The 72,089-nt window shown below is 42.5% G+C and overlaps 1 protein-coding gene and 1 long non-coding RNA gene across 26 annotated transcripts in view; both read right to left on the reverse strand.

Moving 5' to 3' along the window:
• The window catches only part of LOC118397402 (elastin-like), a 98,551-nt gene extending 96,270 nt beyond the window's left edge, over window positions 1-2,281 (reverse strand). For 16 of the 25 annotated variants that reach the window (XM_052467599.1, XM_052467578.1, XM_052467597.1 and 13 more), the window contains exon 1: window positions 1,979-2,280. In XM_052467599.1, the coding sequence (XP_052323559.1) occupies window positions 1,979-2,054 (76 nt within the window). In that variant the 5' untranslated portion in view covers window positions 2,055-2,280. Of the gene's footprint in view, window positions 1-1,978 lie in introns of all 25 variants that reach the window. The other 9 variants (XM_052467594.1, XM_052467593.1, XM_052467598.1 and 6 more) reach the window with 2 other exon arrangements.
• Window positions 2,282-36,031: 33,750 nt separating this feature from the next.
• Window positions 36,032-54,294, reverse strand: LOC127908679 (uncharacterized). Its single transcript, XR_008067993.1, has 2 exons — window positions 54,111-54,294; window positions 36,032-41,696 (listed from the first exon to the last, which is right to left on the reverse strand). It is a non-coding gene; the product is annotated as an uncharacterized LOC127908679 (long non-coding RNA).
• Window positions 54,295-72,089: the final 17,795 nt, after the last annotated feature.

Below are 72,089 nucleotides of genomic sequence, written 5' to 3' on the forward strand. Positions count from 1 at the left end.
ATGCATTTGTCATAATGTGGTTATAACAGGTGTCTGACATGTCACATTACTGATGCATTACTGTATGTAGAGTTTATGATGCATCACCTCAATTAAGTTTGACCATATACTTCCATCACACTCATTAACATTGCACATCCAGCCACCGATTAAGATACAGTTAAATATAAGACTATATAAGGGCAAAATATTCCAGTCATGGGTTTTAATATGGACTGTATCAGCTCCACCATCTATAACTCCATCTGACACAGTTTAGAGAGAATAATAGCTTGGACTCAGACACTAACAGCTGGGGAACAGAATATGATATCATTATTTTGAGGGAAGAAAATACATCTTTAAAAGTGCTGTGGAACAGAAGAATAACACAAGCTCAGATCCACACCACCGTTCACATGGGAATTCATTATGGGTCAATTCTACATGATGTACTGTAGCTGACGGAAAAGAGGGACCCTCTCATGCACACTGACATGCTGTAGTACTGTAAGGGACTGGGCTTTACATTACACTGGCTAGCTACACAGACAACCCCCCTCCGGGGCCTGACAGAAACCGTTTACCATTTAAGAACCAAACGGAAGCAAACAGAGCAAAATGAGAGTTTCTATTGGACAAATTCAGTTAGGTCCCTGTTTCGTTCCGTTTGCTTCCGTTTTGCTACAGAATCGGCGTAATGAATATGCCCCTGATTTCACTCACACTCAAAAACACTGAAACCTGTTGGAAACAGTCCTGTCTAGAAACCAAAAATACGTCACTTTGTACTAAGCCAGGTCGCTCAGATTTCTGTATTTATACGTGTAGGATGATAACTACATCTTTTATAGTTCACTCTTCCTGTAGAGCACTTCCAACACAAGCCCGTTTTTGGCCAGTTCCTCCTGCTTTATCTGATACCGTATAAATTAAATACAATTTATGTTTGTTTTATAACCTCCACAATCCTTTCATTTCACTTTTAAATTTAAGCTATTATGTTGTTGTTTAAGTCATCAAATAAAATCAAGTTGAAAATATCGCTGGAGATCCAATTATTGGATCAATATTACCAGGTGTGACACAAATGTTTGCAATGACTAGCTTTTATATATCCTCAATATAAATCCTTTACAATTCTTAAAAGAGAAATACGTACCTTGGATAGAAACGAGCCAGACTGCATAAAGCACAGTTATAATATCTGTATTTAGACACTGAATCTGCTGACATTGACAATGCTCTCTAAAAACGCCACAACAACCACTCTAAGCCTGCAGGCATAAATACTGTATCTGGTCCAAAACCTGGACAATATTAGCCACAACTACAGGAATACAAAGCACATGTTAATATGGAGCATATTACCATTGTGTTTTTAATTATAACCGAGACAGTGAGCGGTGCATCTGCAATGCAATGGAACAGAATGTTGTTATCTTGAACTTTAAGTGCAATGGAAAGTTGTGCTTTTTAAAATCTTGTTGCTAACCTTTGACACTTGTACAGACAGTCAGATAGAATAAAGACTACTGAGTCGTCATACTGTAAGTGCAGCTTTCAAAAGTAATATTCAGTTAGAATTATGCTATATATTTTAGATGCAAACATTTTAAGGGTATTTGAGAGAGAAACATGTTTGCTTTTATATGGAGAAAAGGTTTTGCATAGGATTTGTGAGAATTATGCCCAGAAATTAGTTATCTGAATTGCTTCCTAGACAGGTCTTCTTCAGCAGGTATTGTAGACAAAATAAACAGACAAGACAGGGTCAGTATATTTCAATGCATGCATGACAAATATACCATACACTTTATGAAATAGGCAGAACTGCACACACAACATATAGGTTGGAGTGATTAAAGTGTCTGTGTAACAACTGAGAAGCGTAAAGAGAAACACAGACAGACCTGCACCTGTTCTAAAATACCTGCACCCTGAGCCTGCTATCTAGGTAGCAGAGATCATGGCTGAGGTCACCTAGGCACACACCTACCTCCTTGAAGTGAGGGCTGAATCAGAGCTAGGTAGAAGAATCCATGAAGGAGTGATAGAACCATTCTGTTAGCCATCTCGCTCCACAATGCACCACCCCTCTCCTGATCGGCTGTTTTTATTCTCCTCAAGCTAATTACCAATAACCAGAGGTCTTTACGTACAGAAGAAAGAAAAAAAAATAGGAAAAAACAAGTGAAAAAAAGAGAAAAGTTATGGGACACTACGTAATTAAGAGAGGGCAAAGACTTTCGGTTCAATGGATCACTTCGTTTTTTCCCCTCCCCTATGTCTGGTGTTCCTGTTTTTATTCTAGTGACTCCTGCCAACAGAGCAAGCTCTGCTGCCAGAGAGAGAGACAAGAGAAGAGGGAGAGAAGAAAAAGAGAGGGAAGGAGAGCGAGAGGGAGAGACAGAAGGAGAGACCCCCTCCTTCCCACCCCCCTCATGTCTGCCAGACATTTGCATTGATTCAGGGAAGACTTATCTTTTAAAGTACACATTGAGAGAGACAGAAAGAGAGAGAGACAGGGAGAAAGAGAAAAAGAGAGACTGAGGAAGAGAAAGAGAGTGAGAGTAAACCATTGAACAAATCTTGGGAAATTACCTGTTTTCCATGACTGTTTCTTTCAGTAAAAGAGTAGTGAGTTTTCAGCAACACAACATTGCTTCTTGAGTTTTTTTTCTGCAGGTTCAGTGGTGTACCGATGACCCTAAATCCTTTCAGACAGAGGGAACAACTATCAAAGAGTTTAGACCTCAATTCAATAACAAACTTGCACCAAATATCAAGGCAGAAACTTAACAGAGACAGTAGGCAGTCTGCAGAGGCTAGAAATAGCAATGCAGCCTGCCCGCCGGACCAAGTGTGAAGAGCGGTTCTAGAAGGGCAGTGACAACACTATCAGCGTCACAGATAGGAACATGGCAGTCGGAGAAATGCCTTCTAACAAACATCAGACTGTTGTTCTGAATAGCCTAACAGCTAGGCCGGCCGGGTCAACAGCATACATGTTTAAACATAAACATACAGTTATATCTCCAACTGTGACCCCCTATGGAGAAACTAAGCTTGAAGCAGCCCATTCCGATTCACAACCTTGACATAGTTTGACAATCTACTGTCCTGAGTTACCCTGCCAGGATAAGGACAGACCTCTGAGCTATTAATCAGCTTGAGAGGCATTCCGATAACGTTTTGACGACAGACCCTACCTATGGGGTCTCCATGGAAGCAGAGAGACTGCTGGGTAGATATCGCCTGTTGCTGCCCCTGGATCTCAGAAAGCATTCTGCTCATGGCCAAAATTCCTCTTTTATGAGAGTTTCCAAAGTCAGCATATTGTACAGGCATTAGGAGAGAAATAATTAACTGAGCTGCCCCCCTTTCTCTTACAGGTAATATATGGATTGCTGTAACACAATCTCAGTGTATCTCCTATCTCCATTGCAAACAGGTTTATTTTAATGGAGTGTGGGGGAGCCCTCTCCATCCCTTCAAGTACTTAATGGTAAACATTTGCATTCAAGTGCTATGGCTTTAGTGTCACCCGCAATACGAAATGCTTCTTCGGCAATGGAAAAATGTATTTAGCTCGCCAGCTCATGAAGTAAAAGCGGAACCGAACCTCCTGTTTACTTGGACCTTCCATCCAAAACTTGGGTTGAAATTTCTCACTTTTCAGTCGGCCATGACTGTCAGGTTAGAGCTCTGTGCCATCTCACTAAACCAGTGCTACTAAACCATGACTTTGGCTAGCTCAGCACTGCACCAAAGAGGCCCCTAATGTCAATGATTACCAAATAGGGTCTCATTTCTAGGGTTCACTGTGGGGTCAACATATTCTTCCTACAAGGGGGAGAATATAGATTACCACAACTCAAGTCGTCGGTTTCAGACTTGTTGTGTCGGTTGGAGTTTGTGTTGGAAGTACAGTAGATCACTGGCAGGTGACTCACAGGTCACTTCCTCTCCAAACACCTGTGAACAGCTTCACTTCAACACAGCAAGTGCAGCCTATTACTTTACAAACAACTCACCGCTGACAAGGCTGCCATTGTCCATCCTTCACTTGTGTCGTGGGACACATATTTGGATTTTGAGGTGGGAAGGGGGGGTTGAACAGGGTCTCTTTCTCTGGCAGGAGTCGGGGCCAACACTCATTATTCTTTCAGAAATAGACTTGACACAAGCTGTAGCACACATGCAAATAGGGCCTGTTGCCCAAGACAAACAGTATTCTTTAAGGTGGCGACATATTTAATTAGGGTCAAGATTCGCTGATGTTGATCCCCTCCAAGTCAGGCTTGCCTCAGGTTACCTACTGTTTTCCAGTTGCAAGGGTGCCTTTGGCCATTCACAAACAAACGTATCAACCTCAGTGGATTTAATTGTTCGTTTTTTTCAGATTTCATTTGGGTGCAGAATCATCTTGGCTTGTACTGTATAGAAGCTTCACAATAGAGAACATAAGGTCAACACAAAATCCAGGGGGTTCCTTCAGGTCAGCCAGTGGGAATAACTTGAACAAAACCTATATCAGATAAGACATTTATTTGCTTATAAACAAGTTATTATCAGCGTAATAATCTTTCTTTTGTGGGCGGAATGGTATTTCTCAAAGCCTTTGTGACTAAAATAATAACAATCTGTTTTCTTTGTTGCCTCAATGGACTCGGTCATACTGAATAAATAATGTAAAACCCTGTGTTACAGAAAAACAGTTGTACAGTTCCCTTCTCTCTCATTACAGTAAATCATCAGTTACCACCCTAAGCATTACGAGGACATCTGACCTCATGCTGTATCATGAACGGCACTATTCTTCCAATGTTTAATTTAAGACTAATAGCTCCAACTGACGAGTCTGTTTGGGAGGTAAAGAAGGTAAAAAAATAATTCCCCCAAAAATGTACATGTCTAAATCTCTATTTTAGCTCATGTGTGGTGCTCCTCCTTTGGGCTTGGTTGCTTGGCGATTTTGCCAGAAAGACTGAAGTTGTTTGTAGACAAGTCCTCCTTGGGGGGACAACTGGGGGCCACGTAGACCTGAACGCCAAATAAATGAATGAGTGACATACAGTATTAGTCATAAGATTTTCATTTTGGAAGTACAGAGAGATATGTATTTGATTTGACTATGATTTTCAAAAGGTAATGTAGAGTAGTAATGACAATCTTATTCAGGGAACAGCAGTGCATTCACATCTTCGCTAACCATTTCAGACCTCTTTGCATCATCATAGGCAGAAAAACAATACAGAGAAGTTTAACAGGTAAATACATCTATCATTTGAAAATTAGCTTAGTTAAGCTTAATCAGCTTTATAAGCAAGCATAGCTGACTTTTTTTAAATTAATAGATTTATATTTTATTCAGAGCACTTATGGCAATGAGTGCAATCACAAATAATTTGTTTATCTTAATCGGCATGTGTTCCAACATGTCGTTGGTATTTAGAATGATTATGAACGTAGTTGTTTTGGACTAGTTGGCAAACGTGTATGAAGTATACGAATCAGCCGTTAAACAACTAAGAAATAGATCGGTGAAGAATCTGAAAAACAAACAGACAAAGCTAGATGTGTTAAAATGCAGGTCAATAATATAGATATTGTGGATTCCTGAATCACCTACATCTTGAGATCAAGCTAATGCCATGCATCATTTCAAAAATTCTCTCTACCAAACACAGTCCAGAAGCAACAACTGCTCCATTTGCCCAGGCTCAAAATAATAATAATTAGCTTGGGCTGTCATCTGTTTTCTTTGGCGTTCATTGGTCGGTGCATCTAAATATGATTAAGTCATGTCTTTATATGAACATGATAGTTTTGTGAGGGCCCCAAAACCAGAAGGATTTGAAACTTTTAAATGCGTATTCAAATGGATCTGAGTTAACGTGTGGATACATGGTGATAGATTGTTCACATCAACTCCCCTTCACCCATACACATTTTCTCCACCCCCCCTCCCAACTCCAAGATACAGGTTTTGGCATCCCAGAATGATATGCAGATGAAGTAGGCCTTGATCTAGCCTGTGCTTCTGCACCATTACACTGCACAGCAGACTGGGTGTTAGGTCAGACAGAACGAGTATAGCCCCAGATTCCCATAGTTCAATGCCTCTGAAGTCTGGATAAACTCGTATTTCAATGTTACAAGCTTTTTCTTAATAGCTAGATGCTGTATCTCCAAAATTAAGGGAGCAACAGAGAACAAAGAGTGGAATTGAGGATAAATAATATGGTGTCATTGTCCTTGTGCTAACACAATGCAAGTCCAGTAGATGATCTATAATGAATAGGCCTGGAGCACTATACAATAAAGCAAAGTTATTTTGAACATTTAACACAATCAGAATGACTGCAACAGCATACTGTACTCTCACTCACTTGGATGAGAAAATGACAGCATGATTAAGTGTATTTAGTAAAATGATGCCTGTATTAGACTAGACGTGTCCAAACCAAGCATTCAGAGAAAGTTATTACTTTGCTTGAATTGCCTGAAAACTTGCAAACTCTCTGATAGAGCTTGATATACATGTACTTTTTCCACCACTGTAAATGACAAGATACGATTATCTAGCTAGATGTACACAATATACAGTAGTTCAAGACATTGAGACAATAACAACACACTATATATTAAAGAAAAACTCCAACCAAAAAGTATATTTTGTTATTTGTTTCTGTCACGTTCGTTCAAATGAATGTCGGACCAAGGCGCGTACTTTGAGTTCCACATAATTTATTAAAGAAGTGAAACTTTAGCAAAGACAAAACAATAAAGAATAAACGAACCGTGACGACAAAACAGGCAACTAAACATAACCAATATCCCATAACCCACAGGTGGAAATATACAACTTAAGTATGATCCCCAATTAGAGACAACGATTACCAGCTGCCTCTAATTGGGAATCATACACAAACCCCAACATAGAAAATAAAACCTAGAACCCCACATAGAAAATATAAACTAGACTAAAACCCCTAGTCACGCCCTGACCTACTCTACCATAGAAAATACAGGCCTTCTATGGTCAGGACGTGACAGTTTCATTAGGCCGTTGTTGATATAGTCCCAAAATGTTTCGCATGTCAGTAATAAAGTATTCACTTTCAAAATACCGAAATAAAACCGGTGTGATGCATTTTCGAGGCCCATGGAGTTACAGTGTAGGTCATGACTGCACCTTAAAATGACCCGTACCTGGCATATCTTCCTGTGTTGGCTGCTAATGTCCATGCTAGCACAATCAGGATAGCAATGGGATTAATTAGGCTAACAAATGAGTAATTGCAGTGAAATGTAGATGCACTCCAACCTGCGAACAATCAATTACAGATCTTGACCTACACAAGACATCCAACAGGGTGTGTATGTAGCTTCGAGAGGAATAACAGTGTTACTGTAGATATTACTTTAGTTATTTGATACATTTTAATATTGTACTCTAGGAATAGAGTCAAACACTTAAACAATACATTCAGTGTTAATTAATAAATGTACTGGTCATCGCAATAAAGTTACCAACACTTCTCAGTCCCAGACATAATCATAACAACGGACAGACCAGTTGAAAGCTTAGTATTATTGTACACAAAAGGTAGAGGTCATAAATGTCTATTTGATGTATGTTTAACCCATAAAATATTATGTGAAACAATTGGGCAGCCTATGGCCTCTGGGGTCGACAGAGACTGAAACAATATTAGATACATTTCTCAAGTTAAAGTCTACTTAAATATTTAAGCTATGTACAACCCTTGAATATTCTATCCCAAGCCACATATTTGACATGATCATCTCATGATTACTTTAGGGAGGAATTCCTAAGTTCTTGGTCCTACTGAACAATGGAGCTAGTGGTTTCTGTTGGATGGGTTTTCTTTGGCCCGTCCCTAACAGACTGAATAAATTTAAAGAAGTTCAGTATTCATCTGACACCTAAGCCCCCCACTCACACAGATCATACAATCGGGCAGCCAGAGTCTCAGTATCCGTTCTCCTATCAGAAACATTTAGGCTTTATCAGTAGCACGTAGAGTGAAGTGGCTCAGCTGCCTTGAAGAAGGATTAAGTTTCAAAGAGATAAAGTACTGACACAGATGGTGTTGTTTTCCTGCGTATTTCTTGAAGCATGAAGGCGAAATTTACGGCTGAATACACTGTTTGCAAAGTGGTACAATGATCCTTTGTTCCAGTTGATTGATGGAGAAGTGTTTACGTCTCTTCTGTGGGGTTCTGCAGCACTGGCTCTGTACTGAGATAGTTATCGGTCCAATAATCACAGATTGGGCTTGGCCGATCCTTTCAGGTTCTCCAGACGTTGCAAATGCACATGCCCTAGTTGCATGCAGTTTATCTTCATTTGATTCAGTGGTGATGACATTGTCCAGACAGACTTAAAACACATGTATGAGTCACAATTGACCAACAAAACTGGCAGGATCAATGGCTTCTATTCTATTTGGGATTGAAGGAGGTTGATCAAAACCTGATGCTTATAGTTTCTCACAAGGTTCATCTGAAATCTGTTAAAGACTTTCCATTTCAAGCTGAGAATCCACCTCCATGATCTCTGTCCTGTCTCCTAGACTGTCCTGTCAATAAGCAAGACTGGAGAGTAGTCAGAACACAGGTCAAGAACAGAGAACAGAGTTTCAGTACCCCACCGGGGTTCTCCCCAGGATTTTTTAACAAGGTGGTACTGCTGAGTACTGTGTTTTTGAACACCTGCAACCACCATTTCCTTCAATCTAGAACCTTACATGATAAAAACTAAAACATTTTATAGATTTTTTACATAGTGGCGTGGGAAGTCCACAAGATGGCGCAGCGCCACTCTTACATTCTTTGGGTAGAACCCTGCCTACACATGTGCAAAGAGTTCCAGAGCTCCAGCAAGTTCCAGAGCCCATGGCCATGGTGCAGATGGTTGTTCCTTCCAGTTAGAATGTCAACATAGAACCCCACTGTCACCGTTGGACGAACACAGCAGAACAGAGCCGACCAGGTCTGAACAGAACAGGCCCCACTGGCAAGCCTCCAGAACTCTCTCGAGACGCCCAAACCACACTCCAGATGTTGTTCCTCTGCAATGACATTACTGCCTCCACAATGTAGGGTCCGAAGTGTTTCATCAAGCATCCAAGCCCAAGTGGGCACTATGAAGAGGGCGATGAATACTGGTCAGAGTAGAACATGGACTACGCAAAGAATGGGTTTAAGTAAATTTCATCCATCTTATCCAATTCAAAGTGCATGTAGCAGCTCATGCTCTTGTTGGAGTTTTTTCCCTCTTCTACTTCAGCCTTTGTGGTTACATTTTAGTCATACTTTCAATGACATGAACATTCAGGTCTAAGCCTCTTAGGGATCATGTTCTCATAAACCAATGGCAGGTGTTGGCCCTCAAAAACATAACCTGAAGGCCTGTAGGCTAATTTATTCATGAAAAGGTTTTCTGAAGAATATCTGAGTATTTCTGCAGTCCAACCTTAGGTTTAGATTCATCTTTGGATAGTAACCACAGAACAAGACTTCGCTAAACATTGGGGGGTGGGTGACTACTATAGTAGTACACTGTAGTTGATGACTCTGTTTTCCGCTAAAGGAAATCCTACTCTGGGTCACATTCAGGGTATTCAAACCTCATGCGTTTCCCAGGGCTATGGGAACTAAATAACGACTTCAGATTTCAGCATGGCAGACATTTCTGCCCTATGATTTAACACACTAGTTCCCTTTGAAACAGTCTCGATGAGCCGACCAGTCTTTCTCATTGTTTTAGCTCAAGAAAGAACTTGCTAGACAAGAGAAGTAGATAAGTGCATTATATGTCATGGTATTACAGTACAACTAATCTGCTCACCTCTGACCTCATAATATACATAATTCCACTTGACCTTTGACATTTCCCGTCTACAAAATCCACAATATTTTCATGGTATTCCGCCTACTTCACACTACCCTGCCACACCCCAACTCTCTCTCTCTCCATCTAGCCTATTCCTCCATCCCATCTCTTCCCAACAAAAATAACATAATTGGCAAACTGAAGCGAAGCGATGATATCAGATTCATAATACTAATAATGATAATTTTAGAATGTTTGGGGAATGTTTGAGCTGGGACTTATCAGCAGATTTCTTAGGGCTTCTAGAAGACACGCAGGCATGCTGGTCCGGCAGGGTGCCACCAGAGAGAGGCCAGGAGAGAAAAAGGGAGCGAGAGAGAGGGAGAGGGAATCACTGCCGTATAACGTACCTCCTGACCCATTATACTGTACCACCATCCATATGCTTAAGTGGACCTCGTCTCATAGCCTTTCATTTCTGATACATACACACTTCCTGGACATTGTTACTACTTCCTTTTGTCCCCCTTTACAGTCTGCCCCCAGAGCGAGATACAGAGCAATGAATGGATGGTGATGGCTGACTTTCATTAACACCAACGTGGAACAGGAATTTGAAAAACAGACCCAATCCCCGGATAAACTGGCATATTCTCACACTAGACCCACTCCAAGAGGAGATACTTGCCAACAATCTGCCTCGCAGAAACAATCACAAAGGAACTGCCACATCCACCTTGGGGACCAATTAAGGCCACACCAACCACAATCCTTCTCTCTCTTTCTTTCCCTCTCTCCCCCATCTCTTTCTCTCTCTTTACCCTCCGGAACTGCTATAGTGACTGCTATAGTAGGCCACTGTAGATGACACTGTTTTTCCTCTACTTTGGAGGAAACTTACAGAACAATAGTCCTTCCAATAAAATAAAAAACAATGGGGGAAGTTGTTTCCTTCTCTCTCTCCACTTATAGGAAAATCATTGGAGGATGAAAAAATTGCAACAGTCCGTTTTGACCCATTTGAGATCTGCATGTCAAATGTTTTAGGATTTTATAAGTTCTGACTAAAGCTTCAGACCAGCCCCTTTATCTGAGAACTTAAGGGATACTATCAATGTTATTACAACCCATCGTTTTAAAGGGCATCAATCTTTGTGAAGTTAGTTGTCCATTGGATGACTAATGCAGCAATAGGCCATTGATTTCCCGAATTCCCTGTGCACCTTCGTTAATGGTCCAATATTGTGAGGCTTTTTATTCTGTCATGAGAAATAGATTTAACTGCAGGGGATTGAGCTCTAGGTATATTTTAACCAGCGAAAAACACCCTATTATCATTTTAAATGGGCAAATCTATTTCCTTCTGACATTGACTCTCCAGAGAAAATATCAAATGAAGATCAAAACATTGACAACACAGTCTCACACCATGCCAGTACCAGACCATACAGACCAAGTGAAAGAACCCATGGCAGTATTCCGTTATACTGTATGTGCCTCAATATTTGTTATCTGGACTAGCACATGAAAGAAAAGAGAAACCCGCACACTGCTCGTGTTACTATCACTGTTCTTTATTAAGCTTTATGTATAGGCTTCTTGGCCTTCGTCTGAGCTTTTTTCTGGACTGGCACAACAATGATTCCAAGAAATATGACAACCTAATCAAGGCATTGTTGTATTTGGCAAACTAACATAAAAACATACTTTGAAATTCAAACTATGGTGCAGAAAATAAGTTGGGAATGGCTGGCTTTAAGAGAATTCCCAGGCTCGATTGAGTGATCTCACCAGAGACTGCCATTAAACTCAAGCCAAGTTAAGTGACCAATTTTGTGGCATTGTAAACTGTATTAGTTTAATAACACTGTCCACAGTATTGAGCCACATGTTTCATGGTGACACAAACCCACCACTGTGATGTACTGAAACCACTCTTGGTTATGCTGTTGGACATGTTGATGTCTGATGGCCTTTCAAAGGCTCATAATATAATAATATATGCCATTTAGCAGACGCTTTTATCCAAAGCGACTTACAGTCATGTGTGCATACATTCTACGTATGGGTGGTCCCGGGAATCGAACCCACTACCCTGGCGTTACAAGCGCCATGCTCTACCAACTGAGCTACAGAAGGACCACTATCAATAAGACATTTGATCCCTGACTCTGAGAGGAAAAGGTAACATAAACAAAAGGGCACCTAATTAAAGATAACAGGAATCCTAATATTGCCAAATAGATTGGAGTATCAGCACAAAGCTAATGATGGTTATAAATCACAGTTTCTAAAAGAGACAGTGATGGACAAAAAGGGTAGGTAGTCTCTGTTGTGACAGAAATTACGCGCTATAATCCAGTGCTCTTATTACATTGGGACATGTTGGCCGCCGCCAATTTACAAACAATAGTCGATGTAGTGTGAAAATAATATGTTGCATATTGCAGGTATTTTTTCCTTCAGAGTAGTGTTTCCAATATTATGAAATATAGCCTGGTTTGGCAGCACTTTTACCATGATGCATCCATTTCTGTCAATCAGTTTATCCCACAGTGCTGGAAGTCTGGTGTTGGATAGTATGATGAAATGGTAATCAAACCTTGACTAATAAGATGGATGCTTAACAGATGAATTGTGGGAGGCCAGCGTCTCATCTGGATATATTTAGAGCCTTTAAATCTTTTGATTCGGACTCTGACAATAGACGAAGGCATTCTCACATGAACTCTGTTTACGTAAGTTGCAAAAACATGATTAGCCCAATGATCACACAATGCAGTTCTTTGGCCATCGGAGGCCAAGATTTCCTGACTGGTTTATCCAGCTGTGCAGACACCTTGAAAAACCTTTTCCTTCCGAGACCTTAGATTAGAGTGAAGGCTGGCTATAGGCCGTGGACCAGTTAGGCTGTTTTAGCCCCCGTGGACTACAGAGAAAGGGAGTCAAGAATTTGTGTTTCTTTTGCTTCACGAATCAAGAACTACAGGTCCTGTTCCACATAAAACATCTCTCTAACAAGCCCTGATGTTTTATCCAACAGTTGTAAAATTCAAGATTTCAGAATTTCACACCACAACCCAGTCAGAAGTGAGGTTAGACTGGAGAGTTTACAGTGTCTGGGGTGATGTTTGGCATGCAACAGCAATGGAAAGGTAAACTACAATAATGATTGTGTGGTTGGCTGTCGGTGACAGACTTATGAGACGGACATGACCATTTGACCCCATCCCAATCCTTGCAAACTGCCATAAACATGTCAGGAGTGAGCAGGTCTGGTTGGGAAGCATGTCTTCAGGCTTTATCTTGGCTTGAACAGCCCAACCCCCAAAACAGCAGGAATACTGTTGCCGACTGTGCTCCCTATTATGTTAGGCCCATTTATGTTAGGCCCATTTAAGCTGTCAGGAAGCCCCATGGTGACTAAAATAACTGCCCCAATAACCAATCATTATTTAAAAAAATAACCCAACAGAAACATCTCCCTTCGTATACTCGTGCCAAGGATTGGAAATAGTGGGTATAAAGGGGAAGGTGGAAGGGACAAACGTCATATTGACAGGTGATTGAGTCACTTTTATTTTTCGGGTCATTTAATTAAAGACATATACATTCACATGACATTTTTCATGTTTCTGCCAACTTTTATTTTTACGTAAACTCAAGGGGCCATAGACAGCATGTGTTTACATACCAATGCAGTCATCCAACTGTCAAAATTAATAGGCCACATTTCAATACCATTTGATTTCAACTTTGTTGAACTCAATGTGAGCCAAGCTTAACAACCCCTTACAGATTTGAATGAACAACAAAATATACAACATAAATATAAGATTAATCTTATTGCAATAGTGTAATCTTATTGCAATAAGATTCATTAATCATAGTGTAATCTATTCTATAAATATACAGTTGAAGTCGGAAGTTAACATACACTTAGGTTGGAGTCATTAAAACTCGTTTTTCAACCACTCCACAAATTTCTTGTTAACAAACTATAGTTTTGGCTAGTCGGTTAGGACATCTACTTTGTGCACGACACAAGTAATTTTTCCAACAATTGTTTACAGACAGATTATTTCACTTCCGGTCACAATTTGCAGACTTGTTTACGTGTTAATGTGTGTTTTGTTGCCAACCTTACTTTGCTACCTGACAACTTTACAGTTTTTACTTTTTAATTACCGTTTATATTTTTGGTTTTTCCCTCAACTTTTTTTTTTTCATTCAACTTTTTCACTCCGGACTCTTTAACTGGACATGGTTCGTCAGGACCTCCAACAGCCAAAGCTAAGTAGTAACATTAACATGATGCCTTCTAATTGCAGTCGCTGTACTCATAATATACAGGAGAACGATCACCTTACTGCGAGGATTGCTGTGCTGCAAGCCCAGCTTCAGACGCAATCGTTAGGCAAGGGTAATTTCAGTATAGGAAAGGATGAAACAGCGTCTGTGCCACCAGTAAGTACAGATAGTAAAGTTAGTATAAATCCCCCTGCATGGTCTGCGCAGCCGGACAACTTTCTCACGGTTTCTGGAGGGAAATGCTGTAGGAATGCTCAACCAGTGTGCTCATTCAGCCGACAGAAACTTTCAACCGGTTTTCCCTATTAAGCAAGGAGTCAGAGGCCGAGCCTTCTCTGGTCTCTACTCCTCCCGTTACGGGGTCTGAGACTCCGAAGCTTCCCACCATTAGCTCTGACAAATTGAAAACTCTAGTCATTGGCAACTCCATTAACCGCAGTATTAGACTTAAAACGAATCATCCAGCGACCATACACTGTTTACCAGGGGGCAGGGCTACCGACGTTAAGACTAATCTGAAGATGGTGCTGGCTAAAGCTAAAACTGGCGAGTGTAGAGAGTATAGAGATATTGTTATCCACGTCGGCACCAACGATGTTAGGATGAAACAGTCAGAGGTCACTAAGCGCAACATAGCTTCAGCGTGTTAATCAGCTAGAAAGATGTATCGGCATTGAATAATTGTCTCTGGCCCCCTCCCAGTTAGGGGGAGTGTTGAGCTCTACAGCAGAGTCTCACAACTCAATCGCTGGTTGAAAACTGTTTTCTGCTCCTCCCAAAATATAGCATTTGTAGATAATTGGCCCGCTTTCTGGGACTCACCCACAAACATGACCAAGCCTGGCCTGCTGAGGAGTGACGGACTCCATCCTAGCTGGAGGGGTGCTCTCATCTTATCTACCAACATAGACAGGGCTCTAACTCCTCTCGCTCCACAATTAAATAGGGTGCAGGTCAGGCAGCAGACTGCCAGCATAGTGGAGTCTGCCACAGTGAGTGTAGTCAGCTCAGCTATCCCCATTGAGACCTTGTCTGTGCCTCGACCTAGGTTGGGCAAAACTAAACATGGCAGTGTTCACCTTAGCAATCTCACTAAGATAAAGACCTCCTCCATTCCTGTCATTATTGAAAGAGATCATGATGCCTCACATCTCAAAATAGGGCTACTTAATGTTAGATCCCTTACTTCAAAGGCAATTATAGTCAATGAACTAATCACTGATCAAAATGTTGATGTGATTGGCCTGACTGAAACATGGCTTAAGCCTGATGAATTTACTGTGTTAAATGATGCCTCACCTCCTGGCTACATTAGTGACGATATCTCCCGTGCATTCCGCAAAGGCGGAGGTGTTGCTAACATTTACGATATTAAATTTCAATTTACAAAAAAAAAATGCAGTTTTCGTCTTTTGAGTTTCTAGTCATGAAATCTATGCAGCTTACTCAATCACTTTTTATAGCTACTGTTTACAGGCCTCCTGGGCCATATACAGCGTTCCTCATTGAGTTCCCTGAATTCCTATCGGACCTTGTAGTCATAGCAGATAATATTCAAATTTTTGGTGACTTTAATATTCACATGGAAAAGTCCACAGACCCACTCCAAAAGGCTTTCGGAGCCATCATCGACTCAGTGGGTTTTGTCCAACATGTCTCTGGACCCACTCACTGTCACAATCATACTCTGGACCTAGTTTTGTCCCAGGGAATAAATATTGTGGATCTTAATGTTTTTCCTCATAATCCTGGACTATCGGACCACCATTTTATTACGTTTGCAATTGCAACAAATAATCTGCTCAGACCCCAACCAAGGAACATCAAAAGTCGTGCTATAAATTCACAAACAACACAAAGATTCCTTGATGTCCTTCCAGATTCCCTCTGTCTACCCAAGGACGCCAGAGGACAAAAATCAGTGAACCACCTAACTGAGGAACTCAATTTAACCTTGCGCAATACCCTAGAAGCAGTTGCACCCCTAAAAACTAAAAACATTTCTCATAAGAAACTAGCTCCCTGGTACACAGAAAATACCCGAACTCTGAAGCAAGCTTCCAGAAAATTGGAACGGAAATGGCGCCACACCAAACTCGAAGTCATCCGACTAGCTTGGAAAGACAGTACCGTGCAGTATCGAAGAGCCCTTACTGCTGCTCGATCATCCTATTTTTCCAACTTAATTGAGGAAAATAAGAACAATCCGAAATTCCTTTTTGATACTGTCGCAAAGCTAACTAAAAAGCAGCATTCTCCAAGAGAGGATGGCTTTCACTTTAGCAGTGATACATTCATGAACTTCTTTGAGGAAAAGATCATGATTATTAGAAAGCAAATTACGGACTCCTCTTTAAATCTGCGTATTCCTTCAAAGCTCAGTTGTCCTGAGTCTGCACAACTCTGCCAGGACCTAGGATCAAGAGAGACGCTCAAGTGTTTTAGTACAATATCTCTTGACACAATGATGAAAATAATCATGGCCTCTAAACCATCAAGCTGCATACTGGACCCTATTCCAACTAAACTACTGAAAGAGCTGCTTCCTGTGCTTGGCCCTCCTATGTTGAGCATAATAAACGGCTCTCTATCCACCGGATGTGTACCAAACTACCTAAAAGTGGCAGTAATAAAGCCTCTCTTGAAAAAGCCAAACCTCTCTTTAAAAAGCCAAAACCCAGAAAATCTAAAAAACTATTGGCCTATATCGAATCTTCCATTCCTCTCAAAAATTTTAGAAAAGGCTGTTGCGCCTCAACTCACTGCCGTCCTGAAGACAAACAATGTATACGAAATGCTTCAGTCTGGTTTTAGATCCCATCATAGCACTGAGACTGCACTTGTGAAGGTGGTAAATGACCTTTTAATGGCATCGAACCGAGGCTCTGCATCTGTCCTCGTGCTCCTAGACCTTAGTGCTGCTTTTGATACCATCAATAACCACATTCTTTTGGAGAGATTGGAAACCCAAATTGGTCTACACAGACAAGTTCTGGCCTGGTTTAGATCTTATCTGTCGGAAAGACATCAGTTTGTCTCTGTGAATGGTTTGTCTTCTGACAAATCAACTGTAAATTTCGGTGTTCCATAAGGTTCCATTTTAGGACCACTATTGTTTTCACTATATATTTTACCTCTTGGGGATGTCATTCGAAAACATAATGTTAACTTTCACTGCTATGCGGATGACACACAGCTGTACATTTCAATGAAACATGGCGAAGCCCCAAAATTGCCCTCGCTAGAAGCATGTGTTTCAGACATAAGGATGGCTGCAAACTTTCTACTTTTAAACTCGGACAAAACAGAGATGCTTGTTCTAGGACCCAAGAAACAAGGAGATCTTCTGTTGAATCTGACAATTCATCTTGATGGTTGTACAGTCGTCTCAACTAAAACTGTGAAGGACCTCGGCGTTACTCTGGACCCTGACCTCTCTTTTGAAGAACATATCAAGACTGTTTCAAGGACAGCTTTTTTCCATCTACGTAACATTGCAAAAATCAGAAACTTTCTGTCCAAAAATGATGCAGAAAAATTAATCCATGCTTTTGTCACTTCTAGGTTAGACTACTGCAATGCTCTACTTTCCGGCTACCCGGATAAAGCACTAAATAAACTTCAGTTAGTGCCAAATACGGCTGCTAGAATCCTGACTAGAACCCCAAAGATTTGATCATATTACTCCAGTGCTAGCCTCCCTACACTGGCTTTCTGTCAAGGCAAGGGCTGATTTCAAGGTTTTACTGCTAACCTACAAAGCATGGGCTTGTTCCTACCTATCTCTCTGATTTGGTCCTGACGTACATACCTACACGTACGCTACGGCCACAAGACGCAGGCCTCCTAATTGTCCCTAGAATTTCTAAGCAAACAGCTGGAGGCAGGGCTTTCTCCTATAGAGCTCCATTTTTATGGAATGGTCTGCCAACCCATGTGAGAGACGCAAACTCGGTCTCAACCTTTAAGTCTTTACTGAAGACTAATTTCTTCAGTGGGTCATATGATTGAGTGTAGTCTGGCCCAGGAGTGTGAAGGTGAACGGAAAGGCTCTGGAGCAACGAACCCGCCCTTGCTGTCTCTGCCTGGCCGGTTCCCCTCTTTCCACTGGGATTCTCTGCCTCTAACCCTATTACAGGGGCTGAGTCACTGGCTTACTATGGCTCTTTCATACCGTCCCTAGGAGGGGTGCGTCACTTGAGTGGGTTGAGTCACTGATGTGATCTTCCTGTCTGGGTTGGCGCCCCCCTTGGGTTGTGCCGTGGCGGAGATCTTTGTGGGCTATACTCGGCCTTTTCTCAGGATGGTAAGTTGGTGGTTGAAGATATCCCTCTAGTGGTGTGGGGGCTGTGCTTGGCAAAGTGTGTGGGGTTATATCCTTCCTGTTTGGCCCTGTCCGGAGTGTCATCGGATGGGGCCACAGTGTCTCCTGACCCCTCCTGTCTCAGCCTCCAGTATTTATGCTGCAGTAGCTTATGTGTCGGGGGCTAGGGTCGGTTTGTTATATCTGGAGTACTTCTCCTTTCCTATCCGGTGTCCTGTGTGAATTTAAGTATGCTCTCTCTAATTCTCTCTTTCTCTCTTTCTTTCTCTCTCTCAGAGGACCTGACCCCTAGGACCATGACTCAGGACTACATGACATGATGACTCCTTGCTGTCCCCAGTCCACCTGGCCGTGCTGCTGCTCCAGTTTCAACTGTTCTGCCTGTGATTATTATAATTTGACCATGCGGGTTATTTATGAACATTTGAACATCTTGGCCATGTTCTGTTATAATCTCCACCCGGCACAGCCAGAAGAGGACTCCCCACATAGCCTGGTTCCTCTCTAGGTTTCTTCCTAGGTTTTGGCCTTTCTAGGGAGTTTTTCCTAGCCACCGTGCTTCTATACCTGCATTGCTTGCTGTTTGGGGATTTTAGGCTGGGTTTCTGTACAGCACTTTGAGATATCAGCTGATGTAGGAAGGGCTATATAAATAAAATTGATTTGATTTGATTTGACTTATAATTCACTGTATCACAATTCCAGTGGGTCGGAAGTTTACATCCACTAAGTTGACTGTGCCTTTAACCAGCTTGGAAAATTCCAGAAATGTATGTCATAGCTTTCAAAGCTTCTGATGGGCTAATTGACATAATTTGAGTAAATTGGAGGTGTACCTGTGGATGTATTTCAAGGCCTTCCTTCAAACTCAGTGCCTCATTGCTTGACGTCATGGGAAAGTCAAAAGAAATCAGGCAAGACCTCAGAAAATAAATGGTAGACCTCATAAGTCTGGGAGCAATTTCCAAACTCCTGAAGATACCACGTTCATCTATACAAACAATAGTACGCAAGTCTAAACACCATGGGACCACGCAGCCATCATACCGCTCAAGAAGGAGACGCGCTCTGTCCCCTAGAGATGAACGTACCTTGGTGCGAAAAGTGAAAATCAATCCCAGAACAAGAGCAAAGGACCTTGTGTAGATGCTGGAGGAAACCTGTACAGAAGTATCTATATCCACAGTAAAATGAGTCCTTTATCGACATAACCTGAAAGGCCGCTCAGCAAGGAAGAAGCCACTGCTTCAAAACCGCCATCAAAATATATATATTTTTTTATTTTTTTTATTTCACCTTTATTTAACCAGGTAGGCTAGTTGAGAACAAGTTCTCATTTACAACTGCGACCTGGCCAAGATAAAGCATAGCAGTCCTAGGTTTTGGCCTTTCTAGGGAGTTTTCCCTAGCCACCGTGCTTCTACACCTGCATTGCTTGCTGTTTGGGGTTTTAGGCTGGGTTTCTGTACAGCACTTTGAGATATCAGCTGATGTACGAAGGGCTATATAAATAAATTTGATTTGATTTGAGCAGTGTTAACAGACAACAACACAGAGTTACACATGGAGTAAACAATAAAAAAGTCAATAACACAGTAGAAAAAGGTAAAAAAAAGAGTCTATATACATTGTGTGCAAAAGGCATGAGGAGGTAGGCGAATAATTACAATTTTGCAGATTAACACTGGAGTGATAAATGATCAGATGGTCATGTGCAGGTAGAGATACTGGTGTGCAAAAGAGCAGAAAAGTAAATAAATAAAAACAGTATGGGGATGAGGTAGGTAAATTGGGTGGACTATTTACCGATGGACTATGTACAGCTGCAGCGATCGGTTAGCTGCTCAGATAGCAGATGTTTAAAATTGGTGAGGGAAATAAAAGTCTCCAACTTCAGCGATTTTTGCAATTCCTTCCAGTCACAGGCAGCAGAGAACTGGAAGGAAAGGTGGCCAAATGAGGTGTTGGCTTTAGGGATGATCAGTGAGATATACCTGCTGGAGCGCATGCTAGGGGTGGGTGAGGTTATCGTGACCAGTGAGCTGAGATAAGGCGGAGCTTTACCTAGCATAGACTTATAGATGACCTGGAGCCAGTGGGTCTGGCGACAAATATGTAGCGAGGGCCAGCCGACTAGAGCATACAGGTCGCAGTGGTGGGTGGTATAAGGGGCATTGGAGACAAAACGGACGGCTCTGTGTTAGACTGCATCCAGTTTGCTGAGTAGAGTATTGGAAGCTATTTTGTAAAAGACATCGCCGAAGTCGAGGATCGATAGGATAGTCAGTTTTACTAGGGTAAGTTTGGTGGCGTGAGTGAAGGAGGCTTTGTTGCGGAATTGAAAGCCGCCTCTAGATTTGATTTTAGATTGGAGATGTTTGATATGAGTCTGGAAGGAGAGTTTACAGCTAGCCAGACACTTAGGTACTTATAGATGTCCATATATTCTAGGCCGGAACCATCCAGGGTGGCGATGCTATTCGGGCGTGCGGATGCAGGCAGCGAACGCTTGCAAAGCATGCATTTGGTTTTACTAGCGTTTAAGAGCAGTTGAAGGCCACGGAAGGAGTGTTGTATGGCATTGAAGCTCGATTGGAGGTTAGATAGCACAGTGTCCAATGAAGGGCCAGAAGTATACAGAATGGTGTCATCTGCGTAGAGGTGGATCAGCGAATCGCCCGCAGCAAGAGCAACATCATTGATATATACAGAGAAAAGAGTCACCCCGAGAATTGAACCCTGTGGCACCCCGATAGAGACTGGCAGAGGACCGGACAACATGCCCTCTGATTTGACACATTGAACTATGTCTGCAAAGTAGTTGGTGAACCAGGCAAGGGAGTCATTTGAAAAAACCGAGGCTATTGAGTCTGCCGATAAGAATATGGTGATTGACAGAGTCAAAAGACTTGGCCAGGTCGATGAAGACGGCTGCACAGTACCGTCTTTTATCGATGGCGGTTATGATATCGTTTAGTACCTTGAACGTGGCTGAGGTGCAACCGTGACCAGATTGCACAGCAGAGAAGGTACGGTGGGATTCGAGATGGTCAGTGATCTGTTTGTTGACTTGGCTTTCGAAGACCTTAGATAGGCAGAGCAGGATGGATATAGGTCTGTAACAGTTTGGGTCCAGGGTGTCTCCGCCTTTGAAGAGGGGGATGACTGCGCCAGCTTTCCAATCCTTGGGGATCTCAGATGATATGAAAGAGAGGTTGAACAGGCTGGTAATAGAGGCTGCGACAATGGCAGCGGATAGTTTCAGAAATAGAGGGTCCAGATTGTCAAGCCTAGCTGATTTGTACAGGTCCAGGTTTTGCAGCTCTTTCAGAACATCTGCTATCTGGATTTGGGTAAAGGAGAAGCTGGGGAGGCTTGGGCGAGTAGCTGCGGGGAGGGGGGGCTGTTGCTCGAGGTTGGAGTAGCCAGGAGGAAGGCATGGCCAGCCGTTGAGAAATGCTTGTTGAAGTTTTCGAATATCCTTCCAGGATACCCTGGCCAGGTCAATTAAAAAGGCCTGCTCCAGAAGTGTTTTAGGGAGCGTTTGACAGTGATGAGGGGTGGTCGTTTGACTGCAGACCTGTAGCAGATACAGGCAATGGGGCAGTGATCGCTGAGATCCTGGTTGAAGACAGCAGAGGTGTATTTGGAGGGCCAGATGGTCAGGATAACGTCTATGAGGGTGCCCTTGTTTACAGATTTAGGGTTGTACCTGGTGGGTTCCTTGAGGATTTGTGTGAGATTGAGGGCATCTAGCTTAGATTGTAGGACTGCCAGGGTGTTAAGCATATCCCAGTTTAGGTAACCTAACAGAACAAACTCTGAAGCTAGATGGGGGTGATCAATTCACAAATGGTGTCCAGGACACAGCCTGGAGCTGATGGGGGTCGGTAGCAGGCAGCAACAGTGAGAGACTTATTTCTGGAGAGAGTAATTTTTTAAATTAGTTGTTCGAACTGTTTGGGAATGGACCTGGAAAGTATGACATTACTTTGCAGGCTATCGCTGCAGTAGACTGCAACTCCTCCCCCTTTGGCAGTTCTATCTTGACGGAAAATGTTATAGTTGGGTATGGAAATCTCCAAATTTTTGGTGGCCTTCCTGAGCCAGGATTCAGAAACGGCAAGGACATCAGGGTTGGCAGAGTGTGCTAAAGCAGTGAGTAAAACAAACTTAGGGAGGAGGCTTCTGATGTTGACAAGCATGAAACCAAGGCTTTTTCAATCACAGAAGTCAACAAATGAGGGTGCCTGGGGACATGCAGGGCCTGGGTTTACCTCCACATCACCCGCGGAACAGAGGAGGAGTAGTATGAGGGTGTGGCTAAAGCCTATCATAACTTGGCGCCTAGAGCGTTGGGGACAGAGAGTAAAAGGAGCAGATTTCTGGGCATGGTAGAATATATTCAGGGCATAATGCACAGACAGGGGTATGGTGGGGTGCGGGTACAGCGGAGGTAAGCCCAGGCACTGGGTGATGATGAGAGAGTGGGAGGTGAGGTCACTGCATGTGTGGGAGGTGGGACAAAGGAGGTATCAGGGGTATGAAGAGTGGAACTAGGGGCTCCATTGTAAACTAAAACAATGATAACTAACCTGAACAACAGTATACAAGGCATATTGACATTTGAGAGAAACATACAGCGAGGCATACAGTAATCACAGGTGTTGAATTGGGAGAGCTAGCTAAACAGTAGGTGAGACAACAACAGCTAATCAGCTAGCACAACAACAGCAGGTAAAATGGTGTTGACTAGGCAGGGAGGGTCGGATTAACTACACACAGAGCCTGAGTGCGGCTGGGGCCGACAGATAAAACATAAACAAGCAGAATGGAGTACCGTGATTAGTGGACAGTCCAGCATGCATCAGCTATGTAGCCAAGTGATCAGTGTCCAGGGGGCAGCGGTGGATGGGACTGGCGAGTATTATCCAGGTAAAAAAAAACTGTCTGGCTGTGCAGAAGGTAAAGCCGCTAGCAGTGGCTAACAATGACTAAATAGCTTGTAGCTAGTTAGCTGGTTAGCTTCTGGAGGTTCTTGAATGTGTTCAAAAAATAAAAAATACTTAGCGATTCCGTATCACATTGGGTGAGGCAGGTTACCGGAAGGTATAATCGAATTAAAAATCGAAAAGAGATTGAAAGTAAATATGGGTCCAGTGAGTGGTTGGGCTGGCTGGGGACGCTGCGATTCAGACAGTTAGCAGGCCTGTGCTAACAAGCTAACAGTTAGTAGGCCGGGGCTGAGCAAGGTGACAGTTAGCGGACCGGGGCTAAACAAGCTAGCAGTTAGCAAGGGCTAGAAAGTTAGTCTTTGGGGGACGTCGCGATGGGGTGAGTCTGTTTATGCCTGACATTGACAAATTGATGGCAGCAAGTTGTTACCTGATTGGTCAGTATTATTGTAACAGTACAATCTTCGTCAGTCTATTTTGGTATAATCAGGAGGTGGTGAGAGGGTGCTTACAGTATCTCTACATCGATGTCTACATGTCACAGAAATCTCTGCTCCAGTGTTAGCATAACCTCCACAAAAGACCTGCTGAATATATTAGAAAAGGCTTTTCTGGCCCTCAAGATGTTTACGACATATCATGTTACTTTCTTCATAGACCAGAGGGAGAAAGCATAGCAGATGCTTGGCAAGCCCCTTATTTCCTTATTTTATCCTCTACTGGGAACGAATCGTGCTGTACTTTTGGTTAGATCTATGCTAGAGTTGAGTTTCAGAGGTCTTCATTTCATAGGGAAGTTTCAGTGATAAACTAAATTATAGACACACAATTGTAAATTTGTGAAATAAAGTATTGATTTAAGGCCCTCGTCCGACAACAAGGTCCTTATCATAGAAAGTGGCTTTACTCACTCAGCAGTGCATAAGGAGATCGCAAATAGTTGTTAATAGGTTGAAACAAAGCAGCTATAAAGCTTTGTTCAAAACACGATTACGATAAAATGTACTATATCACATGTCCTTTTAACAGTCTGCTAGCTATTTCCAGTAACACTGAAGCCATTGTCTGTTTGGACCACTTATTGCATTCTTTGGCCAGAAACTTTAAAGTCAGTTGTTGGTCAGTTTAATGTCAGAGAGTAATGAAGGCAAACTGTAAATAAGAAACGTAGGAAACATTTCTTGCAGGAAAGATGAATAAGTCAAATGCAAGGAAACTAAAACACAACTGACCATAAAACAACAAATATGCAGAGGACATGATGGAAGAATGGGAGCAGCTGTTGTGCTCTGCAAGTTCTGGACCGCACAGGTGGATTTAAACTGTTAAGTGTGCCGGACTGTTTATCATTAACATCCTGTTAGCGTTCACAAATTACACGTCTCATATCATAGAAAATTTGACAATCATTCGCTTTTTTCACGTTCTGAGAAAACAATGTGAAAACTTAAAAGAAAAAAAAATCGACAATAAAACTCAAGATGATTTACTAATTCCAGGGGAAGTGATCTGATAGCTTGTTTGACTCACTCTGAATTATAGGCTATTCCCTGCATATACCGGTGGCAGAACCACAAACATGTAAAGCAGAGCCCCCTGAGCTTCTCTGAGTATTCAATGGCAATGTGAGGGAGAAAAGTGTCTTGAGTAACTGTTGACCAAAACGGGACACTATACACGATTGAAAGAAAGGCTGGTAAAATGGGGGTTAGTGCACTAGGAGGAAGTGCATTAGAAGTGCATGAGTGTCAAGTCAAATTCAGAAGTGGAAATATGCTTCAGAAATAACCTTGGAGTTTCTTTCTTTACTTTTCCTGCTTTCCCATCTTCCCCCTTCCCCACTATTCCATCTCCATCTCCTGTATTTTGTCCATTTAAGAAGTCAAAAGTGTCTCTGATGGTGAACCCAAATTGTTTATCAGTCTTCCCTCCCTCGGCTCTGCGGGGCAGCAGAACATTCCCTGGGCAGCTGCTAAAAGTCACACGCCAGGTCGGATGTTTGCCTAGAGTCTGAGATCATATCACATAAAACACTGGCACTCCCTATGCAGCGCTCTCGGGTATCACAGGCTCACACAGCACAGGTCGGCCATCCGCCGTACTTTGAGGATACACAGTGATAGGCCTTTTGAATTGAGATTTCCCCCCTGGTTGCGTATTAACATATGGGTCCGACTCCAATAAAACTTCCACAGGCCCCGATCGACGCCGATGAGCCCCTGGTTTGTGTCAGATCCAGATTCCCACAGCTTTCCTTCAGCAGACCCACCACTCCAGGGAATGCTGGAGCTGGCTGGTGGGATGCCATGCTACAGTATGCATTTCCGTGTTAATCTATCTTTATGTTCTGGTTCAACCATAACAACAGAGGAATTTTCCTCCTGTTCTTGAGATCGACTGTGGTCTCTGTCTGTGTGTTCTCTGAAGTCTTGGACGAATGAATAACTACTAAAATTGGTAACGATGTGTTAAGCCTATAGCTGAAGCTTTTGTCCAAAAGAAATCAAACCTTTGCTTGCCAAGAGATTGAACTGAACAAAAACAAGAAGTTTGGACGGGCTTTGCCTTGTCAGTCTATTTAATGGATACAAATTCGGTGCAGGGCTACAGATAATAAGCACGTTGAGTTGGAATTGAACACTGATCCTCCATAAAGTATAACTTTTCTCTAGTGCTGCTGATGTGCATTCCAGACAACATCAGCTCTCTCCATATAACCTTCCCCTGTGTCATTTTCCAGACTGCAGACAAAACAAACAAACAAGACAAACTTTGCAAACACACATCACAGAAATAATGCACTGCTGGCTACGGTATGTATAGGTCTTTCTACTGGTCAAGGTAACCGATTCCCTAACTGAAAAAATTTAGTTGAATCACACTTCCTCTGCAATGGTTGAACACTTACGAGGTAAAAACAAAAACCAATGTTGCATTTGCACAGTAGGTGTTGAGTTCTAATGGCGTATCCAGACACGTGTTACTACAGTTGGCACTCATCCTTCTCCCTAGACTTGTTGTTCTGGCCGCTTGAACATAGTGTAACTCAATGTGAATAAAAAACAACACTGTCAGAAAACCAGAGGGTGTCCTCCCAGCCCTTTAAGTGGTATTACAGACCTTAAGCTATGAGCTTGTCTTATCTACAACAGTAACTGTGAATGCTAAATTTACATGACACAGACTGGGATGCATTAAAGATGCATTTTGTTTATCAGCAGCTGGGTCCGCCCCAAGATCCCATCCAACCCCCCTGCCGTAAACCGAACAGCTCCAACAGCCCGGGAAGGAGTTTTATGTGCCAGCATTCATTTTAGCTTACACCTCAAATTCAAAACTCTCCTGATATAATTGCTTCAATCCCGTGATAAAACCTCCTCACACTCCTGGGTATATTGAGTTGGTGACTGTAGGTTGCCATGAACAGCTGTTGCAGTGGAGATGATGACTGAGTTGGCCAGGAAGTCGGCACAACACCTGCAGTGCTAAATTAATCACCTCTCATGTATTATCACACACCCACATCATATTTGTAAATGAGCTAATTGACAACAGCCACTACCCGTGTAGGTAATACTGTAGCTTATCCAACAGGTATTGAGATTAGTTATGCAGATCACATATAAACACAGGAGGACCGGCCTGCCAGCACCACCAGGAGTTTCTATTTCGTCAGAATATAGAGCGATGCATTAGCTTCTCACTGAATATAAATTATTCAAACACCTCTGCCTAAAAAATGTAACATTCTCACGGTTCTCTGCAAAAGTGTTCTTGTGCATTAATTTCCAGAACCAGATAAAAAGTCTGAAATAAAAGATCTCAAATCATGTGAGAAAAGGGTGGCCTACAAAGCAGCAGGAACCATTGTCTAATTCTACATGGTATACTTAATTTCAGTCATCATATTGTAGCATGAAAGTCCAAGTTTAAGGCCATGCTCTATGCAACATATCAAATAAATTAATAGTGTTTATTGATGTAAATATACTACATGATCAAAAGTATGTCGACACCTGCTCGTCAACCACCTCATTCCAAAATCCTGGCCATTAATATGGAGTTGGTCCCCCTTTTTCTGCTATAAAAGCCTTCGGTATTATGGGAAGGCTTTCTACTAGATGTTGGAACATTGCTGAGGGGACTTGCTTCCGTTCAGCCACAAGAGCATTAGTGAGGTTCGGGCACTGATGTTGGGAGATTAGGCCTGGCTCACAGTCAGCAACCATCCAAATCATCTTGGTTTCTGAACTCTGTCCACACATTTCCAGGCTGCGTTGAAACAATGTGTCACGACTTCCACTGAAGTCGGTTCCTCGCCTTGTTTGGGCGGCGTTCAGCGGTCGGCGTCACCGGTCTTCTAGCCATCTCCGATCCACTTTTCATTTTCCATTTGTTTTGTCTTGTTTTCCTACACACCTGTTTTTCATTTCCCTCATGAATTGTTGCGTATTTAACCCTCTGTTCCCCCCATGTCTTTGTGTGGAATTGTTTGTTGTAAGTGCTTGTGCACATGTTTACTGGTTCGCGTCGGGTTTTGTACCCATGTTGGTTATTTCTTTATACCGTTGTTTTTTTTTCAATTAAACTGCTCCGGCTATTACCTAGTTCTGCTCTCCTGCGTCTGACTTCCCTGCCACCAGTTACGCACCCCTTACACAATGACATATCAATGACCCAAGACCAGCTCATTTAATCACTACCATTGTGACAATGAGTCGTCATAACGCTGCATCAAATGCACATTATCCTAGGGGAGTTGGCAGACACAATGTCAAGTAAATGAATATATGTCTCCCTGATTACCTCTGTTGATAATAAAGCTATTGTATGTAGTAATCAAGAGTCTATGAACTAGAGTTACACTGTTAGGACTGAGGCGGTGTGCCCTCGTTGGAAGACCAATGTGTGCAGCTCACCCTGCACTATCAGCTCCAATATAAATAACATGAGCAAGTCTACTTATGATAAGCTTCCAAGTAAAGCATTAAAAACAATCAAGCAACCCAGAAAAGTGCTAAAAATAGCCCATATTAAAATATGCAGCCTGTGAAACAAGGTCCATGAAGTTAATAACTTACTTGTAACAGATGATATTCATATTCTGACTATCTCTGAAACTCACTTAGATAATACCTTTGATGATACAGTGGTAGCATTACGTGGTTGTAACATCTACGAAAAGACAGAAATTCCAATGGCGGCGGTGTTGCGGTCTATAGTCAGAACTACATTCCTGTAAAGTTTGGAGACGATCTTATGCTAAATACTGTTGAAGTAATATGGCTGCAGGTTCATCTGCCTCACCTAAAGCCCATTCTTGTGGGAAGCTGCTATAGACCACCAGGTGCTAAAAGTCAGTATCTGGATAATATGTGTGAAATGCTTGATAATGTATGTGATATCAATAGAGAAGTATATTTTCTGGGTGATTTAAATATTGACTGGCTCTCATCAAGCAGCCCATTCAAGAAATAACTTCAAACTGTAACCAGTGCCTGCAACCTGGTTCAGGTTGTCAGTCAACCTATCAGGGTATTTCATTTAAAAAAAGCAAAGAAATTAAATCATCAACATGTATTGATCACATCTTTACGAGTGCTGCAGAAATTTGCTTTAAAGCAGTATCCAAATCCATAGGATGTAGTGATCACAATATTGTAGCCATATCTAGGAAAATCAAAGTTGAAGAGCCTGGGCCTAATGTCCTGTAGTGTATACTATACGTTTAGTAGTTGTAACGATCGTCTGTGGTGGAAGAAGGTGAGGACCAATGCACAGCGTGGTACGTGTTCATCTTTTTAATAATAATAATAACACTGAATAACAAAACAACAAAGAAACAACAGGAACAGTTCTGTATGGTGTAGACACACAAAGACTGAAAACAACCACCCACAAAACGATTGACAGCTGCCTCTGATTGAGAACCATACCAGGCCAAACACAGAAATAGAAAATCATAGAAAACTAACATAGACAACCCACCCAACCCATGCCCTGACCATACTAAAACAAAAGACAAAAGACAAAACAAAGGAACTAAGGTCAGAACGTGACAGTAGTGATTCATATGTTGATGATGTAAAAAATATTTGCTGTTCTGTGGTGTGTAATGAGGAGCAAGCAGACGCTGCACTTTACACATTTATGAAATTGCTTATTCCAGTTACTAATAAGCACGCACACATTGAGAAAATGACGATGAGGAATTGGAAAATGGTATGGTTGAGAGGGTTTAGGCAAACGTTATGGCAAATAAGTCTGGCAGCCTAGCTGATTGGCAAACATACTGCAAATTAATAAATCATTTGACTTAACTAAATAAAAATAAACTATACTATGAAACAAAGATCAATTATATAAAGAATTATAGCAAAGAGCTTTATGGCACCTTAAATGACATTTTTGGGAAAAAAGCCAACTCGGCCCCATCATTCAGTTATGGAATTTATTATTCCAGTTACTAATAAGCATGCACCCATTAAGACAATTACTGTAAAAACTTGGATTGATGAGGAATTGAACAATTGTATGGTTGAGAAGGAATCGGAAAAAGGTATGGCAAATAAGTCTGGCAGCCAAACACAGCTGGCCCTTAAAAGTACACAGAGAGCTAACATTAATGACATGCATGTCAATCTCTCATGGTTCAAAGTGGAAGAGAGATTGACTTTATCACTACTTGTTTTTGTAAGAGGTGTTGACAAACTACATGTACCAAGCTGTCTGTTTAAAATACGAGCACACAGCTCGAACACCCATGCATACCCCACAAGACATGCCACCAGAGGTCTCTTCACAGTCCCCAAGTCCAGAACAGACTATGGGAGGCGCACAGTACTACATAGAGTCACGACTACATGGAACTCTATTCCACATCAGGTAACTGATGCAAGAAGTAGAATCAGATTTAAATAATGGGTAAATATACATCTTATGGAACAACGCGGACTGTGAAAAGAAACACATTGTGATATTGTTGTATGGTGGTATTATTTTTTATTTATTGTAGATATGTAGTGGTGTAATAATGTTATATGATGTACTGTTTTATATTTTGTTTTATATGTAATGTAAGTGCTTAAATATGTTTTGACCCCAGGAAGAGCAGCCGCTGCCTTGGCAGCAGCCGCTGCCTTGGCAGCAGCTAATGGGGATCCCTAATAAATACAAATATAAATACAAATTCATCCCAAAGGTGTTGGATGGGGTTGAGGTCAGGGCTCTGTGCAGGCCAGTCAAGTTCTTCCACACCGATCTCGACAAACCATTTCTGTTTGGACCTTGCTTTGTCCACGGGGGCATTGTCCTGCTGAAACAGGAAAGGGCCTTCCACAAACTGTTGCCACAAAGTTGGAATCACAAAATAGTCTAGAATGTCATTGTAAGCTGTACCATTAAGATTTCCCTTCACTGGAACTAAAGGGCCTAGCCCGAACTATTAAAAACAGCCCCAGACCATTATTCCTCCTCCACCAAACTTTACAGTTGGCACTACAGGATGCATTGGGGCAGGTAGCGTACTCCTGGCATCTGCCACAGCCAGATTCGTCACTCCAAAGAACGCATTTCCACTGCGCCAGAGTCCAATGGCGGCGAGCTTTACACCACTCCAGCCGACGCTTGGCATTGCACATGGTGATCTTAGGCTTGTGTGCCGCAGCTCGGCTATGGAAGCCCATTTCATGAAGCTCCCCGATGAACAGTTCTTGTGCTGACATTGCTTCCAGAGGCAGTTCGGGACTCGGTTTTTATGTGCTATGCACTTCAGCACTCGCTGTTCTGTGAGCTTGTGTGGCCTACCACTTTGCGGCTGAGCTGTTGTTGCTCCTAGACATACCCACAATAACAGCCCTTACAGTTAACCGGTGCAGCTCTAGCAGGGCAGAAATTTGACGAACTGACATGCATGTACTACAGCCTTAGAGAAAGTTAAGTATATTTCTGCTTCTTGGTCCTGAGAACCCAGTTGGATTATTCCCAGCTGAGCATTCAGTTACATGTAGGTATAACTTAATTTTGGGGGATCAGTTTTCTAGCAAATTAAATAAGTCAGTCAGTCAGTAAGGAATGGGGAAGACGCAAAATGACGGCCCGATGTCAAGTGTCAGTGTGCAGCAGGTAGGACGGAGTCAGGCGCAGGACACAGAACTGAGTAACAACGTACTTCACTCAGAAAATCACAAACAAATTCCATACAGGGAAAATATTCCAGCTCGACACAACAGAGCGACTACTTAACAAAGAACAAACACGCACAAAACCATGTGGGAACCAGAGGGTTAATAGGGAATACATTATAACGGAATGGAAACCAGGTGTGTACAATCAAGACAAAACAAATGGAAAAAGAAACGTAGATCGGTGGCGGCTAGAAAGCCGGTGACGACAACCGCCGAACGCTGCCCAAACAAGGAGAGGCACCAACTTCGGTGGAAGTCATGACAGTAACCCCCCTTGACGAGCGGCTCCAGCAGTGCTCCGACACCAGCCTCTGGGACGACCCGGAGGACGGGGCGCAGGACGATCCGGGTGGAGACGGTGAAATTCCTGCAGTAAAGGAAGGGTCCAGGATGTCCTCCACCGGCACCCAGCATTTCTCCTCTGGACCGTACCCCTCTCACTCCACGAGGTACTGAAGGCCCCTTGCCCGACGCCTTGAGTCCATGATGGCTCGCACAGTATATGCCGGGGCCACCGCAATGTCCAGAGGGGTCGGAGGAACCTCCCGCACCTCAGACTGCTGGAGCGGACCAGCCACCACTGGCCTGAGGAGAGACACATGGAAAGAGGGGTTAATACGGTAATCAGGGGGAAGCTGTAACCTATAACAAACCTCGTTCAGTCTGCTCAGGACTTTAAATGGCCCCACAAACAGCGGACCCAGCTTCCGGCAGGACAGGCGAAGGGGTAGGTTTCAGTTCGAGAACCGGGGAAATACTGCGGTGGCGGTCGGCGCTCGCTTTCTGCCGCCTGATGGCCCGTTGCAGGCGCACATGGGCAGCGTCCCATGTCTCCTCCGCACGCAGAAACCATTCATCCACCGCAGGCGCCTCGATCTGGCTCTGATGCCACGGTGCCAGGACCGACTCATACCCTAACCTCATAAAACGCTGAAAAGGAGATAGGTTAGTGGAGGAGTGGCAGAGGGAGTTTTGGGCCATCTCTGCCCAGGGGATGAAAGCCGCCCACTCCCCCAGGTGGTCCTGGCGATAGGATCGCAGAAACCTACCCACATCCTGGTTAACTCTCTCCACCTGCCCGCTCTCTCCACCTGCCCGTTACTCTCGGGGTGAAAACCCGAGGTGAGGCTGACTGAGACCCCCAGGCGTTCCATAAACGCCCTCCAGACTCTAGACGTGAACTGGGGACCCCAATCAGAAATGATATCTTCAGGCACCCCGTAGTGCCAGAAGATGTGGGTGAACAGGGCCTTCGCAGTCTGTAGAGCCGTAGGGAGACCGGGCAAAGGAAGGAGGCGGCAGGACTAAGTAAACTGATCCACAACGGCCAGGATTGTGGTGTTTCCTTGTGACGGAGGAAGATCCGTCACGAAATCCACCGATAGGTGTGACCATGGCCGTTGTGGAACGAGTAGCGGTTGTAATTTCCCTCTGGGCAGGTGTCTAGGTGCCGTGCACTGGGCGCACACCGAACAGGAGGAAACATAAACCCTCACTTCCTTAGCTAAAGTTGGACACCAGTACTTCCTGCTAAGAAAGCGCACTGTCCGACCGATGCCAGGATGACCAGAGGAGGGGACGTGTGAGCCCAACAGATCAAACGATCTCGGACATTAGGCAGAACGTATAGACGCCCAACTGGACACTGGGAGGGAGTGGGCTCTGTACGTAACGCCCGCTCGATGTCCGCGTCCACCTCCCATTCCACCGGTGCCACCAGGCAAGAAGCAGGAAATATGGGAGTGGGATCCGTGGACCGCTCCTCTGTGGCATACATCCAGGACAATGAGTCTGCCTTAGCATTCTGGGAACCGGGTCTGTAAGAAAGGGTGAAAACAAAACGGGTGAAAAACATGGCTCATCTTGCCTGGCGAGGGTTCAGTCTCCTCGCCGCCCGGATGTACTCCAGATTGCGGTGGTCAGTCCAAATGAGGAAAGGGTGTTTAGCCCCCTCAAGCCAATGCCTCCATGCCTTCAGAGCCTTGACAACAGCCAACAGCTCCCGGTCCCCCACACCATAGTTTCGCTCCGCCGGGCTGAGCTTCTTCGAAAAGAAAGCATAGGGGTGGAGCTTTGGTGGCGTACCCGAGCGCTGAGACAGCACAGCTCCTATCCCCGTCTCGGACGCGTCCACCTCTACTATAAATGCCAAGGAGGGACCAGGATGAGCCAGCACGGGAGCCGATGTAAACAGAGCCTTCAGGTGACCAAAAGCCCTGTCCACCCCAGCTGACCACTGCAGTCGCACCGGTCCCCCCTTCAGCAAGGAGGTAATGGGAGCCGCTACCTGACCAAATCCCCGGATAAACTCCGGATAAACCTCCGGTAGTAGTTGGCAAACCCTAAGAACCACTGCACCATCTCCACCCCTGACGCTGACAGGCAGAACCCTAGGAAGGAGACGGACTGTTGGAAGAACAGGCATTTCTCAGCCTTGACGTACAGGTCATGCGCCAACAGTCGACCAAGCACCTTACGAACCAGGGACACATGTTCGGTGTGTGTAGCGGAGTATATTAGAATGTCATCTATATACACCACTACACCCTGCCCGTGCAGGTCCCTGAAAATCTTGTCTACAAACGATTGGAAGACTGATGGAGCATTCATCAACCCGTACGGCATGACGAGGTACTCATAGTGCCCAGAGGTGGTACTAAATGCCGTCTTCCACTCATCCCACTACTAGATACGCACCAGGTTGTAAGCGCTCCTGTGAAGAAGCGCACCCCGTGTAATGACTCTGTCACACTGGCTATAAGAGGCAGCAGATAACTGTACTTAACCGTGATCTGATTTATACCTCGATAGTCAATACACAGGCGTAAACCTCCATCCTTCTTCTTCACAAAAAAGAGGAGGCAGGTGAAGTGGAAGGCCGAATGTATCCCTGTCCCAGAGATTCGGAGACATAGCCGCCATCTCCTCCTGTGACAGAGGATACATGTGACTCCTGGGAAGTGCTGCATCTACCATGAGATTTATAGCACAATCCCCCTTGTGGATGGGGTGGTAGTTGAATGGCCTTCCGCTTACAGAAGGCGAGAGCCAATTCGGCATATTCAGGGGGAATGTGTATGGTGGAGACCTGGTTTGGACTTTCCACCGTAGTTGCACCTATGGAAACACCTACACACCTCCCCGAGCACTGACGTGACCATCCCTTAAGAGCCCTCTGTTGCCACAAATTAGTGGGGCAAACCAGGGAAGCCCCAACACCGCAGGAAACGCAGGAGAATCGATCAGAAAGAGACTAATTCTCTTCTCATGACCCTCCTGCGTTATCATGCATAATGGAGCTGTGACCTCCCTAATCAGCCCGACCCTAAAGGACGACTATCTAAGGCATGTACAGGGAAGAGCACATCAACAGGAACAATAGGGATCCCTAATCTAAGTGCAAATGACCGGTCAATAAAGTTCCCAGCTGCGCCTGAATCAACTAGCGCATTATGCTGAGAATGCGGGGAAAACTCTATACATAAAATTCTATACATACAGACATGTGTGCAACAGGAAGCTGTGGGTGAGTCGGGTGCCTACTCACCTGGGATGATCCACCAGTGCCCTGCCCAGCACATCCCAGCACATCCGAGCTCCATAGGTGTAGGATCAGAGGTGCTGGGGGATGGAATGGACGGGCCCTGATCCGGACGTCCGCGGGTGGCCAACAGGTTATCCAGCCAGATGGATAAATCCACCAGTTGGTCGAGGGTAAGGGTGGTGTCCCTGCATTCCAGCTCCCGACGAACGTCCTCACGTAGACTACACCGGTAATGGTAGATCAGGGCCCCTTCATTCCATCCCGCGCTGGCAGCCAGGGTCCTGAAGTCCTGTGCAAAGTCCTGTGAGCTCCTCATCCCCTGTCGAAGATGGAACAACCGTTCTCCCGCTGATCTCCCCTCCGGTGGATGATCAAATACCGCCGGGTGAAATCCTCATAGTGGACCTTCTCTCCCCCATACGGCATTGGCCCACTCAAGTGCTCTCCCCGACAAACAGGAGATGAGGGCGGACACGCTCTCGTGTTCCGAGGGAGCCGGGTGGACGGTCACCAGGTAGAGCTCCAACTGGAGCAGGAACCCCTGGCACCCGGCAGCCGTCCCATCATATGCCCTCGGGAGCGAGAGCCGAATCCCACTGGGTTCAGGTGACGGAAGAATGGACAGTGGTGTGGGTTGGGGTGAAGTGGACGGGAGTGCGGGAAAACCCCCTTTCTCCCATCGCTCCATGGTGTGCAACACGCGATCCATGGCTGTGCCAAGATTTTGGAGCATCGCCGCGTGCTGCTGGATGCACTCCACTACTGGTAACTGAGGACCGGGTGTACCTGCTGACTCCATATTGTGGTGCGTGTTTCTGTCAAGTGTCAGTGTGCAGCAGGTAGGATGGAGTCAGGCGCAGGACACAGAGTAACAACGTACTTTACTCGGAAAATCATAAACAAATTCCATACAGGGAAAATATTCCAGCTCGACACAACAGAGCGACTACTTAACAAAGAACAAACATGCACAAAACCATGTGGGAACCAGAGGGTTAATAGGGAATATAACGTAATGTAAACCAGGTGTGTACAATCAAGACAAAACAAATGGAAAAAGAAATGTAGATCGGTGGCGGCTAGAAAGCCAGTGGGGTCGACCGCCAATGCCGCCCGAACAAGGAGAGGCACCAACTTCGGCGGAAGTCGTGACACCCGAGTACAATGTGACACCACCAATACGGCAGCCACTATCTGTGCTCATTGCAATCCCATAGCAAACATGTCATTATTTTGTAATTATCAGATTTAGTCATGGAGAACCTAGGGTAGGTACACTGGCATAACAATATTCCAGTAACACTTTTTATTTTAACCTGCATGAAATTTGTTTGATTATTTCTAAGCAAAGCAGTGAAAACACCTGTAGCACACAGTATGCAATGTTTCCATGGCCCAAAGCATTCAATGTCTCAATGGTTTTCAGCATTCTAGTCAGTCTTTAGAGTTTAAAAGTCCAACATCCAGGCATTTCAGATGCAGTATGTGTTGATCCATTTTCCAAGCAGAGGTCTGGTGCTTTTATTAACACAATTAAGAGTTTCTGTTGTGAGAAGACCAATGCCATAATAAAAAAAATATCCAAAGCCAGAGTTAATAGATGCCCAGTTATGCAGCTCAATTTTAATCAGCAAGCAAAAGGTCAGAGGAAAAAAACTTAGGGATTAGACCCATTACAATTCCAAAAACTTGTTCTTCCAAGTTATGAAGTGAGTCATGGAGAATGGTCAAATCAGCCTAAAACTGTCACGCCTGCTCCTGCTCTCCCTCCCTGTCACTCGAGGGTGCCAGGCTGCTCTGCATTACGCACTCCTGCCACCATCATAACGCACACCTGCTCCCCTCGTCACATGCATCAGCGATTCATTGCACTCACCTGGACTCAATCACTGGTGTATTTTCCTCCCCTATATCTGTCTGTTAGCGTTGTTCCCCACTTCAGCATTGATTTTCATATGTCTTTGTATTACCCTGTTCTGATGCAGTTCCTGTCCTGTTCCATGTCTGTGTAAATTAAATGTTCACTCTCCGTATCTGCTTCGCATCTCCAGCGTCAGTTCTTACAAAAGTGTATGTTTCATCATCATCATTAAGTCTCAAAGGAGTCAGGAATTTAATTTCTGCCTTTGTGTATTATTTCTTGTATTAACTCCAGTTTGCACAACTCAACATTGTGATATATGTAACTCCTGTATTCCAGCCCTGGTGTTAATTACTACCCCTGTTCCTACACGTCCCCAAAAGGAGCTGAGACTGATTTACACCATGTTCATGAAGAACAAGTGGTGCACTGTGCATCATCTACTGTGCTGCTCAGTGTGTCTGGATTAACACTGGCTCTAACAACTACCATCTGTGGGAGGCCAGATTCATCTTTAACAACTTGAACCCACTGAGGAGGGCATTTTAAACATTAGACCAATCAGATCTTAATTACAACACCTGACAGGGTTACTCTATGTTTCTGCCGGGAGCACTTCCCTGATGCACGGTGTTATGATGCAAGTGTGAGCTCTGTACTCCTTCACCAGAACACCAGTGTCTCGCTAATTTCTGAATCCAAATGAATACTCCCACAATATTTTTACCTTGTTTTCACCTACAGTCCCAGCCACACGCAATTCCTCTTCGTAAATGTTGTGGTTGCAGCAGAGCGGGGGGGAAACACTTGTGCACAAGCAAGTGGAAAATAAGTCTACTGTATGAAATTCCCAATAAAATATTGTATATCAAAAGTATTAACGGTAAACTGATAACAGGTAGAACAGTGCTCAGGGACAATAATCTGAGGAACTTTACATTAAGTCTTTAAGTTTTTAGTCTTGCTCTTGCTACCAGCCTCAGGGACTCCACAGTCATAGCTGGCAATTACAGTATCAGATAAGATTGGAATGATCTTTATCCAATAATCACTTTATCTTGTTACACATTTATGTGAATTCCAGATACATGCTGAAAATATCTTAAATGGTTCCTGATTATTAGTATAATTAGTCATTCCTTGATTTCATCAACTTATGACATCCTAAAGATGTTTTTTTTCAGACACACCTTTGTGGGCCGGCAGCCCTACATCCTTCAAAGCTTGGGTTCTGTTCTTCAGAGCTTGACCTCAAATAAAACAGGAAACAAGGGGTTTGAGACTGAACACTTCAGTGCGAAACAGATATGGTACTCAGCGGCCTGCTCCCTGAGGATCCCTTCGGCACATTGCTGAGGAGTGACCTCACTGCAGAGCAAGCCTACATATGGATAGATATAAGACGGGACTTGTTTTTGTGGATCAAGAGATTGTTAATTGCTGGCTGTGGTTCTTGGCGTGAAGCTGTGGGGTTATTTTATGGTGCGAATCCACTGCGTAATGTCTGTAATATGTCCAGTGAACCTGCTAGGCAAGGGCTTACCATTATTTTTGGTGTGAGAGCTAATGAATCTAACCACTGCCAGCCATGGACACTCCCAAAGAAAGAGTGGGTGCACGGGGAAACAAAAACACTCTCCCTCTCTCTTACTCTGTCGCCCCAATCCTCCTGGAGCACCTCCTGTTGCAGCAGCTGTGCTCACTTGGGAAGGAATGAGAAGGGGAAAATTTTAACCGAAGCTGGTGTCTAGGATGTGCCAGCCCTTAATGGTTTTCCTTTTCAAACTTTGTGATCCCTTCTCTTTTCACTGTGCCAAATCCCCCAAAGTGTCCGTTGTCATGTTTCCTGAATAAGGGCTGTATACACAACAGGTGGAGGGAGAATGTCTTCTCATTAACATCATCAACTGTTCTGGGAGCTTTGTGAAATTCAGTCTCTTTCAGTTGACTGACAACATAATCACTCAAATCAAAATGCAACATATTTATGTCTCTGCCAATGTCTTTGCCCTCATCATAGAAGTCAGCAATTTCATCACTCACTTCTGAGAGAAACAAAATACCTTAGATTCTTCAAGGACCGTATTAAACCATATGAAGACATTCTCTTGGCAGGGTTCTTAGAATCCTTTTCCATGATGCTGTCTTGGAAAGCATGATGCTCTATCCTTACGTCACCCTTCCATTCTGGTTCAACAGGTGAGAATTTGAAGGAGCGAGACCTTAGTGTTATTGGTGTAAAGTCATCACAATAGTTCATGAAGTCACATTGTGACACAAAACTTCTGCTCTTCCCTCCAAGGAAAACATCCCACAACAATTACCTGTAGACGTCCGCACTTTAAGGAATGTCTGTAATAGTGTTGATGAAGACTTTCGCACCTCCGCTTATGGGCCTAGGAATCGAGAAAACATCTGCTCGCTCCTCGCCATGTTTTTCTAATTATGGTGAATGTAAAATGTGACCACACAGTGGCCAGGTCCACTCTCGTATTCTAAGGAAGCTTCATTAAGATAAATGGTAAAGCAGTGTGAGCTCAATGGTATGTAACTGTGGCCAAAACAACTCAAGGAAAGCCATTGTTTTTATGTAAGCATGGACAGAAAAAAAAATCATTTGGGGATATGGAAGTAAAGAGAGGGCTGTTATGTGGGGACTGGAAGAGAGACAGACTTGTCAGGGGTTTATTGCTCAATGGAAATAATCTACAAAAAAATATTTAATTTGATATGCACAAATTTGGACCGTTGTCCGAAAGTAATTATGCCATATATCCTAGCTGACTGATTGCTGGTCCGCAAACACATTTTCATTTTGTCCCATTCTCTGCTCACAGCACACAGTCCAGCACACAAAGTGCCATTGGCACGATAGGCCAACCACCGGGCCAGCAACTGAAAGGAGAGACTGTTTGAGTTGTAGGGGGCAGGTGACTTTTCAGCAGACACATGGGAGCTTACTCGTGTCTGTAGTCCTGAAATTCTTTCCACTCCTGCTCATGCATTCCCTTCACACTTTAGTCTAAGCCAAAGGATAAAACACCATTTGTTTTTGGTATTTATTTTTAATCCACCAGTCCTTCTTTTAATAAAGGGTAATTGACTAAAGCGAGGTCAGCCTCTTCTGTGCTCTCTTGTTAAAGAGCATCGTTGATGCCGAAATTTTGTTGCTCCTAGCAGAGTTGTTAATGGGGAGGCATGCCAGCGGAGCAGTTTGGCTTGTCATGCAGGTCGTGTTTGGGCACAAGGTTCTACCTCTTCACGGGACTCAGAGGCAGAGTTAGCTCTCAGGCCGGAGTGATAAATCCACAATATCTTTCGGCTGACATTCCGACAGGGAATACTTAACATTTCCATCTTCATCTGTTTCTCAGCAAGGGTGATAAAAACCTTTATACAACCCAAGAAGGTGGGTGTGTTTCGAGAAGTGGCGCCGATGCTCGGATCTGTTTTGAGATCTCCATGAAAAATTAACTGGTCCATCTCGACCATAGGTGGATGTAATGCTACGGGACATGGCGTGCTGCTCGAGTCCATTTTCCCATCTCCATTGAAAAACAAGTGATCCAACAAAGAATGCAAGCTTGTAAAATATGCTGTGTCTTTTACTGGTCCTTTGAACAATGCTTAATTTTTGTTATTGTTTACTTGGTTTTTGTTTTCCATTCCATTGATGGCCTAGGCATGATTCCAGGTAGTATAAGGGCACAAGGCAAGACCCAGATGCAGACACAGGAGGCAGATGGTCATGGACAGGCTAAGGTCAAAACCAGTTCAGAGTCCAGGAGGTACAGAGTGGCAGGCAGGCTCGAGTTCAGGGCAGGGTCAGGCAGGCGGGTACGGAGTCCAGAAAACAGGCAAGGGTCAAAAACCAGGAGGACTAGCAAAAGAGAATAGAAGCAGGAGTACGGGAAAAACGCAGGTTGACTTGAAAAACATATAAGACAAACTGGCATAGAGAGACAGGAAACACAGGGATAATAAGTGACACCTGGAGGGGGTGGAGACAATCACAAGACAGGTTAAACAGATCATAGTGTGACAGGATTTGGTCTGAGCCAAGTAAGTGCTGTATCAATCAATCAATCAATCAATCAAATATATTTATATAGCCCTTCCTACATAAGCTGATGTCACAAAGTGCTGTACAGAAACCCAGCCTAAAACCCCAAACAGCAAGCAATGCAGATGTAGAAGCACAGTGGCTAGGAAAATACTCCCTGGAAAGGCCAGAACATAGGAAGAAACCTAGAGAGGAATCAGGCTATGAGGGGTGGCCAGTCCTCTTCTGGCTGTGCCGGGTGGAGATTATAACAGTACATGGCCAAGATGTTCAAATGTTCATAGATGACAAATAATAATAATCACAGTGGTTGTCGAGGGTGCAACAGGTTAGCACCTCAGGAGTAAATGTCAGTTGGCTTTTCATAGCTGATCATTCAGAGTATCTCTAACGCTCCTGCTGTCTCAAGAGAGTTGAAAACAGCAGGTCTGGGACAGGTCGCATGTCCGGTGAACAGGTCAGTGTTCCATAGCTGCAGGCAGAACAGTTGAAACTGGAGCAGCAGCACGGCCAGGTGGACTGGGGACAGCAAGGAGTCATCAGGCCAGGTAGTCCTGAGGCATGGTCCTAGGGCTCAGGTCCTCCTCCTCCTCCTCTTCCTCCTCCTCCGAAAGAAAGAAAGAAAGAAAGAAAGAAAGAAAGAAAGAAAGAAAGAAAGAAAGAAAGAAAGAAAGAAAGAAAGAAAGAAAAAAAGAGAGAGTGAATTAGAGAGAGCATACTTAAATTCACACAGGACACCGGATAAGACAGGAGAAATACTCCAGATATAACAAACTGACCCTAGCCCCCCGACACAAGCTACAGCAGCATAAATACTGGAGGCTGAGACAGGAGGGGTCGGGAGACTCTGTGGCCCCATCCGAAGATACCCCCGGACAGGGCCAAACAGGGAGGATATAACCCCACCCACTTTGCCAAAGCACAACCCCCACACAACTAGAGGGATATCTTCAACCACCAACTTACCATCCTGAGACAAGGCCGAGTATAGCTCTCAGACCATGGCACAACCTAAGGGGGGCCATCAACCCGGACATGTAATGCTTTGTACCAGTAAATTCTTGAAATCAGCCCTTGCCTTATCAGGAAGCCTTATCAGGAAGCTCTTCATAGAGAGGCTAGCACTGGAGTAATATGATACATTTTTTTGCTTCTTGTTAAGATTCTAGAAGCCGTTTAGCACTAGCTTAAGTTTATTTAGTGCTTTATCAGGGTAGCCGGAAAGTAGAGCATTGCAGTAGTCTAACCTAGAAGTGACAAAAGCATGGATTACTTTTTCTGCATCCTTTTTGGACAGAAAGTTTCTGATTTTTGCAATGTTACGTAGAAAAGCTGTCCTTGAAACAGTCTTGATATGTTCGTCAAAAGAGAGATCAGGGTCCAGAGTATTTCATTTTAATTTTTTTTTATTTTACCTTTATTAAACCAGGCAAGTCAGTTAAGAACATATTATTTTTTTCAATGACGGCCTGGGAACAATGGGTTAACTGCCTGTTCAGGGGCAGAACGACAGATTTGTACCGTGTCAGCTCGGGGGTTTGAACTCGCAACCTTCCGGTTACTAGTCCAACGCTCTAACCACTAGGCTACGCTGCCGAGGTCCTTCACAGTTGTATTTGAGACGACTGTACAACCATCAATATTAATTGTCAGATTCAACAGAAGATATTTTTGTTTCTTGTGACCTAGAACAAGCATCTCTGTTTTGTCCAAGTTTAAAAGTAGAACATTTGCGGCCATCCACTTCATTATGTCTGAAACACAGGCTTCCAGGGAGGGCAATTTTGGGGCTTCACCATGTTTCATCGAAATGTACAGCCGTGTGTCATCCGCATAGCAGTGAAAGTTAATATTATGTTTCCGAATGACATCCACAAGAGATAAAATATATAGTGAAAACAATAGTGGTCCTAAAACGGAGCCTTGTGGAACACCGAAATTTACAGTTGATTTGTCAGAGAACAAACCATCCACAGAGACAAACTGATATATTTCAGAAAGATAAGATCTAAACCAGGCCAGAACTTGTCCGTGTAGACCAATTTGGGTTTCCAATCTCTCCCAAAAAATTTGGTGATCGATGGTATCAAAAGCAGCACTAAGGTCTAGGAGCACGAGGACAGATGCAGAGTATTGGTCTGACGCCATTAAAAAGTAATTTACCACCTTCACAAGTGCAGTCTCAGTGCTTTGATGGGGTTTAAAACCAGACAGAAGCGTTTCGTATACATTGTTTGTCTTCAAGGAGGCAATGAGTTGCTGCGCAACAGCTTTTTCAAAAACATTTGAGAGGAATGGGAGATTCGATATAGGCCAATAGTTTTTTATATTTTCTGGGTCAAGGTTTGGCTTTTTCAAGAGAGGCTTTATTGCTGCCACTTTTAGTGAGTTTGGTACACATCCAGTGGATAGAGAGCCGTTTATTATGTTCAACGTAGGAGGGCCAAGCACAGGAAGTAGCTCTTTCAGTAGTTTAGTTGATATAGGGTCCAGTATGTAGCTTGAAGGTTTAGAAGGTTTAGAGGCCATTATTATTTTCATCAATGTGTCAATGTGCTCGGGTATTTTCTGTATGCCAGGGAGCTAGTTTCTTATGACAAATGTTTTTGTTTTTTAGGGGTGCGACTTCATCTAGGGTATTGCAAAAGGTTAAATTGAGTTCCTCAGTTAGGTGGTTAACCTATTTGTGCACTCTGATGTCCTTGAGTAGGTGGAGGGAGTCTGGAAGGGCCTCTAGGAACCTTTGGGTTGTCCGAGAATTGATAGCATGACTTTGATGATCCTTGGTTGGGGTTTGAGCAGATTATTTGTTGAGATTGCAAACATAATAAAGTGGTGGTCCAATAGTAGAGGAAAATGAAGAAAAACATTAAGATCCACAACATTTATTCCATGGGACAAAACTAGGTCCAGAGTATGACTGTCTCAGTAAGTAGATCCAGAGACATGTTGGACAAAACCCACAGAGTCGATGATGGCTCTGAAAGCCTTTTGGAGTGGTCTGTGGACTTTTCCATGTGAATATTAAAGTCACCAAAAATGTGAATATTAAATATAAGGTCCGATAGGAATTCAGGGAACTCAGTGAGGAATGCTGTAAATGGTCCAGGAGGCCTGTAAACTGTAGCTATAAAAGGTCATTGAGTAGGCTGCATAGATCTCATGACTAGAAGTTCCAAAGACGAAAACCTCTGAGTTTTTTTGTAAATTGAAATTTGCTATGTTAGCAACACCTCCGCCTTTGCGGAATGAGCGAGGGATATGGTCACTAGTGTAACCAGGAGGTGTAACCAGGAGGTGAGGCCTCATTTAACACAGTAAATTCATCAGGCTTAAGACATGTTTCATTAAGTCCAATCACATCAAGATTATGATCAGTGATTAGTTCATTGACTATAACTGCCTTGGAAGTGAGGGATCTAACATTAAGTAGCCCTATATTGAGATGTGAGTTGTCACAATGTCTTTGGCAGTGTCGTGTCTTTGGCTATGGCCAAAGAGATATGACATGCTATTCTATAAAATAATTTCTCCGTAATTAATATTAGCTGATTGAGCTAATCATGTAAATGTAATTAACTAGAGAGTCGGGGCACCACTAAATAATATTTATAGAGCTGTTATCTTCCGAATAAACTCTTAAAGACCTAGTAATATTTTACATCAATAGCAGTCAATATTAATCTTCACTTTAATTCAGTTTCATCTGAAAGTTGTAAATTCTTGATATTCACGAACCCTGGCTAACAAGTTGAATCAGCAATACAAAATTGGGTTTAATTATTTATTTACTAAATACCGAACTAATCACACAGAATTGCACATACACATAATTAATCATAACTTGATTACAAATGACGTAATAAAGGAAAACGTCCCTAGCGGGCGGAACAGATATGGCAGCTTGTTACACAAAAGAAAAGGGCTGGGTTTGATTGAATGAGTGGGAAGACTGAGGAACAAAGGACGAATCTGTGCTATCGTAAATACAGTATCTTATGCATTCTAAATTACTGCCCATTTGGAAAAGGGAAATGCAATAAATATTTACTCTGAGCTGTGCTTCGGTAGGTTGGTTGTAGATGGAAGGCCGTGTTGTCCAACCGAGTCCTTTGTCCTTTGAAGAATGCCTTTGCTGGTAAATTGGTTACGTTGTAGTAATGTCATTGTGTGATAGACGGGATACTCTGTATGTTCCTTCCTAACCTGCGTTTGCAGCTGCTGTTGCTAACTCAACGGCTAGGAGGTATCACTTCTGTAGTGAATAAGAGTTCAAAGTTCAAACCATTCGCAACCAAAGCTCACGCTCATGTTGGCTTCGTTCTGTAGTTATTATCTGAACCATTCTGACATCGGACCATCGTCCTCACATCCTTGGAACAGGAGGTTACATTGTCGTCAAGGCTTTATATAGGAAGGGAGAGGAGGGCATGTTTGAACAGTTTTATAGCCCATGTCCCTTCACAGGGGCAGGCCACTGATTGAGCAAAGCCCTAACCTTATGAAAACCCAAATCTCACATTTTAGAAGATAAAATCACATTTTATCCCATCACAAATCATTTCATATTCAAACATTTAAATTGAACAACAATTCTACGTGAATCCGATAACTCTGATGTGTAGACTTTCCACTGTAGATTTTATGTCATCTTATCATTGATGAGAATGTATCAGATGACAACCGAACTGACATCGTATTCATTAAGTATCACCGCATATGTTCAATTGGTCGGATTACTAGAATATAGTTCATTTCCCCCCACTTTCTGATGTTCCCAGAACTATGTTAACCAAAGGGGTTTGCAAATGTAACATCAGTAGGGTAGAGAGAGGAAAAAGGGGGGAAGAGGTATTTAGGACTGTCATAAACCTACCCCCAGGCCAACGTCATGACAGCAGGAATGGAGGATGTCTTTATTCCAGTGAGAAGGCGAACACAACCATGTTAAGTTTTGCCCAACCTATGTTGAAGCACAGACACGGTTTCAATGGGGATAGCTGAGCTGACTACACTGACTACACTGTAGGCGGGAATGGGGTAAGTTGAGCCATTTTCATTTACATTCAGCAGCACTCCGTCAAGGGAAATATATCTTTCTAACAAAGATACACTATATATACAAAAGTATGTGGACACCCTTTCAAATGAATGGATTTGGCTATTTCAGCCACACCAGTTTCTGACAAGTGTATAAAATTGAGCACACAGCCATGCAATCTTAATAGACAAACATAATCAGTAGAATGGACTTACTTTCAATGTGGCAACGTCATAGGATGTCAAATTTCTGCCCTGATAGAGCTGCCACAGTCAACTGTAAGTGCTGTTATTGTGAAGTGGAAACGTCTAGGAGCAACAACGGCTCAGCTGCAAAGTAGTAGACCACACAAGCTCACAGAACAGCGAGTGCTGAAGTGCATAGCACGTACAAATTGTCTCTCCTCGGTTGCAACACTCATTACTGAGTTCCAAACTGCCTCTGGAAGCAACGTCAGCACAAGACATGTTCGTCTGGAGCTTCATGAAATGGGTTTCCATGGCCAAGGAGCCGCACACAAGCCTAAGATCACCATGCGCAATGCCAAGCATCGGTTGGAGTGGTGTAAAGTTCACCGTCATTGGACACTGGAGCAGTGGAAACGCATTCTCTGGGGTGATAAATCACGCTTCACCATCTGGCAGTCTGACGGGCGAATCTGGGTTTGGCGGATGCCAGGAGAACATTACCTGCCCCAATGCATAGCGCCAACTCTAGTGGCAAGTTTGGTGAAGGAGGAATAATGGTCTGGGGCTGTTTTTCATGGTTCGGGCTGGGCCCCTCAGTTCTACTGAACGGAAGTCTTAACGCTATAGCTTACAATGACATTCTAGATGGTTCTGTGCTTCCAACTTTGTGGCAACAGTTTGGGGAAGGCCCTTTCCTGTTTCAGCATAACAATACCCACGTACACAAAACAAATTCTTTACAGAAATGGTTTGTCGACATTGGTGTAAAAGAACTTGACTGGCCTGCACAGAGCCCTGACCTCAACCCTATCAAACACCTTTGGGATGAATTGGAACGCCGACTGCGAGCCAGGCCTAATCACCCAACATCAGTGCCGACCTCACTAATGCTCTTGTGGCTAAATGGAAGCAATGTTCCAACATCTAGTGGAAAGCCTTCCCAGAAGAGTGGAGGCTGTTATAAAAGCAAAGGGGGGACCAACTCCATATTAATACCCATGATTTTGGAATGATGTTCGATGAGCAAGTGTCCACATACTTTTGGATAATTTGGGATGTTGTGTATCCCTGTAAACAATCAGAATTAATGTAAAGTTTAAAACATAGCTTGTCCAAAAAAGGTGGTGCCTTGGCACAACTTGAGGAAAGTTGATCCGCGGGACAGGGTAAGTTAAGTTGTCTATACATTTCTGTGCTGAACTAAATATTACCACTACCTTTATAAAACCATGCCTATCTTTATTTCCCAAACACAATTCATCACAATCACTTTTATTGTCTTAATCATTTTAAGCATATTTTAACACAGGTTTAACACCTAACAAACTATTTGTACTTTTTAAAACACTTTTAACATAGGTCATGCCCTGTTGTTACCTCTTATCCCAACGATAACGCCTTGCATTACGCCTGGGAAGAAAACACTTGCCATTGGCTCAACAATCACTCAACTTATCCCATTGCAATTAGCTCAACTTACCCCACTGTAAACATTTTGACTACATTAGTCCACACACCTTCTAGGCAGAGTTCCTCTGTCCAGTGTCTGTTCTTTTGCCCATCTTAATCATTTATTTTTATTGACCAGTCTGAGATATAGATTTTTCTTTGCAACTCTTCCTAGAAGTCCAGCATCCCAGAGTCGCCTCTTCACTGTTGTCGCTGAGACTGTTGTTTTGCGGTTACCATTTAATGAAGCTGCCAGTTGACAACTTGTGAGGCGTCTGTTTCTCAAACTAGACACTAATGTATTTGTCCTCTTGCTCAGTTGTGCACTGGGGCCTCCCACTCCTCTTTCTATTCTGGTTAGGGCCAGTTTGCGCTGTTCTGTAAACGGAGTAGTACACATTGTTGTACGAGATCTTCAGTTTCTTGCCAGTTTCTCACATGCAATTGCCTTAATTTCTCAGAACAAGAAAAGACTGACAAGTTTCAGAAGAAAGTTATTTATTTCTGGCCAATTTGAGCCTGTTATTCGAACCCACAAATGCTGATGCTCCAGATACTCAACTAGTCTAAAGAAGGCCAGTTTTTATTGCTTCTTTAATCAGATCAACAGTTTTCAGCTGTGCTAACATATTTGCAAAAGGGTTTTCTAATGATCAATTAGCCTTTTAAAACGATAAACTTGGATTAGTTAACACAATGTCCCATTGGAACACAGGAGTGATGGTTGTTGATAATGGGCCTCTGTATGCCTATGTAGATATTCCATAAAAGATCTGCCGTTTCCAGCTACAATAGTCATTTACAACATTAATAATGTCTACACTGTATTTCCGATCAATTTGATGTTATTTTAATGGACAAAAAATGTGCTTTTCTTTCAAAAGCAATGATCCCTATGTTTTGAACGTTAGTGTATGTCCGAACCGCAAAATCATGGTCTCTGTGGCAGAACGTTTATTTTGATTGCCGTTTTTATGCATTTATCAAAATCCCATCGGGTGGCCTGATTTCAGATGTGTCATGTAAACAAGATTTTAGATAAACCATTCTTCTTGCATACAGTAGCATGTAGGCTAAATGTTTAAATTGAACTAATCTGTCAATTCACAATAATCATACTATTGTGTGCATACTCTGTGGTGGCTGTGTTCCTTCTGGTCATTCACCGGGATCAGCTTGTAACACCAGACACACTACACAATAAAGGCAAACAAATTGGACACTTCTAGAACTTCGTTCGAACCTACGACCGCACATACTGTAGGGGTACTTAATCGGCAGACCTAGACCCTGTCACACTGAACAAGCCAAGACATCCGACAATCGTTTACGACCAAATAACTTGCCCACAATGTGGCAAAATCGTGGCATAAGACGGCTAAAATTGTACAGTCTGCAAAGGTCTTATAACAATTCATTAATTTGACTGTGAAAATCAAATTTGTACAACTTTTCCCATGTGGTTCCTTCCTTTTTAAAAATGTTATATGACCTCTTCTGTAGTATTTTGTCAAATTATTGTGATCTGAGTGGGCATTCTATGTTGGATGTCTAGTTTGTCTGTTTCTGTGTTTGGGCCTGATATGGTTCTCAATCAGAGGCAGGTGTTAGTCATTGTCTCTGATTGGGAACCATATTTAGGTAGCCGGCTTTGTGTTGGGTTTGGTGGGTGGTTGTTTCCTGTCTTTGTGTTTGTTGCACCAGATAGGACTGTTTTGGTTTTTCCATGTTTATTGTTTTGTATTATGTTCATGTTGAGTTTTCCTATATTAAAAACATGAACTTCAACCACGTTGCATTTTGGTCCGCCTCTCCTTCCCAGGAGGAAAGCCGTTAAAATTAGACATTTTTTGCATGGTTTCCTAAAAACAAGGGCGGCTCAACTTACCCCTTTGGCTCAACTTACCCCACTCTCCCTATGACTATTTTGTAGGGTATATAATGAATAAGAAGGAGCAGGGGAACTGATTGGTCAGATAGACTAGTCCAACACAACAGTCTAACTTCATCTTCTTCTACAGAAAAAAATACATAAATGGGTAGATGGACAGAAATCAAATCAAACACATGGTTATGCATACTGATTATTTAAATTCACTCCTCTGTAAGATTAATCTATCATCATTACCAGCTTCAACTCATTTTGATAAATACAAGTGGAATTACCAACAGCTCAGAAAAACTATTTTGGGATGAGAGATGAGAGAAACTTTTGCTAAATATGGTGGAATCACGCAATCTTAAGTCATCCCGAAATTCATATCCAGAAATGCACATGGATTCATTTTCGGTGAAGTTGTGATTATTCCTGTCATCACTGTAAAAGTGTCTTCCTTCCAGCTGGATTCAATTGTAGCCTGATCACTGTCTCTCTTCCTTCTTGACGTCACTCGCACCCAATCAGGTGCGAGTTCTGCTTTGAATTTCTGACTGGATGGCATTTAAGATTGGCGTATAAGTTCATATCTAATTAAGAAATGCAAGTTAGTATGTGGTCTGGCCACTAACTAACTTGTTCCCTTGCTCTCGCTTGGTCTGGTGTGCACACTGCACTACCTCTCCACTGAGAGCTGCTCCTGTTCCCTTTATTTTATCGGCTCGGAGCGCTTGGCAGCCTGGGGGGCTGCTGAGGCCTAGCGTCTGTTACACTGTACACTCTTAGAGAAAAGGGTTGCAAATGGGTTATTTGGCTGTCCATGGGAGAACCCTGCTTGATTCCAGGTAGAACCTTTTTGGTTCCAGTGTCACGGATCCCTCCGGAACTTTCATTACGCACACCTGGCCCCTACTCCCAGTGATTAGTAATTGTACAAATGTGCCCTTGGTTTACCAGTGTCCTGTTGATTATTGTTACAATGTCCGTTGGTTTGTTTGAGTACCTGTGCTGTGTGTTTTGGCTTTCGTGCCATTGTGGATTGCGCAGATGATTGCGGGTCTCCTCCTGTGTGTTAATCATTGTGCGCTTGTGTTATTTATTTGAGGTACTCCTCGCTCTTTTGTTTGGGTTTCTAACCTGTGTTTTGTATAGTGTTTGTTTGGTCTTTGTCCCCGTGCCTTTACACGGCACACTGTACTTTGGGTATAATAAAAAAAACTATTACGTATTCCTGCATCTGTCTCCCGACCCCATCCAGGTAGAACTCTTTTGGGTTCCATGTAGAACCCTCTGGGGAAAGGGTTTTACATAGAACCCTATTGGGTTCTATGTGGAACCAAAGGGTTCTCCTATGGGGACAGCTGGATAAACCTTCTAGGTTCTAGGTAGCACCTTATTTCTAAGAGTGTAAGACTCCTTAGAAATGCCTGTAGCTTACGAGGGGGATAGCTCTAATTAGCTCAAGGATACTTGCCTTCCCCTGTGTAGGTCACTATGGAATTTCTTAATATATGTTTAAAAAAAATATATATATATCAATATATTGTCACATACACCGGATAGGTGCAGTGAAATGTATTGTTTTACAGCGTCAGACATAGTATAACAGCACCCCTGGAGTAAATTAGGGTTAAGTGCCTTGCTCAAGGGCACATCAACAGATTTTTTCACCTGTCAGCTCAGGCATTCAAAGCAGAAACCTTTCGGTTACTGGCCCAACGCGCTCTAACCGCTAGTCTACCTGCCACCCTGTAGTTAAGTAAGAGAATGGGAAAACAAACATCGAAGTACAGAAGTCACCCCAGTGACCAATAACTGTTTATCAGTGGGAAAAACATCCCCATTAATTCCTGCTAGTCATTAGCAACTCAGCTTATTGTATTTGTGAAACATCTAATACAGATCAAGTTCAAGTTCCTGTTCCCCATCAATTTGTAGGAAGACAATAAACATTTAAACAAACGTCTTTAAAAGGGTCTGAACAATGACAAAACTCCCAATGAAAGGCAATTCCTCTGACAGGAATTATATCTTGGCGAAATGTTGAAACAGCTTGAGAAAATTCATTTTAACTTTCAACATTTCTGTCTACCATTTTCTAAATTCTTTTAGAGTTTGCATTCTCCATTAAACTGATATAGCACACAGCCTATCATAGAGGTATGTTGTGAAGCCAGATTTGGATATTGAGAACAAGCCACCTGGGTTCATGTTTCAATGCAAGATTAAGCAGAATTTATCATGGGCTATGCCAAGTACTCAATTCACAGAGACGCATAGCCATGACAAATGGTGCATGAGCAGTTGCACATTGACACTACTTTGATAGCTACAGTATGTAGGCTGTCACCATGTTTAATGAATCCTTTTACACTTTTGGTTTTTCTTTCGCTAATTTCTGACAATTACTTTAAGCTGTAAATTGTGGATGAAAGGTCTCTCTCTGAGCATTTGTTTTTCTATAGTGTCATAAAGATTGGTTCATTACCAACAAAGTCAGGTACAAGGGTTCTAAGAAATGTAAAGAGCTAATATGGAGTTAGATGTCTCTTCTTAATGTTTCTTTCATCAAAGATTAAAATGCACTTTTAAAGTGGCAACACTCAGAATGTGTGCTGACAGTGCTGATAGCTAGGAGACATATCTGCTTTCCTTTCCCTTCCACCTTCAACCACCCCTAATTGTATCGCACATGACATTTCACAGGAGAGAAGTACTACAAGTTTGGACAATGTTATAGTTTAAGCATTTGTAAGACGTGATTTGTATGGTGACTTTGTGGACCTATGAATTGAAAGATTAAATAATTAGCTTTGTAACTCTGCTTTTACTTCCTCAAATGTACGGACTACATTAACTCTGGGTAAGGACTGGGACGCAATAGGCTCACCTACATTAGCTAAAACTACAGACCCAGCTTGTGTAACCACACCGAGCTGATACAACATTTACCGTGTCTTGATTCAAGTAATGCTTTACCTTGAACAAATTGATTACAGCAGACGAACTTGGCCAAGAGAAAAAAACAACATAAAACACTGAGAAAAGGCATCAATTATTTTCAAGAAAATAGGCCATTCTTGCTAGTCAGTGCTCTTCTTATTTTAATTGAATTACCTCTCCTGTCATGTTTGGATCCAGGAAAGTGTTAAGTGTCTCATTGCATTCCCCAAGCACTGTGATTCATAAAAGGCCATGTGTGGGCTCATTTGGATTGACAGCTCTTTGATGTCTGATATTCAAAAGAAAAACATCCTGGCACTTCATTGTCTTACCTCATATAATAAAGATCCCATACAATAAAAGAAGGTGGAGCTTTTAGATGAATTGAGGAATAGTGATAATAATTGTTTGCAGATGCAATGGAAATCATTGGGAAAACGTGCTCATGTGTTAAACTGTACCGTGAGAGAGGAACAGTGGAAACTGTTCAAAAACGTCAAAGAGAGATGGGAGAATAGAAAGAGAACAACTGCAACGTTCCTAAACGTGTGACATATTTGGCCAGCCGTATATTCTGTAAAGTCTAAAATAAGAAGTTATGGATTTGATGTCAACGTTGTAGAATACCCAAGAGTGAGTGCTGCATTGTAGTTTGTCAGGGTATCACTGTTCACCTAACACTACTGACTCACCTTTTTGCAAGTCTCTCTGTCAGCAATACCATCTGAACAGACATATTAAGGGTAGGATGAATAACGTATGTCTAGGCCACTAGGCATCCACCTGGACATGCCTGAGCTCAATCCAAAATGTCTGTCTAATATTTCAAAAGGCTTTGTCAGTGTGTAATTCAGGGAAAGTACAATTGGAGAACTACCAAAGTAACTAGTGCACTGCAAACTGCCACAGAGCAACATATTTTGTTGCACATGATTAAAAACATGAATAAGCAAGAATGAACCACAGTTAGAGGTGTAGAGGCAGACATTTATTTTTTACTAGAATAAAACGAGTTGTTTGGAAAGCCAATCCTTTCTCTAAAGATACTTTGTCAACCCAAAGATACCTGACATATACTGTACATACATTCAAATTTACAAGCATTCATTACTCATTATATAAGTCTATGGAATAAAATGCTTTTTACATTCAAATCTCATAATGTACTCTCATAATAGTTTGTGATATAAATTAAAGGTTTATGAGCACTAATGACTGCTGTGTTTATATGAACCGTATGTAATGTACTGTATATTGCTTAAAATTAGGTGTTGGCAATTCTCAACACTATTCCATCACAATGAAATGTGCACATTGGTCATGTCTGGAGGATATGTGAGTTGGCTATTCCAAGCCAATCAAATGCCATTATTGTCCTGTAACCTACTGATTGGCCAATACACATTAAAACATGACTAAGGTGTACGGGGGGGGCAGCATGACATCATGGTGCCTTTAAGACAGGGAGGAGTGCACACACACACACACACCCTTGACAGGTCTTTTTCTTACGGCGACCTACCTCGTAAAAGCTGTCCTTCCTCCTTCTCTGATAAGGCCTCCAATTTGCCTTGCTCGTTGACATAATTATTTTGGTTTGGCCCAGCGCTGCGCTCTCCATGCCTTCTCCCTTACTCATGCTGTTATCGAGGTGCTTGATAACTGCTTTTAGTCTGGCCTAATCAGTGCCTTCAGCCTCTCCAGACTGATCTGCCAAGAGTGCTGAGCTCCGAGAGGGAGTGGCGACTTGATATAGAGAGAAGAGCTGTTTGCTGACAGACGACTGCACACGGCTCAGGGTCAGAGACGAGACGGCTCAGTACAAAACATGGCCTGTTAAAGTCTGTCCAAAGCAGAATAACTTTATAACGTTATGCACCACAGCCAATTCAGTCATTATCTCACATTGCTCTGGTCAAGTTTCTTGTTTATGGTATCTCTGTAATTCAATGGATACTCTTTTTACAGAGTAAGTCTGCTTGAAGGGTTATGTGAAAGGGAGTTTTAGCAAGTCTCATTTAATACAACAGATGAGCAAATGTAGACAGTGAAAATGTAACATACTCACAGTCACAAATTCACTATATAAAATATATATGTCCCAACTTATTTATCGTTCTTTCTAACCTCAAAAGGTTTTCTAAATTAAAATGGCTTTACTACACCTATAAAAAGCAGACAGACATGATTGAATTGTGGCTATTTTGCACTACTCATTCCCAACCACAGGGGGGCTCTACTTCAAAGCCTCTGTTCCCCACACCTTCTGTCAAACTCAGACCTGTCCATTACCACATCTTTACAGACTGAGCGATGCGATTGCATGTTTACTATTAAACCTGATACCTTGTGTGGAAAGAACCTACAAAGACAAGTTAAATATTTTTATATAACACTATGCTTTTTGAGTGACTGGCTACATAAATGGTTGTTGTAAAGTAATGGAGTGGTTCTCTCTTCAAGGGGATTGGGGCGTGTGGATATCAATCAAACTATGTGTTATTTAACTTATATTTTGAAGGAAACATTAGGCATGGAGGAGCCTCCCTCCCAGGAGTGGCTATTCCACAGACCTGGCCAGGAAAACAACATCAAATCATTTCTGTGAAACAATGCCGTGTCAGGCACGTGTGTATAGCCTTCGTGCTCAGACAGACGGAGATCAATCTGTTGGAGAGGAGGTGAAGGGTTTGATGGGCCTTGGCAAGCCCCCACGCCCTGTAGGCTTTAGATACCACGTCTGGGAGTTCTCTCTCCCTCATGTGGTTTTGGATTGTTCTTGTAAAATGTGAAATATTTATTAGTACAGTCCAAAAACCTTAGCCGTAAATATATATCGTAATTGCCTTGAGATGACGGAAGGGACGGTAAATTCTGTAATGCTGCTTCAGGGGTAAAGACTAATCCAGTCGGGTCTATAGTGGGTTGTGTTTGGCGATATTCTTCTAATTGTAACATTTACTGTATTGTAACCATCACTTACAGGGCACATTCTGAATGTATAGTGGGGGTTGATACACCAGAATCTGCTAATTCGCTAATACAATCCTTGAGCCCAAATGCACCCCCAAAAGTGGACTAAAGGGACCCACTAAATGGACTGACCCACAAAGTACCCATAGCATTAGAATTATTTGTTACCCCCTCTGTCATGTTGCAAAACTGTATTTACAGTACAATGACCCCAACTGAACCTTCAACTTCAAAAATGAGCAATCTAAGTGATAAGGCAACATTTGAAAGTGAAATTGATAATACAGTTGAAATAATTAATTAAAGAGAATTAAATCTGTTTTAGGAAGACTTAACAATGTCTTTCGAATGACAGACCTAATTCAGTGGTAATTTCAGAGGCCTGATGAGGCTTGGTAATGACAGTCACTTGGATGTTAACCAGATCCTTAATGTAAGTCATTGCTGTTTTAAATCTCCCAATAAGGATTTGACCGAAAGGTAAAGAATAAATATTTGCTTTGGAACAACATCAGTTTTCTACTTTTGGGAGAAATAAGCAAAGCTTAACCTCTACAGCAGAATTATACAGCTCATCTCACTGTTAAATCATCACAGAAAGTAATGTAAGGACTTTTCATGTGCCGTAATTAATGTGGCTTGCGACAGCAGCCACACTTAGAAATGGTAAAAATGTTACTTTTTTGTTCTCCATCCACTTTGATGGGATTTCCTTAGCTTTCCCTATAGCTCCCATTGTGACATCATCACTCCTAAGATGATATTCTATCCAAAGCATATTCTATTCACTGTAAACAATACAACTTTTGATACAAATCAGATACTTTGACCACAAAAAGTTAGAGGGTATATGACATCTTGGTCTACTTCTCAATATTCAAATCTGAAGTCGGAAGAAAAATATATCCTACAGATCTAACGATACCGGTGTTTTAGTAACCACATTAACACTTTTTTTTCAAACTTTTCCCAAACAACTGTATTTTTGACCACTTCCAACACTTCAGACCAAAAAGTTGGTACAGCTGTTTGTAGGAGCTTAGAATGATGAAAAGAAGCTAGCTAATGTCAGCTAACAGGTCTCATGTCTCAACATCAAGCAGCCTAAACAGAGACATTGCTATGGATAACAATGCATTTCACTAGAAAAAAAGGGCCATAGACTAGAATGGTAAAACAATTCAAAAATCTCTTCTTTCCCCGTTTAAACTATCAACTCCAAACCAATGTTGAGATGTTCAGACCTCCCCTACTTTGTTAGTCAAAAGATTGTTGATAATATGTACAGTGGCAGTAAAATGTTTGGACACACCTAATCATTCAACGGTTTCTTTATTTTTACTATTTTCTAGATTGTATAATAATAGTGAAGACATCAAAACTATGAAATAACACATATGGAATCATCTAGTAACCATATATTTCAGATTTTAGATTCTTCAATGTAGATACCCTTTGCCTTGATGACAGCTTTGCACACTCTTGGCATTCTCTCAACCAGCTTCACGTGGAATGCTTTTCCAACAGTCTTGAAGGAGTTCCCACATATGCTGAGCACATGTTGTCTGCATTTCCTTCACTCAGCTGTTCAACTCATCCCAAACCACCTCAATTTGGTGTGGAGGCCAGGTCATCTGATGTAGCACTCCATCACTCTCCTTCTTGGTCAAATAGCCCTTACACAAATGATAGTGCCACTAAGCACAAACCAAATGGGATAGTGTATCACTGCAGATTGCTGTCACCAGCAAAGCACCCCCACACCATCACACCTCCTCCATGCTTCATTGTGGGAACCGCACATGCGGAGATCATCCATTCAACTACTCTGTGTCTCACAAAGACACAGCGGTTGGAACCAAAAATCTCAAAGTTGGACTCATCAGACCAAAGGACAGATTTCCACCGATCTAATGTCCTTTGCTTGTGTATTTCTTGGCCTAAGCAAGTCTCTTCTTATTATTGGTGTCCTTTAGCAGTGGTTTCTTTGCAGCAATTTGACCATAAAGGCCTGATTCACGTCTCCTCTGAACAGTTGATGTTGAGATGTGTCTGTTACTTGAACTCTGTGAAGCATTTATTTGGACTGAAATTTCTGACGCTGGTAACTCTAATGAACTTATCCTCTGCAGCAGAGGTAACTCTGGGTCTTCCTTTCATGTGGCAGTTCTCATGAGAGCCAGATTCGTCATAGCGCTTGTTGGTTTTTGCGTCTGCACTTAAAGAAACCTTCAAACTTCTTGAAAAGTTCCTGATTGACTGACATTCATGTCCTAAAGTAATGATGGATTCTAATTTCTCTTTGCTTATTGGAGCTGTTCTTGCCATAATATGGACTTGGTCTTTTACCAAATAGGGCTATCTTCTGTATACGACCCTTGCCTTGTCACAACACAACTGATGGTCTCAAATGCATTAAGAAGGAAAGAAATTCCACACATTTACTTTTAACAAGGTACACATGTTAATTAAAATGCATTTCAGGTGACTACCTCATGAAGCTGGTTGAGAGAATGCTAAGAGTGTGCAAAGCTGTCATCAAGGCAAAGAGTGGCGACTTTGAAGAATCTCAAATATAAATATCTTTGTTTATTAACAGTTTTGGTTACTACATGATTCCATATGTGTTATTTTGGTAGTTTTGAGGTCTTCACTATAATTCTACAATGTAGAAAATAGTAAAAAATAAAGAAAACCCCTTGAATGAGTAGGTGTGTCCAAACTTTTGACTGGTATATCATATTTGCATAAATTAACATGAGTTTGACTGAGAACCATACTGTAGGAATACAGCGGTAACTTCAAAATGGTCCTGCTCCTTGAGCAATTGAGCTACATAGACCAATCCCTCGGGTCCAGTGAGTAGTGAGGTTGTTTGGGGTCACGGCGATTCAGACAGCTAGCCTGGCCATCGGTAGCAAGCTGGCTACCTCGTGCGTTTCCATCGGTAGATTAGTGGGGTTCCGTGTGGTAGAGGGGACCAATCCAATTGGCAAAATAGATATAGTTATAGTGACCCAAGAAAATTGTCCGATAGACCTATTCAGATAGTAGCCTAAAATAAAGCTAACGATTAGCGCGACGGAGGGGCCAGTTGGATAACTCCCTTGGGTAGATAACGTCGGTAGTCCAGTTGTGAAGGCCCGGTGGGACTCTGCGTTGGCAGTAAAACGGGTCCGGATAGGTGATTGTGGCCCAGGAGTGGCTGATGAAACTCTTCAGCTGGCTAGCTCCGGAATAATTCATGTTTCCACCGGGACCGACGTAAGCAATAGTCAGGTATAAATGTCAGAGCTTGCGCTAGAAATCCGGGGATATGGAGAGAAAGTAGGTCCTATATGCTCTGGTCTGAGTTGCATTGTACAAAACTGGCGATAGCTTTTCGAGCTAAAGGATAGCTGATGACCACTAACTGTGGTTAGTTGAATACTAACATTAACCGGTACCTGGCTAGCTTCTGGCTAGCTTCTATTGTGGATTTCAAATTTGAGGTGAATAATACTTTTTTCTTTTTTTATTGGTGAGGTGGGTTGTAGGAGAGTGTTTTGAAGTTGAGATTTTTTGAAAAATATATATATAAAAAAAATGGGCCTATTGGTCGTGTTGTTCGATAAAGTCCTTCTTTATATCCAAAAAAAGTCAGTTTAGTTGGCGCCAATGATCTCAGTAATCCACTCGTTCAACATGCATACAAACGAATCCAAAAAGTTACCGGTAAAGTTCGTCCAAACAAGTCAAACGATGTTTCTAATTCATCCTCAGGTACTCGAATATCTAAATAAACGATCATATTTAAGATGGAGAATAGTATGTTCAATAGGGAAGATAAATAACAAAGAGTGCGCACCTCATTCAGGTGCCAACAAGACTACTTTTCTAATGATTGACACCTTGTAGTTTTTCCAACTACTTGCTCATTGTTCAAAAAACAAGCCTGAAACCCTTTCTAAAGACTGTTGACATCTAGTGGAAGCCATAGGAACTGCAATCTGGGTTCTATCTATTTGTATTTCCCATAGGCTAGCACTGAAATGGCCTGTGAACTCAAAAGAAATAATCTGGATGGATTGTCCTCGTGTTTTCGCCTGCCATATCAGACATTATTGCAACAGTTTTAGAAACTTCTGAGTGTTTTCTAACCAATGCTACCAAGTATATGCATATCCTAGCTTCTGGGCCTGAGTAACAGGCAGTTTACTTTGGACACGTCAGTCATCCGAAATTCCGAACAAAAACAGTCTCCAAAACAGGTTAAGGCCATGGGAATGGGTCCATATCAAAATCATGTAAATCACTGTACTAATAGGGATATAAAAATGTGAAAAGCCAGTGAGAGAAAATGCTCGACATAAAGGGAATGTATAAACTCCCCCTGGTAGTAGGATTAAAAAAGCTCTTGTTGTTGAGTGGATGTAGGGCAGACTAAGACTGGCATATTGTCAATTCTGCTGGAGTGGGGCAGTCTGGTTAGTGTTGGGCATACTGGCATTGGTAGTGACAGTTCGGGGGGGATGTTCGAGAATGAATCCAGACGGACTCTGGGAAGGAACCTTTTTTCAGAACAGTTTCAAAACATGCTGGTATTTAACAGGAGGCCTACAGTCTGCAACATGGCAGAACACTTTCGGACAAAGACTTATTATAGTTTCATGGAGAACGAGGCCAGGAAATGTGGCGACTGCAAATTATTGCATTTGTAATGGAGCAAAGAACCATGAACCATTACCTTTGTTGCAGACAGTTGGTTACTTACAATGGAAATACTGTGCATAATCAATATTTTCTGTGCTAAACAGCTGTCTCGAACTGTGACTCTCAGGGCTCTATTTTAACAAACCTAACACAATGGTAAATTGCGCTACAGGTCCAGGGGTGTGTCAGAACTAGCTTTGATATTTTCACAGATGGAATTATAGTGGGGCAAAAAAGTATTTAGTCAGCCACCAATTGTGCAAGTTCTCCCACTTAAAAAGATGAGAGAGGCCTGTAATTTTCATCATAGGTACACTTCAACTATGACAGACAAAATGAGGGAAAAAATCCAGAAAATCACATTGTAGGATTTTTAATTAATTTATTTGCAAATTATGGTGGAAAATAAGTATTTGGTCACCTACAAATAAGCAAGATTTCTGGCTCTCACAGACCTGTAACTTCTTCTTTAAGAGGCTCCTCTGTCCTCCACTCGTTACCTGTATTAATGGCACCTGTTTGAACTTGTTATCAGTATAAAAGACACCTGTCCACAACCTCAAACAGTCACACTCCAAACTCCACTATGGACAAGACCAAAGAGCTGTCAAAGGACACCAGAAACAAAATTGTAGACCTGCACCAGGCTTGGAAGACTGAATCTGCAATAGGTAAGCAGCATAGTTTGAAGAAATCAACTGTGGGAGCAATTATTAGGAAATGGAAGACATACAAGACCACTGATAATCTCCCTCGATCTGGGGCTCCACGCAAGATCTCACACCGTGGGGTCAAAATGATCACAAGAACGGTGAGCAAAAATCCCAGAACCACACGGGGGGACCTAGTGAATGACCTGCAGAGAGCTGGGACCAAAGTAACAAAGCCTACCATCAGTAACACACTACCCCGCCAGGGATTCAAATCCTGCAGTGCCAGACGTGTCCCCCTGCTTAAGCCAGTACATGTCCAGACCCGTCTGAAGTTTGCTAGAGAGCATTTGGATGATCCAGAAGAAGATTGGGAGAATGTCATATGGTCAGATGAAACCAAAATATAACTTTTTGGTAAAAACTCAACTCGTCATGTTTGGAGGACAAAGAATGCTGAGTTGCATCCAAAGAACACCATACCTACTGTGAAGCATGGGGGTGGAAACATCATCCTTTGGGGCTGTTTTTCTGCAAAGGGACCAGGACGACTGATCCGTGTAAAGGAAAGACTGAATGGGGCCATGTATCATGAGATTTTGAGTGAAAACCTCCTTCCATCAGCAAGGACATTCAAGATGAAACGTGACTGGGTCTTTCAGCATGACAATGATCCCAAACACACCGCCCGGGCAACGAAGGAGTGGCTTCGTAAGAAGCATTTCAAGGTCCTGGAGTGGCCGAGCCAGTCTCCAGATCTCAACCCCATAGAAAATCTTTGAAGGGAGTTGAAAGTCTGTGTTGCCCAGCAACAGCCCCAAAACAGCACTGCTCTAGAGGAGATCTGCATGGAGGAATGGGCCAAAATACCAGCAACAGTATGTGAAAACCTTGTGAAGACTTACAGAAAACGTTTGACCTCTGTCATTGCCAACAAAGGGTATATAACAAAGTATTGAGATAAACTTTTGTTATTGACCAAATACTTATTTTGCACCATCATTTGCAAATAAATTCATTAAAAATCCTACAATGTGATTTTCTGGATTTTTTGGATTTGTCTGTCATAGTTGAAGTGTACCTATGATGAAAATTACAGGCCTCTCTCATCTTTTTAAGTGGGAGAACTTGCACAATTGGTGGCTGACTAAATACTTTTTTGCCCCACTGTACGTGCGCATTAGTTATAGGTTTGAGGGGGCTTGGCCACTTGACTGGCCAATCAATGCGTTCCATGGCTTAATACGGCATGCTTTTGGCTTAAGCTCTGTAGGTTATTGATGGTCTTTGCGTTGTCATCAACTCCACTTCGGCTGGGACACAGAATGTTTTTTTTCTGGTCCATTGTGGATTATTGAATAGCACAGGATACAGTAACGAGTAATAGCAAGAGTAAAAATAGCCTATGTTTGGAGTGTTGGCAGTCAACATTGTTGTAATTGGCATCAATGAGCCTAGCCTAGTGGCCGACACATCACACTTCTAAAATAAAAAATACTAGGCTCCCATAAAATGTATGTGTGATGCACATTTTAAATAAGCAAAATATAGCTTTTTGTTGAAACAGTATTATAGGACAAAATAATTTAAAGGTCCAGTGCAATCAAAAACGTGACGTTCTTGTGTTTTATATACACTGCTCAAAAAATAAAGTGAACACTAAAATACCACATCCTAGATCTGAATGAATGAAATATTCTTATTAAATACTTTTTTATTTACATAGTTGAATGTGCTGACAACAAAATCACACAAAAATTATCAATGGAAATCAAATTGATCAACCCATGGAGGTCTGGATTTGGAGTCACACTTCAAATTAAAGTGGAAAACCACACTACAGGCTGATCCAACTTTGATGTAATGTCCTTAAAACAAGTCAAAATGAGGCTCAGTAGTGTGTGTGGCCTCCACGTGCCTGTATGACCTCCCTACAACGCCTGGGCATGCATGCTCCTGATGAGGTGGCGGATGGTCTCCTGAGGGATCTCCTCCCAGCCCTGGACTAAAGCATCCGCCAACTCCTGGACAGTCTGTGGTGCAACGTGGCGTTGGTGGATGGAGCGAGACATGATGTTCCAGATGTGCTCAATTGGATTCAGGTCTGGGGAACGGACGGGCCAGTCCATAGCATCAACGCCTTCCTCTTGCAGAAACTGCTGACAAACTCCAGCCACATGAGGTCTAATATTGTCTTGCATTAGGAGGAACCCAGGGCCAACCGCACCAGCATATGGTCTCACAAGGGGTCTGAGGATCTCATCTCGGTACCTAATGGCAGTCAGGCTACCTCTGGCAAGTACATGGAGGGCTGTGCGGCCCCCCAAAGAAATACCACCCCACACCATGACTGACCCACCGCCAAACCGGTCATGCTGGAGGATGTTGTAGAACGTTCTCCACGGCGTCTCCAGACTCTGTCACATGTGCTCAGTGTGAACCTGCTTTCATCTGTGAAAAGCACAGGGCGCCAGTGGCAAATTTGCCAATCTTGGTGTTCTCTGGCAAATGCCAAACGTCCTGCACAGTGTTGGGCTATAAGCACAACCCCCACCTGTGGACGTCGGGCCCTCATTACCACCCTCATGGAGTCTGTTTCTGACCGTTTGAGCAGACACATGCACATTTGTGGCCTGCTGGAGGTCATTTTGCAGGGCTCTGGCAGTGATCCTCCTGCTCCTCCTTGCACAAAGGCGGAGGTAGCGGTCCTGCTGCTGGGTTGTTGCCCTCCTACGGCCTCCTCCACGTCTCCTGATGTACTGGCCTGTCTCCTGGTAGCGCCTCTATGCTCTGGACACTACGCTGACAGACACAGCAAACCTTCTTGCCACAGCTCGCATTGATGTGTCCTCCTGGATGAGCTGCACTACCTGAGCCACTTGTACGGGTTGTAGACTCAGTCTCATGCTACCACTAGAGTGAAAGCACCGCCAGCATTCAAAAGTGACCAAAACTTCAGCCAGGAAGCATAGGAACTGAGAAGTGGTCTGTGGTCACCACCTGCAGAACCACTCCTTTATTGGAGGTGTCTTGCTCATTGCCTATAATTTCCACCTGTTGTCTATTCCATTTGCACAACAGCATGTGAAATTTATTGTCAATCAGTGTTGCTTCCTAAGTGGACTGTTTGATTTCACAGAAGTGTGTGCCTTAGACCGCAGTATCTTAGACCGGAGAGCCACTTGGGAGCCTTTGACATGAGACAAGAAGATGTACTACACTAAGCTCTATCAAACTAACACAACACTACAAGAATGATAAAGCTTCAGTTTGTTTAACCGATGCCTCATATGCAAAGCACGGAGGTATCATCTGAGATAAGACAAGGGAGCAGAAATCATCCTTGATGCATATTTGGTCTCAAGATGGGATGAGATCAACTTATTACCGTCCACTGAAGCAATGTAAGAAGAATGCAAGAGACCTGATGAAATGTAACATCGTATCAGCGAGTGACAGTATCATGTGCATTTCTCAGTGATTTTGGTAAGAAAATACCACTAAAGCTGCTGTGTATTTACAATTGACTTTGCATTATAAAAGTAAGATTTACTACGTTAGAAGTGCAGATTGTGACACCAGTCTTACTGGCAGACCAGAGCTGGAATAATGATTTATAGCCCTGATATGTTGGTGTTGGTTTTCAATAATAAAACTCTATGGCAACATAATATTCCTCCATATCATTTACCCATGACAGGTTTGAATTGAAGTGGTCTTTTTGAGACCGAGACATTATTTTTTAAAGGTGTCCAAACAAAATGTTTGTGTGCACACATCCCAGCTCTTACTGCAACTTGTCTGAGTGAAAAATGTATTTTCAGTCCTGTTAAGAGTGCTGTTATCAACTCGCAAGACAGCAGCTATACCACCCTGCATCTTTCTGTTGGCTTTAGTCTGAAGCAAAGCTGGTTTTTACCTGGTCAATCCCTGGATGGATTGCCTAGGCTAGCCTAAAAAGATAGGTAGTCTTGATCACCTGCCGTGTCGAGAACTTACAGTAGAAGACTATCCTCAGTTACAGCTGCAGGTGAAGGGGCAGGAAACGATATACCACAGTAATATTTCTGGGTATTCAACACTATATACTAATGCCATGTAAATCAAAATATAATTCAGTGAACTATTAAGAAGTGGATTAGTGTCTCATACAGTAAGAATGTGAATTATGCAGTCCCAATTGACGGGAGAAGTCATGAAAACGCATCAACCTTGAAAAGGCACCAATAATGTTACACTATCAGTGTGTACATTGAGCCTACAAATCCAGAGACCCCTCATGTGCCAAAGTAAAGAGTAATTCTAATTAAGGTGTCTCTTGAATGTGAAGTGTTACTGGAACCTAATCCTAACAAACACAGTACAGAGCACAAACTCAAATCCTTTTCTCCAAGCTGTACTAATATTAATAAAGCCCTATGGGGCCCTGGTCAAGAGTATTGCATTACATAGGGAACAGGATGCCATTTGGGATGCAACCCTAAAGCTTCATGGTCTTGAGAACAGCAAGGCGGAGGGATTTGGACGGTCTCTTGGGCCAAAAAGCCTGAATAGAGACTGCATTACCAGAAAAAAATGTGCAGTTTAGATTGAGATATATGTAAATTGAGATATATGTATGTTAAGCAGCTAAATTGAGATATATGTATATACTACATGGAAAGATAAATTAGTCCATAATCATGTGATTTAAAACATGCCCATATGATGGGGACATTTCAACAAGTACGATACAGACAACAGTGAGTATTAGAGAGAATTATCACTCGGACCTAGAGCACCAGAATGTCTGAAACGGTTGTCAACTCTGATTGGTGATGGTGGTTTTTCCACACTGCACTTTCAGATGTGTGCTTTATTTGAACAGCAGCGTATTAAGAATGGAGGGATTAGACATGATTTATGAAGCAGAAGTCCTGTTGCATCCACTGGATGTCTTCTTATACAGATTAAGAGTTTGAACAAGTCATACCTGGGACTGGAAACTTAATCAACTATCCTCTTTCTCCATCCCGGACAGTTATGAAAGCCCAGTATGAAAAGGTCCTCATCTGCAAAATTTTAATTCCAGTCTATGACTGTGCTCCCATAACAAGCTATCCAATGTGAAGAGTAATGTACTGTAAAGTTAAAACAAATGGGTCTTCTGTGATGATCAAATATGGAGTTTTAGGTTATCTTTGCTGACTTGAATCGATGGAAACAAGACTTAAGTTGCAAAGCTGGCGGTAATTTACAAAAGTTACCAGAATCTTCTGTAATTTTGGTAATAAATAGCAATGGTAACTTTGGTAATTTATTCTTCAATAAAGTTTTTAAAAAATGTATTCATGTATACTATTAATTTTTTGTATCTGTTTCCAGATTGTCCATGAGGTTGTAGTGTATAGAACATATGGTTCAAGAGAAAATATCTTAATTAATGAAAAAGCATTGCATCAACAATGCCATTATTTTCAAATAACTCACCAGTTTGGCTAACAAAAAAACATTTCACAAACAATACATAGTACAAAAACTTATTAAAAGGATATATCATGCTCAAAGCTTTATATTAAACACTAATAGTATTCACTAAACTGATGGTTTATATTTAGGATGCTTCACATACATTTATTTTATTTTATTATTTTTTGGGATTTTTTTTGGTGCAGTGCATTCTGGATGTATTCAGACCCCTTGACTCTTTCCACATTTTGTTATGTTACAGCCTTATTTTAAAAATAGATACATCTACACAAAATACCCATAATGAAAAATCAAAAACAGTTCTTTAAACATTTTGCTAATTAAAAAAAAATAATGATGAAATATCACATTTACATAAGTATTCAAACTATTTACTCAGTACTTTGTTGAAGCACCTTTGGCAGTGATTACAGCCTTGAGTCTACTTGGGTATGACTCTACAAGCGTGACACACCTGTATTTGGGGAGATTCTACCACTTTTCTCAGCAGATCCTCTCAAGCTCTGTCAGGTTGGATGGGGAGAGTCACTGCACAGCTATTTTCAAGTCTCTCCAGACGTGTTAGATCAGGTTCAAGTCCAAGCTCTGGCTGGGCCACCCAAGGACATTCAGTGACTTGTCCCGAAACCAACCCTGTGTTGTCTTGGCTGTGTGCTTAGGGTCATTGTACTGTTGGAAAGTGAATCCTCTCCCCAGCCTGAGGTCCTGGAGCAGGTTTTAATCAAGGATCTCTCTGTACTTTGCTCCGTTCATCTTTCCCACATTCCTGACTAGACTCCCAGCCTCTGCCTCTGAAAAACATCCCCACAGCATGATGCTGCCACCACCATGCTTCACCGTAGGGATGGTGCCAGATTTCCTCCAGACGTGATGCTTGGCATTCAGACCAGAGAGTTCAATCTTGGTTTCATCAGACCAGAGAATCTTGTTTCTCATGGACAGAGTCCTTTTGGTGCCTTTTGGCAAACTCCAAGCGGGCTGTCATGGCCACTCTACCATAAAGGCCTGATTGGTGGAGTGCTGCAGAGAAGGTTGTCCTTCTGGAAGGTTATCCCATTTCCACAGAGAAACTCAGGAGCTCTGTCAGAGTGACCATCCGGTTGTTGGTCACCTCCCTGACCAAGGCTCTTCTCCCCCGATTGCTCAGTTTGGCCAGGCAGCCAGCTCTAGAAAGAGTATTGGTGGTTCCAAACTTCTTCCATTCAAGAATGATGGAGGCAACTCCTTTTCTTTGGTCATTTCTGAGGGACGTTATATAGACAGAAGCGTGCCTTTCCAAATAAACTAAGTTTTTCACAATTCCTGACATTTAATCCTAGTAAAATATTCCCTGTCTTCGGTCAGTTAGGATCACCACTTTATTTTAAGAATGTGAAACGTCAGAATAATAGTAGAGAAAATTATTTCTTTCAGCTTTTATTTCTTTCATCTGTAACGTCGTTCTTCGTTTGTCGAAAGAGAGTCGGACCGAAATGCAGCGTGGTGGTTACTCATGACTTTAATGAACAAAGTGACACATGAAATAACTATACAAATATGAAAACAACAAACGGAACGTGAAACCTAATTACAGCCTATCTGGTGAAACTACACAGAGACAGGAACAATCACCCACGAAATACAAAGCGAAACCAGGCTACCTAAATACGGTTCCCAATCAGAGACAACCAAAATCACCTGACACCTGAATCACCTGATTGAGAACCGCCTCAGGCAGCCAAGCCTATACAACACCCCTAATCAGCCGCGATCCCAAATACTACAAACCCCAAAACGAAACACAACATATAAACCCATGTCACACCCTGGCCTGACTAAATATATAACGAAAACACAAATTACAATGACCAAGGCGTCACATCATCACATTCCCAGTGTGTCAGAAGTTTACATTCACTCAATTAGTATTTGGTAGCATTGCCTTTAAATTGTTTAACTTGGGTCAAACATTTGGGGTAGCCTTCCACAAGCTTCCCACACTAAATTGGGTGAATTTTGGCACATTCCTCTTGACAGAGCTGGTGTAACTGAGTCAAGTTTGTAGGCCTCCTTGCTGGCACACGCTTTTTCAGTTCTGCCCACAAATGTTCCATAGGATTGAGGTCAGAGCTTTGTGATGGCCACTCCAATACCTTGACTTTGTTCTTCTTATGCCATTTTGCCACAACTTTGGAAGTATGCTTGGGGTCATTGTCCATTTGGAAGACCCATTTGCGACCAAGCTTTAACTTCCTGACTAATGTCTTGAGATGTTGCTTCAATATATCCACATAATTTTGATGCCTCATGATGCCATCTATTTTGTGAAGTGCACCAGTCCCTCCTGCAACAAAGCACCCCCACAATATGATGCTACCACCCCCGTGCTTCACGGTTGGGATGGTGTTCTTCGACTTGCAAGCCTCCCCCTTTTTCCTCCAAACATAACAATGGTCATTATGGCCAAACAGTTCTATTTTTGTTTCATCAGACCAGAGGACATTTCTTCAAAAAGTACAATCTTTGTCCCCATGTTCAGTTGCTTTTTAATGGCGGTTTTGGAGCAGTGGCTTCTTCCTTGCTGAGCGGCCTTTCAGGTTATGTCGATACAGGTTTGGTTTTACTCTGGATATAGATACTTTTGTGCTGTTGTTCTGGGATTGATTTGCACTTTTCGCACCAAAGTACATTCATCTCTAGGAGACAGAACGCATCTCCTTCCTGAGCGGTATGACGGCTGCGTGGTCCCATGGTGTTTATACTTGGGTACTTATTTGTACAGATTAACGTGGTACCTTCAGGCGTTTGGAAATTGCTCCCAAAGATGAACCAGACTTGTGGAGGTCTACAACTGTTTTTTTTCTGAGGTCTTTGGTGAATTCTTTTGATTTTCCCATGATATCAAGCAAAGAATCACTGAGTTTGAAGGTAGGCCTTGGAATACATCCACAGGTACACCTCCAATTGACTCAAATTATGTCAATTAGCCTATCAGACGCTTCGAACGCCATGACCTCATTTTCTGGAATTTTCCAAGCTGTTTAAAGGCACAGGCAACTTAATGTATGTGAACTTCTGACCCACTGGAATTGTGACACAGTGAATTATAAGTGAAATAATCTGTCTGTAAACAATTGTTGGAAAAATAACTTGTGTCATGCACAAAGTAGATGTCCTAACCAACTTGCCAAAACTATAGTTTGTTAACAAGAAATTTGCGGAGTGGTTGAAAGCGAGTTTTAATGACTCCAAACTAAGTGTATGTAAACTTCCAACTTCAACTGTATATATATTTATACACACAGTACCAGTCAAAATTTTGGACACACCTACAAATCAAATATATTTTATATTTTATGTTCTTCAAAGTAGACACCCTTTGCCTTGATGACAGCTTTGCACACTCTTTGCATTCTCTCAACCAGCATATGAGTTCCCACATATGCTGAGCACTTGTTGGCTGCTTTTCCTTTACTCTGTGGTCCAACTCATCCCAAACCATCTCAACTGGGTTGAGGTCGGGTGATTGTGGAGGCCAGGTCATCTGATGCAGCACTCCATCACTCTCCTTCTTGGTCAAATAGCCCTTACACAGCCTGGAGGTGTGTTGGGTCATTGTCCTGTTGAAAAACAAATGATAGTCCCACTAAGCGCAAACCAGATGTGATGGCGGATCGCTGCAGAATGCTGTGTTAGCCATTCTGGTTAAGTGTGCTTTGAATTCTAAATAAATTGCTGACAGTATCACCAGCAAAGCACCCCCACACCATCCCATCTCATACGCCATGCTTCACGGTGGGAACCACACATGCAGAGATCATCCGTTGACCTACTCTGCATCTCACAAAGACACAGCAGTTGGAACAAAAAATCTCAAATTTTCTACTCATCAAATCAAAGGGCAGATTTCCACCAGTATAATGTCCATTGCTCGTGTTTCTTGGCCCAAGCAAATCTCTTATTATTATTTGTCTTCTTATGTGGTGGTGTCTTTGCAGCAATTTGACCTAGGCCTGATTCACGCAGTCTCCTCTGAACAGTTGATGTCTGTTACATGAACTCTGTGAAGCATTTATTTGGGCTGCAATTTCTGAGTCGGGTAACTCTAATGAACTTATACTCTGCAGCAGAGGTAACTCTGGGTCTTCCTTTCCTGTGGCGGTCCTCATGAGAGCCAGATTCATCATAGAGCTTGATGGTTTTGCAGTTGAAGAAACTTTCAAAGTTTTTGAAATTTTCCGGATTGACTGACCTTCATGTCATAAAGTAATGATGGACTGTGGTTTCTCTTACTTATTTGAGCTCTTTTTGCCATAATATGGACTTGGTCTTTTACCAAATAGGGGTATGTTCTGTATACCACCCCTAACTTGTCACAACACAACTGTTTGGCTCAAATGCATTAACAGGGAAAGAAATTCCACAAATTAACTTAACAAAGCACATCTGTTAATTGAAATGCATTCCAGGGTACTACCTCATGAAGATGGTTGAGAGAATGTCAAGAGTGTGCAAAGCTATCATCAAGGCAAAGGGTGGCTACTTTGAAAAATAATAAATATAAAATATTTATGTAATCTGATAAAAATGTCATATATTCCTTGAAAGTTAACAGGATTATGGCAGTTTACTGGTAAACTTGGTCATTTTTCCATTAATGTACCTACCCTTTCCAACCCCGTCTGTTGTCCCATGTGTCTACTGTGTCTACTGATGGCCAGTGAGTTCTTCAGATATTAAAAGATGACTGGGGCAGAAGATGTTTTCCCAAAATGCATTTGTCATTGTGAGTTAACATTTTTGTGATATAGAGATATATAGAGATTTACATCTCTTTTTCAAGTGAGCCCTGGATGCAGTGCATTTGTTCTGCATCCAACAAGCCATCTAATGTAAAGGTTTACAATATCCTAAAATGTGCATGTGTAACAGTATAACTTTAGACCGTCCCCTCGCCCATACCCGGGCGCGAACCAGGGACCCTCTGCACACATCAACAACAGTCACCCACGAAGCATCGTTACCCATCGCTCCACAAAAGCCACGGCCCTTGCAGAGCAAGGGGAACTACTACTTCAAGGTCTCAGAGCAAGTGACGTCACCGATTGAAACACTATTTAGCGCGCACCACCGCTAACTAAGCTAGCGTTACACATGGAGAAGAACAGTACAGAATTTCTATAATTTTCTGAAAAGGTATGTCACAATGGTCTACCATTAGAGCACTATAAAATTCAGGAGACTATAAGAGAACCAACCTGCCAAAGTTTGTCTCAGACAAACACAAATAGGCAGAGAATGTGAAGCTGTGCTGACATTTTACCACCGACTCAGAGCATGAGGTGGGCATAGGGCGGATGTGATATATTTTCAATGTCATGCTTTCGTGGCAACGACTAGACTTTTGATTTCAAGTGAAACTTAATCTTGGATAAATCAAATCGTTTGGACCTTGAGCGATGTTTTTTTACAGGGTGTGTGTGTGCGAACGTGTGAGAGGTATGTGTTGTCATAGAGCTAAAAAAGTGAGTAGATATGAGAACCGATGTGCACAATGTATTATTATTATTATTATTAGAATGCCAAGAGTGTGCAAAGCTGTCATCAAGGCAAAGGGTGGCTACTTTGAAGAAACACTTTTTTGGTTACTACATGATTCCATGTGTTATTTCATAGTGTTGATGTCTTCACTATTGTTCTACAATGTAGAAAATAGTCATATAAAGAAAAACCCTTGA

The sequence above is a fragment of the Oncorhynchus keta genome, chromosome 18 (assembly GCF_023373465.1).
Source record: "Oncorhynchus keta strain PuntledgeMale-10-30-2019 chromosome 18, Oket_V2, whole genome shotgun sequence".
Lineage (NCBI taxonomy): Eukaryota > Metazoa > Chordata > Actinopteri > Salmoniformes > Salmonidae > Oncorhynchus > Oncorhynchus keta.